This window comes from Miscanthus floridulus, chromosome 19 (assembly GCF_019320115.1).
Source record: "Miscanthus floridulus cultivar M001 chromosome 19, ASM1932011v1, whole genome shotgun sequence".
Taxonomy (NCBI): domain Eukaryota; kingdom Viridiplantae; phylum Streptophyta; class Magnoliopsida; order Poales; family Poaceae; genus Miscanthus; species Miscanthus floridulus.
The window spans coordinates 7,859,809-7,929,981 of NC_089598.1; the positions used below are offsets into that span (position 1 = coordinate 7,859,809).

At 46.7% G+C, this 70,173-nt stretch overlaps 5 protein-coding genes and 2 long non-coding RNA genes across 8 annotated transcripts; 4 read left to right on the forward strand and 3 right to left on the reverse strand.

The window, feature by feature from the left end:
- The first annotated feature begins 3,620 nt into the window (after positions 1-3,620).
- On the forward strand, positions 3,621-10,912 carry LOC136527323 (uncharacterized). Its single transcript, XM_066520009.1, has 8 exons — positions 3,621-4,403; positions 4,500-6,518; positions 6,828-7,203; positions 7,955-8,211; positions 8,860-9,072; positions 9,153-9,245; positions 9,828-9,932; positions 10,177-10,912. The coding sequence occupies exons 3-6, from the start codon at positions 6,828-6,830 to the stop codon at positions 9,210-9,212; spliced, it is 906 nt and encodes a 301-aa protein (XP_066376106.1). The 5' UTR covers positions 3,621-4,403; positions 4,500-6,518; the 3' UTR covers positions 9,213-9,245; positions 9,828-9,932; positions 10,177-10,912.
- Positions 10,913-12,472: 1,560 nt separating this feature from the next.
- LOC136527324 (uncharacterized) lies at positions 12,473-15,964 on the forward strand. The gene is made up of 5 exons (XM_066520011.1): positions 12,473-12,634; positions 13,447-13,481; positions 14,452-14,514; positions 14,591-14,693; positions 15,402-15,964. The coding sequence occupies exons 1-5, from the start codon at positions 12,532-12,534 to the stop codon at positions 15,497-15,499; spliced, it is 402 nt and encodes a 133-aa protein (XP_066376108.1). The 5' UTR covers positions 12,473-12,531; the 3' UTR covers positions 15,500-15,964.
- Positions 15,965-17,370: 1,406 nt separating this feature from the next.
- On the reverse strand, positions 17,371-19,468 carry LOC136525484 (B3 domain-containing protein Os06g0112300-like). The gene is made up of 3 exons (XM_066518453.1): positions 19,348-19,468; positions 18,089-18,228; positions 17,371-17,966 (listed from the first exon to the last, which is right to left on the reverse strand). The coding sequence occupies exons 1-3, from the start codon at positions 19,466-19,468 to the stop codon at positions 17,577-17,579; spliced, it is 651 nt and encodes a 216-aa protein (XP_066374550.1). The 3' UTR covers positions 17,371-17,576.
- Positions 19,469-40,188: 20,720 nt separating this feature from the next.
- LOC136528507 (bark storage protein A-like) lies at positions 40,189-43,397 on the forward strand. Of its 2 annotated transcripts, XM_066521475.1 has the most exons (6): positions 40,189-40,652; positions 41,386-41,453; positions 41,556-41,711; positions 41,900-42,091; positions 42,192-42,365; positions 42,490-43,397. In XM_066521475.1, the coding sequence occupies exons 1-6, from the start codon at positions 40,400-40,402 to the stop codon at positions 42,676-42,678; spliced, it is 1,032 nt and encodes a 343-aa protein (XP_066377572.1). In that variant the 5' UTR covers positions 40,189-40,399; the 3' UTR covers positions 42,679-43,397. The 2 variants fall into 2 exon arrangements, with proteins under 2 accessions (XP_066377572.1, XP_066377571.1); XM_066521474.1 differs by having other exon boundaries at positions 41,386-41,711.
- LOC136528509 (uncharacterized) lies at positions 41,660-44,375 on the reverse strand. Its single transcript, XR_010777100.1, has 4 exons — positions 43,429-44,375; positions 42,512-42,628; positions 41,862-41,986; positions 41,660-41,761 (listed from the first exon to the last, which is right to left on the reverse strand). It is a non-coding gene; the product is annotated as an uncharacterized lncRNA (long non-coding RNA).
- A 639-nt stretch (positions 44,376-45,014) lies between these two features.
- LOC136525165 (uncharacterized) lies at positions 45,015-53,349 on the reverse strand. The gene is made up of 3 exons (XR_010776443.1): positions 53,198-53,349; positions 45,585-45,729; positions 45,015-45,065 (listed from the first exon to the last, which is right to left on the reverse strand). It is a non-coding gene; the product is annotated as an uncharacterized lncRNA (long non-coding RNA).
- A 4,253-nt stretch (positions 53,350-57,602) lies between these two features.
- On the forward strand, positions 57,603-59,441 carry LOC136525485 (tubulin beta-7 chain-like). Its single transcript, XM_066518454.1, has 4 exons — positions 57,603-58,048; positions 58,418-58,602; positions 59,261-59,320; positions 59,418-59,441. Exons 1-4 carry the CDS (start codon positions 57,655-57,657, stop codon positions 59,439-59,441), a joined length of 663 nt encoding a protein of 220 aa, XP_066374551.1. The 5' UTR covers positions 57,603-57,654.
- Positions 59,442-70,173: the final 10,732 nt, after the last annotated feature.

A 70,173-nucleotide genomic window follows, 5' to 3' on the forward strand; every position in this document is an offset into this window, starting at 1 on the left:
AACTTTGCTTTTATGACCAAAGCCAAATTCTTTCTAGATTTTGAATTATAAAATCAAAGTCAATTTTTAACTCAAAACCCTAATTTTTGAGAAATTATTTTTGAAGCAAAATTTTGAATTAATTTGAATACAAACCTTGCTCCAAAAATTAAACTAAATAATCCTAGATGATTTGCAATAGTAGCCAAACATGTTTTACTAGCCTAGCAAACATAATCAGGGCAAAAATAACTCTAACAAGTGTATGCAACATTCAGATTTAACGAACATGTTTCGTATGTTTCGAAGCAGTGTTTCAGTTGTTATTTACATGATTAGGCATGTATGATTTGGATGCTTGATGATGCATGATATGCATGATTTGCAGTGCCTAAATGCTGGCATAACACTAGAGTGTTACAGCCACCAAGGCTCTAGTGTGCTCAGCTATCAGCCCAAGGCCGACCATGGCCTCTATTTATAACCCCCACGTACAAATAGAGCCGTTACCCCTTCCCTGGACAAAAGTCGGGACGACCGGACGCTCTGGTCAGATCGACCGGACGCTGGACCTTAGCCTCCGGTCGTACGATGCACGCCACGTGTTCCCTACTTCAAAAATTGTTCGTCCGATCTCAACGGTCATCTGTTGACCGGACATTGTAGCTTGAACTGATCGGACGCAGCAACCCTAGCGTTCGGTCGTTTCTAGTAAGATACCAGACATGACCGGACACGTCCGGTCGGTCGCGATCGGATGCAGCACCAGCATCCGGTCACTTCCAGCTTCTCTACTCTGCCTACGTCACCACACGTCACCTTGACCGGACGCACCCTGCCAGCGTCCAGTCACTTCCAGCGCCAGCGTCCAGTCGAAGACCGACGCCTGCACGCTCTCGCCCGCCACTGACCGGACGTAGGACCCCAGCGTCCGGTCACCATGTGACCCGCGTCCGGTCCACTCCGTGAGACCCCTCTTTTCTGTATAGGGTGTCGGTGGCACCGTCGGACTATCCGAACTCTACGAACGGACACTTCGCCGGTGGAGTTTCGAACCCTTCTCGCCTCCGTTTCATCGCCAAGTTGATCCACATCAACTCCAACTTTATCTCTTTTATAAATGTGCCAACACCGCCAAGTGTACACCACCATGTGTATGTGTGTTAGCATTTTCACAATCATTTCCAAAGGATTAGCCACTCAACTTGCCACGCCACTCAATCCTAGCGATGATGCAAAGTTAGATCACTCAAGTGGCACTAGATGACCGATATGCAAACACGTTTGCCCCTCTTGATAGAATGGCCATCTATCCTAAACCCGGTCATAAACTTCTCTACACACATATGACCGGTGAAATGAAATGCCCTAGGTTATACCTTTGCCTTGCGCATTCTATTCCATCTCCTCCAATGTCGATGCAACACATGCACCAACATGATCAACAATGATATGATCCACTTCATATCATCACGTGATCATATTGATTCATCGATCTTGACTTCACTTGCTTTTTACCGTTGCCTTCGTCCATCGACGCCAAGTCTTGCTTAAGCTTCACCGCCACGCGGTCCATCGCTCCAAAGCCTCCAACTTGCCCTTCACGCTTGCAATCGGTCCATCAAGCCAAGTCATGTCTTATCTTCTCCACCTTGATCACATGACTCAATGCCATGTCTCATTTGCAATGAGCTCCTTCATCATCACATGTGTGAGCTTTGCAACATCTCAAAGCTATTTTCACCTTCATGGCTTATGTTGCTCTCACACATGTACCTATAGACTAATCACCTATGTATCTCACATAAACATAATTAGTCCACCTAGGTTATCACTCAATTATCAAAACAACACAAGGACCTTTCAACAGGCCAACATCAGAGCAATAAACAATGATGGATTATCTATATCTATTACTTTTTAGTTATCCACACCTGCTTCATCTTCAAGTTTTAGAAGTTCTGCAGCCAACAATAATCAATCAAAGGCAACCAGCTCCTTGATTGGAAGGAGTGCAGAAAGGGATGAGAAGTTCACTGATTCAGTAGAATTCCTACAAGTAATTTTTATATGCAAATGAAAAGGCAGTAAGATAGGAAAAATTACAGAAAAGAAGAAATGCCGAAGGCCCTAGCTGCCTCAAACCGCAACCGCATGCTGCTGCACCCGATTCACATACACACACGCATAGAAATAAAGATGAAGAAATGAACGAACAAAATCCCCAGAACGAAAAGGGAAAAAGAACCAAAGCCGAGTCAAACCATCTTCTGGAGAGGCCGATGCCCTGAAAGCCTTGCGAATCCGGCAGGTCAAAAAGGTCCGGGAACAAATATCCCAGAATGAAAAGGGAAAAAAGAACCAAAGTCGTGTCCACCATCTTCTGGAGAGGCCGACGCCTTGAAGGCCTTGCGAATCCGGCAGGGTCGAAAAGGTCCGGCGTAGAGGTTGAGTGGCACGGCGGTGAATTGCGTGGTGGCACCATCCTGGAGGAAGAACACGGAGTGGGTGTCGGGCACCACAAGGAGCGCGCGCAGGCCGGATTCGGACTCCTTCCTGCGGTGGCTATCACCATGATTCTCATCCCAGAGCCATGGTAGTCCACCAAGCACCAGTTGTGCCTTCGCCCACTTGAGGATGGAGGGCGGGAGCGCTGCTGGCTCCGCCGTGAAGTTGTAGACACCACGTTCCACCTCTCCCTCCGTTGGAGGACGACGGGAACGGAGCCGCGGCGCGATGGGGCAGAGCAGCGGAGGCGGCGTGTGGAGAAGATGGGGGAGGATCGTGGGCGTGCGACGCTTCTGCCAGGGCCGCGCGTGGTGAAGGAAGGACGGGCGGGCTTTCGCCAGTCGGGACGGAGGGGCTATGCACGCCACCGTTGGCCGGGAGGGGACCGGTGCGGGGGAGCGATGATGACAGCGCCGGTGTCGGGGCGTGGTGGCAGCACCCATCCGCTTTAGTCGGCGCTCGTCGAGGCCGCAGCGGCGATTCTTGCCCCCGCGTCGAGGCTCCGTGCGGTCGTGTCAGTCGTCATCGAGGTGGCTCGTCCATCCCGCCGAAGACCCTCTGGCGGCGTGTCCCGAAGATGGCACGGCATTGGCGCGTCGCAGGCTACGACGCTTGCAGCGGCGAGAAGGGCCGTGGAGGCGTGGCGGAGCACGTGCTGGGTGGCGGCGCAATGGGGCAGGGGCGGGGGCGTGCCGCGTGCGCGATGGGCAGTGCCTGGCCAGGGCTGAGCAGCTCACGGTTTGGGGGAGCGGGGAGGCGGCGCTGATTGGTGGTGATTGGGGAGCGGGGACGCGGAGAAGATCTCGTTCCGTCGGGTGGAGGGTCGCACTCGAACGCCAGAGCGATGAGCCCAAATTATCGTCGCACCCGGGGATGCATGGAAGCGAGCGGCTTTCGTGTCACACTCATCGACGGAATAGTTATGAATGTTTTAGTCGTAGAGATTCACATTTTAATGTAGTATATTGCTGGTTTGTTCAAAGATATGTAGGCATTTATTTTTTTGCTAAATCAATGTGATTTGTATGCTTTATTACCAACGTGAGGGTTCCCTGACATTAATTTGTGAGACTAGCTCCTCATATGCTATAAACAGAAGCGTGTGGGCAAGCGTATCTCTCACGACAAAAAAAAGAGTAAAAGGCGGACAATCTCTTCGTGCGACATTTTTTCGCGTCGTCGTCCTGCGAGTCCGTGCGATCCCACGCCGGGCCGCTCCCGCATCGTCCAATCCCCGCGCAATCTCCTCCGGTTGCTAAAAAGGAATCCGGATTCTCGAGCGCTCTCGATCTCCACCGGCCTCGCTCCTCCAAGGTCGCCCTCGGCGCCCGCTGGCCTCGCTCCTCCAAGGTCGCGCCCGCCGCCCGCCAGCCTCGCTCCTTGCGCGTCGCCGTTCTCCACCCTCCCTATTGCACACGCGCCATCGCCCGCGCCGTCACACTCTGCAGCCGCCCTCACCAAGACCCCAGTGACCGAGTCGACCTCGTCGTTCGCGTCTCCACAGCAAGGGGAACTCACAGACGCACGCACCGAGACCGCGGCCTGCCGCTACGCCGACGCGCAGGCCAGCCGTTCTGCCTCCCGTGCTGCCCGCACTTGGTCCGCGGTTGAGGTGTGCGGCCGGCCAGGCTCGTGCGGCAGGGGCAGGTGGGCGGAGCGGAGGCTTGGGGCTGCGGCGGCGGCACCGGCGCTCCCTTCCCGCACCGCACGAGAAGAAGAGGCCACCCTCTGCTCCTGGTGGATCTCCACTCGACCCTAGCTAGGCCGCCGCCGCCGGCCGGGCGGCGGAATCCGGCAGACCGTAAGGCAGGGGCGTCTCCAGGTCTGCACTGAAGGCCACTAGGATCTCAGCCTCGCTCCTGAACAATTTCCTTATCTTGGAAGCACGAAGATAACTGGCAGAAAGGAATAAAGATGTAATTTTATTCCCCCTTGAATCCTTTTGATCTTATCATCCTGTTTGGTTTGAGTAGAGGTTTCTTTTAATTTTCTAATCTTTTTTTTGGTTTCAGTTTCAGTAGATGACTCCATTAAGCTGGAGTTGGTAACGAAGGTCCAGCAACCAACATTCAGGAGGTCCACAAATCAACTTTCAGGCCATCAAGGTATATATAATCAGTAAACCTGCCCTGGCATCTCCATTTTCTATGCAGCCAAAAAATATCAAAGTCTTAAGTAGTCCCTGAAGATTTCAAAACCTTAAGTAACCCTTTGCTGTAGTAACCTTCTACAAACTGATTTCAGTTGCATGGATACAAATATGAGACATCAAGGTATAATCAGTAAACCAGACCTGGCATCTCCATTTTCTATGTAGGCAAAAAAAAAATCAAGCCTGTCCCTGAAGATTTCAGAACCTTAGGTAATGCCTGAATGTGAGACACAAGACAATAGCATGGATACACATGTTCAAAACAATTATGCCTACCTTTTAAAGTATTCTGTAATATTGTCTTGCTTTTCCCCAAGAAGCATCCAGTCAAAAATAGATTTATTTCCACCAATTCTTTTGAATTTGAGTTAGCAGGTAGTTAGTGGATGATGGGCCATCTGGCTACTGGAATTAACAGTGCCGAGGGAAGTTTGGATGAATTCCAAGAAATCGTGTTAAGAAAATTTTGAAACATCAGTATTTATATACTCTCTGTTTTTCCATTTGGTCAAAGTTGTTAAATGTGGTTTGAGGGCCGATTTGGAAGGGAAACATGAAACATAGGAGCAGCAGGATCAATTGCGGCGCTTGAGACAAAAATACTTGTGCTTGAAATCCTCTTTCATAGATTGCTACAGTCAATGAGATATCACCATTTCACTTTCTCTTATCTGAGAAATATGGCTAGCTTTTTTTTTTGCAATTATCCTATTCTCGTCCTCTTATTGAGAATGCATATGCTTGCCATTGTATATTATTTTCAAGCATCAGGTATGGAGTCATAGATGAAGTTAGATCCAGTCATATTGTAATTGGGTATGCAATTTGTTTGAACAAAGAATTCCAGGAATCTTTAACTGAATTCTTTCTGCTGTCACAGTTATGTACCTTTTCTCATCTCCAAGAGATTAGTTGCTTCCATAGCTGTATGATTTTCAGCTTAACTTCTGTTCAGTCACAAAGGAAACACTACAAGAAATGTGTGGCTTTTTGACGTATTTAGTATGACAACGAGTCATAATGTCACTATATCATCTGATTTATGACATTATATTTTAGGCATTTCGATTTAGTGACTATAAAAAGTTGTATGTCACAACAAATGTCATACAACTAGTCCAACTAGGTCCAGTGACGATATTTGCTATGTCATAAGGCCTATTTATGTGTCACAAAATATTTATTGAATTATTTTAAATATTGTTGTCCAAGTTGGCAAGGCCTATTGCCACGTCATTGGGCCACTTGTTCGTGGAAGCTAAAACGGGCACTTAAATGGACCAATCTGGCGCGCCAGGCCCAACAGCCGCGCCCCGGAAAGCCTGCTTGCACCAGGCCCAAGAGCTGCCCCCCAAAAAGCCCGCTGGATCTCGAACCCATGATCTCGTGGTTCACAAGTGGCAAGCAAACCACTGAGCTGCGCAGGTGGTTTTGTTATGAAACGCATTTTATTCTATATATCATATGTATAGCAGGTAATGTACCATATGTGAACAAACCAGTGTTCGTGGACTTTGGTTCGAGTGTACTGCAGGTGCGGCCAGCAGCGGCGGATCCAGCGGCGAGGGGAGCTGCTGCGTCCAACGGCCTGGCCGCAGCGGTGGATCCAGCGGTGAGGGGAGCTGCTGCGTCCAACGGCCGGCGAGGCGAGCGGCGCGGCGAGGCCAGGGGCGTGGCCGGTGGCGCACGGCGCGGTGTCCAGCGGCCAACGGTGCTGCCCGGGGCCAGCGTCGAGCAGAGCAGCACGCGGCAGCGCAGCGGCTTGGTGAGCAGGCCGACCAGTGTTGCCAGCAATGTGGCTGGAGCTGATCTCCGTCAAGCAGCGGAGCACCCTTGATTTGGTCTCCTGATCTCCTCAGAGTGCTAGCCTGCAAGAAAGGTACAGTCTTGCATCTTAGTGCTTAGTAGTTACTTACTGCTTTACGCCAATTGCAGGACAATAGTTCATGGTAATACAATTTTGTATAGTGTTTGTTTGTTAGCAAGAAATATATATAAAGAGTATGTGGTTACTTGGATAAAAAAGATTTGTGCAGATTTATTTAACCCATTATTGGAGATAAAGCAATGCTCAACTATTGTGTACAGATTGCATATAAATAATGACATGTCACATGTTTGATAATTTTGGTCAAATATCATATATATGTTATTTTTTTGAGCAAGTGTATCTCATGATTTGGTGCAGATGGATAGATCTTGGATCAAGAGTAGGATGTCCAGCAGGGAACACGTGAATGGGGTGAATGAATTCATGACCTTTGTTTCCGAGAGATTCAGTGATGATGAAGAGATGTTCTGTCCATGTCATCAATGTTTGAATCGGGTTCGCAGACCTAAAGGACAGGTGCAGGATCACTTGTATATTCATGGGATGGCTACTACTTACACTAGATGGGTACATCATGGAGAACCATCGGAGGTTGTACCACATGAAATTGATGACCATGTTGATGAACATACTAGTCTGAATGAGGATTTTGGCATGAATGTGGATGAAGAAGATGACCCTGACGATGGAATTCGTGGTATGGTAGAGGAGTTGTACACAGCTGAAGTGGAAGGTAAAGGGAAAATCTATGTTTGCAATTCTATGGAAGAGATGAAGCAAGAATTGTACCCTGGTGGTCCTTGCATAAGGTTTTCTTTTGTGGTGAAGTTACTTCATATCAAGTCATTTTACCGAATTTCTAATGTTGCATTCACAGTGATACTGAATTTGTTGTCATCATCATTCCCAAATTGCTCTATTTCTGCATCATATGAGGAAGCAAAGAGACTTATCCGTGCATTGGGGCTCGGATACAATTCAATCCATGTGTGCCCGAATAATTCTGTTCTATTTCGGAAGAATCTAGAAAAAATTATGTTTGTCCGGTTTGTGGTGCATCAAGATGGAAAGAGAATGGTGGAAGAAAGAAGGTTCCTGAGAAGGTTTTGTGTCATTTTCCGTTGATTCCTAGGCTAAAGAGAATCTTTTCTTCCAAAAGAACGGCAGAGGAGGTGCAATGGCACAAGTTGAAGAGGAAGCCAGTGGAGAATGAGCTTAGCCATCTAGCTGATGGCGAGGCATGGAAAGATTTTGACAGAAAGTATGGGTGGTTTGCAAAAGATGCAAGGAACATCAGACTTGGCCTTGCTACTGATGGTTTCAATCCATTTAGTAAAATGAGCTCCTCGTATAGCATGTGGCCAGTGTTTCTTATCCCGTACAACTTTCCTCCATGGGAATGTGTAGAGCAATCAAACTTTATCATGGGCCTACTTATCCCTGGTCTATGATTTCATCTAACTGATTTCCAAATTCCATGATAGGTCGATGTATCAACAAAAATCACGTAAGCAGACACGTAGGTAGAGATTTGGATAACATTTCAAGAGGGTTAAGCAACAAGATCCCAGTGCACATTGCTGAAGGACACCTGCAGCCAGAGGAGCCTTTGCAAGCTGCAAAACTAGCATCAGAGGCTGGTATTATTCTACGGAACCATGTCCCAATCTTCACTCACTGGAAGCATTATAAGAAGGTAGAAGCCGAAGGTGTTGTTAAGAACTTCAATGACAAAGTTGGTGTAAGTACCCTGGCTGCTAAATAGATACCTATTTGTGGTTTATGGATTACTAAATAGATACCTGGCTGCTTACATTTTCAGAAATTTATTTGGTGTTTGTCCATTGTCAATTATTTTAGTGACCTTGGTTCAATTTGTGTATTTTTTCCTTGCTGCACACACATACCGATTAATCATGCCAATACTATAGTAAACATAGCATGTGAACCTGGTGCACTTGAAACAAGTCCACATCCATGTTACGGTCCTGCCTTGTTCTAAATCTGCTCCTTATTTACTAGAGTGAGAATTGGCATCAAGGAGTAGACTCCATATATGCAATTATCGCATGAAATTTTCTGCACTTGTTTTATAAGTTGCCTCCAATGCAGATTTTTCTACACATGTTCATATAAGGCTAATATCTTTGTTAGAGAGTTTTGCAGCTGCTGTCTCGCTGCAGCTAGAAAAATGTGTGGATGTTAGAAACATATTTCTGTCGCTGCAGCTCATACACTTTGTCTATCTGTATATTCAAATTCTTTCGTAATATAGTGTTGCATAATCTAGAGTTGACACATGTTTATACTGCTTGTTGCTCTCTGTTGCTGCACACTCCTAGAATATCATTTCAATGTTGTTTAATGATATGTTCATGCTCTTGTCCAGAGTCAATTCACCATTGACGCAAATGCTGGTCCAGTGAAAGATGCATTTTCTGATTTGCTAAAAAAAGGACAACGACAGATGAGATACCGGCCGAAGAAGCAATACTTCAATGGCATACCAGCAAATGAAGTTAGAACAACTTCACCGCTGACCACCATAACTGACATGGAGTGGAAACAACTCGTGGACATGTGGTCTACCCCAAAGCACAAGGTATCCTTCCTTAATATCAATCACAAATGTTACCTTACAGAATATGGTTTCTCTATCCACTAATATTTGTCTTTGTATAGGAAAAATGTCTGAAAAACAAAGATAGCCGTGAGTTAGTTCAGTACCACCAGATGACATGATCTCGGAGCTATGTTGCACAATGCTATGTCATGGTAAGATAAATTGCTGCATCTTTACAAACTTTTGTGATTTTTAGTTGATATTGGAGCTTGTATGTGTCCAGAATGTCCACTAGCAGCTTGTATGCGTCCAGAGTGGTACTGTTGTCTAATTTTTAGAATTGTGCTTTGGTGGTGTCTAGGCTAAAATCATCCATATTTAGGATCTTGTTGGCTGGGCTAGCTATCTTGCTAATGCTGCTGTGCTGCTGCTACTTGGTCGCTACCTTAGGATACAAGTGAATAAATGTTAATGCTGCTGCTACTGTGCTGCTGCTGCTACTGTGTGGCTACTGCTGCTATCTTGCTAATGATGTTGTGCTGCTGCAACTTGGTCTTTGAATTATACATACAGTAGATAATGTAGCTGCTGTCCCAGTCATAACTATATAGTTTAGTCCAAGTCTGAGTGCTAGGGAGTGCAGCTGCTTTCCTTAAATTTGTTCACTGTCAATAATGGTTTGTTCGGATCATCTCTAGCCCGAGGGGATTAAAGGGGATTTTTGTGCGGCTACTATTCATTTATCTCTTCACATGCTTTCAGTTATTTATTTTTCTGTTTGTATGTAATTTCAGAAGCAAACCAAATTTAAGGATGCGCCACCAACTGCGATTGATATTTTCAAGGATACCCACTGTAGTAGCAAGTCAGGTTTTAATGAGAATGCGAAGGATGCCATTGTGAGTACCTTTCCCTAGCTTGTTACTATGACGAACAACACAACAGATTAGTACATATCTTTATTCCATATAGACAACATTGCATACATATATATTCTGGACACTAGCATAGAAGGTTCCATTCCATATACATCACTTCATTTCTTCCACCAGGTTGCATTCTATATAGACATCATTACATACATATTGTTCTGGACACACACAACTAGCATAGGAATCTGAAATTTTGTGTTATTGTTGCTAGGCTCAAATGGAGGCCTATGTTGCTCAACCAACAGAAGAAGGCAAAGATCCGAAGACTCCTGTTCAAGCTGTAGCTCATGTTCTGCCCAAATCAACTTTTCTTCGCAATGTTGGCTGCAGTCCACAGAGATGAAGAGAAATGTTAAAGCTGCTGCAATGAATGATCATGTACATGAGCTTGAGAGTGAATTGCAAGCTGAGAAGATAGGATCTGCAGGACTACGATCACAGATGGCTGATCTGCAGAAGCAAGTAGAGGACCAAAGAGAGGCAGCAAGGAAGAATGAAGAAGAAAATGAGAAGCTGAGGTAGCAAGGAAGTGAAATCCAAAGCTTTCTTCGCTCCTTGTTTGGCAGCAAGTTTGCATCACTTGATGCTTAGCAGTAAGCTCTCATACTCAATTAGGCTCTAGATGATATTTTGGTGACACTGAACTTGTGGCCGCTGTGCTTGTGGGATGGTATTTTGGTGCTGCTGTGCTTCTGGCTGCTGCGCTACTGCTGCTGTGCTGCTATTGCAGATGTGCTGCTGCTGCTGCTCTGGATGTAGCAGCAAGTTGAAATTTGAGACTTGAGACTTGAGACTTTGGATGTGTATTGAATCGATGGATGGATGTAATGATATTGCACTGTAAGACTTGTGGAATGTAAAATGCTTGTGATATTGCAACCATTCATGGAGATGTTGATTTATTTGAATTTGATTCTGTATGTGTTGAAAAAATTATATGGATGCAATTGTATGTGCTGAAATATTGTATATGGGTTGAATTGTGGGTTGAAAAAAAATATGGGCTGAATTGGTGTGGGCTAGAAATTTGTATGGGCTGCAATGGCAAAAAAACAAAAATAAATAATGGGCCAGCTAGCAACAGCCCTTAAAAAATATTTGTGACCCATGAGCTATGTGGGCTTTAGCAGGCCAAATCTTATTTTGTGATGTTTTTTTTTCTGCTATGTCAGCTACTACGTGGCAAGGCCTAGGATTTTGTGACAATTAAGCAATGGCATATGCTTGTGACAATAAATATACAAACGTCACATAATTAATTTGTGACGGTGGCCTTTTGATGTTTGAATTTACGTCAACCGTTCATCACAAATCTTAATTTATGACTTAATTTTCATATATTATGACGTAATAGATTGTCAAAAAGCCATGCATTTCTTGTAGTGAAATGAACATTTTGTAGAGTTTGTTATGGAGTGGAATTTAACATATTACAAAAGATTAGACTGAAGCCATAGTGATTGTTTTTTCCACTAACAAAAGGGTGTGAATAGCATGGTGAGTTAGAAGACTTAGATAAATCATACATCCTTAATCATGTGTCTGATGCAGATTTTGACCTATTTAAGGCACCCAGGCACATAAAAGAATTTGTTAAATGTATTTATTCTCATAATACAGTGTGTCGATCATGAATTAATTTAAGGCTTGCAGCGCAGGTGACTAATAAGGCCCTGTTTGGTTGGACTTTTGGCTTTGGCTTTTGGTCCCAAAAGCCAAAAGCCCAACCAAAGGGGCTGCTTTTGGAGGCTGCTTTTTCAGAAACAGCTGCTTTTCCGTAGTACATTTTTGAAAGCTGGTTTGACCCTGCTTTTGGCTTTTGGCTTTCTGCTTTTCAAAATTGGTGGAATAAAAAGCTCTTCCATAGTTGTTTCAAGAGAGATAAAGATAGAAGGTATATTTTATACTTGTTTAACCAAACAGCTTTCAGCTTTTCTACAGCTCACAACCCACAGCAGCTTTCCCACAGCTCACAGCCCACATCAGCTTTTTCCCACAGCCACAGCTCAACCAAACACACCCCTTGTAGTAGCGCACTGTAGCATTTCGTTTGTATTTGGTAATAATTGTCCAATCGTTGACTAATTAGGCTCAAAACGTTCGTCTCGCAAAGTACAACCAAACTGTGCAATTAGTTTGTGATTTCATCAACATTTAGTACTTCATACATGTACCGCAAGTTTGATGTGACGGAGAATCTTCTTTTTGCATAGTGCCAAAGTTTGGATTCTGGGGTAACTAAACAAGGGCCTCATGGAATAGGTATATCCAGTAGAGAACTTTATATTAATATTATGAGTACTATCACTTCTGCTGATTTTACGAACATGGACATTGTCAGGCTTGCCAGTTGCATCGTAGGTTCAGGATGTGGTGGTGGCAGCTTCTCAGTTCATGATCTTAGATCAATTCAGGTATTTCCTGGATAAATCAAAATTTCATGTGCCTCTGTGTATTGGATGTAGCTAGCTTATGACATTTTTCATCAATTTGTGTGACAGCGGTGCCCCCATGAAGCAATTGGCTGCGTCAAGACACATTCATTACTCGCTAGGCGGCGCAAGCTATGCGACAATATTTCTTCCTCGCTGGAGGAGCTACATCCCTGATCTGGTTGTCACCCAATGCCTTTCGTAAGAGTGCGAAAGCAAGAAGCCATTTTTCTATTGGTTAGTATAATTACCTGACCCTGACATTTGTATCTTCTAAATATAATGAAATGTGTGATCGATCTTAGTAATAAGGGTTAAGTACACTTTACACCCCTGAACTTGCGCCAAAGTATGATTTTCAACCTTCAACTATGAAACCGGTCAAGAAACACCCTCCAACTATCAAAACCGGACAACTTTGGTCCTCGGCCGGTTTCAAAAGCGGTTTTCTATTTTCGGGAGGCGTCGAAATTTTAAATTATTTTTTTGAGCATCTTAACGTTCTCAAATGAAAAAACTCAAAACTACAAAGTTGTAGATCTCATTGAGGTGTACAATTTACATATAAAAATTATCTTCATCCGACATCGTATAGAAAATAATATAAAAAATAATATAAAAAAATTAAAAATAATATTATTTTGTCGCGTGATGAGACTCAAATTTCAAAAAATAGAAAACCCTTCTATACGATGTCGGATGAAGATAATTTTTATATGTAAATTGTACACCTCAATGAGATCTACAACTTTGTAGTTTTGAGTTTTTTCATTTGAGAACGTTAAGATGCTCAAAAAAATAATTTAAAATTTCGACGCCTCCCGAAAATAGAAAACCGCTTTTGAAACCGGCCGAGGACCAAAGTTGTCCGGTTTTGATAGTTGGAGGGTGTTTCTTGACCGGTTTCATAGTTGAAGGTTGAAAATCATACTTTGGCGCAAGTTCAGGGGTGTAAAGTGTACTTAACCCTAGTAATAATGATGATTGGCTACAGTCAAGCAAGCAAATCAGTCTATTTAATTCTGATTTTTCTCGAAACACTGATGCAGGTTTTGTGATGGGCACTGGAAAGACTCTTCTCAAGGTATGTCCATGGTTCTTGCTACTCCCAGATAAGGTTTTAAATCTGTCTTAGAGAACGAAAAGAAAAGAAAAGAGAAGAAAGATAGGGGTATATGGAAATTGTACTGTACCTCTATATTCATTGATTGGTGAGGAGAGTGATAAAAAATTATTTGTTTAATATAACTTTAAATTCAATGCAGATGGGAATCAGTAAAATATTATTGTTGATTACACTGACTTGCATTTCATTATAGAACAATAATAATAGAAACATTGAGTGTCATATCCAGTATTTCAGTTAGCACTATATTTTCCTTTTAGTGAAACAACACATTATAGTGCTATTTTCATTGACTAAGGTAGGATTTTTTCTCAATTCTACCATGTACATCCAAATCTATCCAATACCAACATTGCCTTCATCAATGGCTTCCTTGGGCAACAAGTTCAGACCTGTAAGACCCACTAGCCTACCCCCTTACTCTCTTAGTGCTCTTTCTCATTCTCATTGTTCTAATTGTTGTGGAAACAGAAAACAGATACAGTAGTGGGTAGGCATGAAAAATCGCAAATAAAGTTATATCATCCATTCTTTGGTGAACTAAACCAAATTGAAGATCTTGGAGTGGGTAGGCATGAAAATTCTCTGTACAATTGCACCCTTTCTTGCTGCCTTAATTCCAGCACTAAATCCCATTGCATTTTTTTTTCTTTTCTGTCCAGGAAGGAAAAAAACTTGGCGCACGAGGACAATGACATACCAAGAGATTCAAATATTGAAATTGTACTTTCTTTATTAGGATCAAGTGTCTACTATCAGCATTCAATATTTTATTTAAGATCATTTAATGGAGGTATTGGCTCAATGTTGAGGAAGCAGAATCGATCATATATGTGACAGATGTTGGTCAGCAGCAGCACTTTGACATGTTTTTCAGTGTAAGCAGAGTGGCACCAAGATGTTTTCATTTACTGTTGTCTTTCTGCAGGCTGCAAGGATGGCTGGTTGGCTCCCAGATCCAAGTGAAAAGAGGTTTCCAAAAACAAGACAGGTTGGATTTGATCTTGTTCTTGGTTCAGATGGCAAGCGGTTCCGAACCCGCAGTATTGAGGTTGTTCTATTTGTAGAGCTACTTGATGAGGCTAAATCTCGGAGCACATCAGAACTACTACAATGGCTCACTGAAAATGATAAATTGGACTATTTTGGAACCTTATCTTTATCCTTCAGGTGACTATGATCATTATTTTTTGTTCAGGAAAAATTGTGTTAGTGTTTATACTTTGTGTTAGTGCTTCTGTTAGTAAATTAGCACATGTGAAGTAAGGCGGGATAGCGCTTGTGTTAGTGTTGTCAGTGATTAGCTTGTTTATTTAACCATGCATCTCACTAGCTTGGTGGTTGTTGACATGATCATCCGCCATAGGACTACCTGTATTTGATCTGCAGCTTGTGTTTGGTTTTAGCTATTGTTCTTATTTGCTCCCTTTTACTGTCAACATTTGACCTAATTAGAGAGGCCTACTTCCACCAGCGGAACTATAACAGAGATATTTTTTATCAAATAGATCGTTCTACAGTTTTAGTGGTCAGGTCTAGGTTACGTGACCCCAAGGGTAACTAAGTTTTAGTGGTGGTGATATTACTTGTGGGTTTGAGTTTGTCATCTTTGTAGTTGAGCGTCGTGGTGCTGTATGCTTCTTATTGCCTATATAATGTGTAAAGATTAAGATGAGTTTTCTTGTGTCTGACTGAACTGAAATGATATGTTTTCTGGATCTTTCAATTAGTGAAGTCTAAATTTTTTGTAGGAATAAAAATGCGCTGGTAATATTATTCAAGTAGACTAGGAATTTTTTTCAGTATCTAAGGAACAATACGCAAAGGTGATTCATCTAAGCTAATGGCATGGTGGATTTTGTGCCTGTGTAAGTGTAGACTTTGACTATTCATGCTCTGATGGAATCGAAGAGGGTGATGACAGCATTTGGAGCATCGTTGGTGGGAAGGTAAACAAAATGCTGTCATGTCCATAACTCATACGTGATGGCAGAATTCTGTGTTTCAGCTGTTTTTTGAGAGAGGATAATTTCAGTAAAATATGGCATGTAAAAAGCAACCTGAGAAATTGCACTTGAATCGGAAAAATAATTAGTAGCAAACAACTACTTGTATCATATATCATGGATTAAATCAAAATGACCAAGGGCTACCCTAATTATGGAAATTTATGGACCCTGGTTGTTATTGGATATTTTTTTGTACACTCACTTTATTTGTCTTACCTTTTCTTAGAAGCATTTGGCATATCACCAAAGACATAGAGTTATCGAACTGTTGGTAGAAGAATCAATTTTGTTTTTGGTTACATCGTTGCAGAATTGCAAAGCTGTACATTCGACTTGCTGTTATGCTAATCTGAGCCAGTTCAACTTGCTGTTTGGTAATTATGGCAAAAACATTAGAATTTTAACTCTCATGATAGGAAATGGGAATTTTTACTCTCATGATAGGTACGTAGAGTTTGTGAGACTACGATGTCGCGCTCTTTGTGACTGTATTAATTTCATAAACTTTACCTTTTGGATTAAATGTCGCTTTAACGTCGATATTTAATTTCACAATATTGTTATCATATCGTGCGATCCGTATGTTTTTAGAACAAAAGTTTAGATGTCTCATAGCAACGCATGGGCACGCTACCTAGTATACATAAGAATCAACATTGACACATCAAGCACGCTTCGGACTTGCCAACTAGTCATGATGACTACAAAAGTAATCCTTCAACTCATGGTTTATGCTTTAGTTTTTACCATCATTATGACACATCAAGCCTTCGGTGAGGATGATTGTTACCATGAGAAAGATAAGGTTAAGCACGATTGCATAAAAACCCTAGATATAAATAAAGATTGGGAGGAGCCAAGCCACAAATGTCGTGAAACTGTGCAGAAATCTGACATGGCCTGCATTTGTCGTATCATCAGCATCGATGAACAGATTAAAATAAGTATGGGTAAACTGGTTCGGCTTGCACGCGAATGTGGCAAGACAATTCAAGGTGGAAGCAAATGCGGACGTAAGTACCAAGTACTATTTTCCCTGTTTGAGATAAACTGCCATGGTTTTGTTAAGTAGTTCCATTCGAGATAAACTATCGTGTTTTTGTTAAGTAGTTATTAGTAATGATGAAATTTTCATAAAGAAGGGGATACATTTTTTTGCAGGTTGGACGGTTCCGCCGGCACTACCCCCACAATCACAAAGGGCACATCCATGAGTGTTTGTCAGGGCGAGCATCATGCAAGGAAGATCATGAAAGGAAACAATGACTATGTGCTTAGCACGTTTTTCTATGTCTGGTATTCCGGCCCCGTTCGGCTTACCCATATTCAGTTTGTTCGGCTTTTTTTTTCAGCTGGAACAGTGTTTTTCTCTCGCAACAATTCAGCCAGAACAATATTTTTTAGTCAGTTTCAGTTAAAATTCTGCCAGCCGAACGAGGCCATGCAAGTTCGATGAATAAAAGTAAATTTGTTATCACTGAGCTACGATGGGATCCATGTGTATCACTGTTGGTGCCTTGCGTGCATATGATTTGAAAACGCAAGCACGCGTTGACATTTTCGTAGCTTTTCCTCAAGATGAATGTTTACTATCATCCATGAATTAGACAAGCATGAGAACGAGAGAGATTATACAGTCTGTTCGCTTATGCTGAAATTTAGCTTATGTTGATGTTTATGCTGAAATGTTGCGAAAGAAAAACACTATTTTATGAATGAAAAGTAGCTCAAACGAACACGGCCATGCTCCCAAAAAGAGGTAAAAGTAGACCGTAACAAGGCGATCATGAGAGGATTCTGCACTACCCAAATTAGATGGCCAGCTCGTTGCAGTTTCAGAAACGTTGAAATACAAACTAGCATCCATACACATTAGCTAACTACATTTTTGTAGGAACGATCGATCGATGAGACAGAGAATGCATTGCACAGAGTGACACAGAGCTAGAGCAGTGGCAAACAGATACTCCTACTGTGCTACCAAAAGCTCCTGAATGTGCAGACTGCATCCTAATTGAACCATCAACAGTACCGGCAGTTGGATCTAGTCCAAGATGACGAGTGGGTCGTCAGAGGTGGCGCCCCTGGAGGTGATCTCCTCCGGCAGGCCGCCGCGGAGCACCTGCACCCGGAACACCACCTCCATCTTCTTCCCCTCCTTGTCCTTGCTGCTGCCGCTGCTGTCATTTCCGTCTCTTTCAGTTGCAGCAGCAGCTTCAGTTCCGGCACTGGCAGTAGTGGGCACGACGAGCTCAAAGACGCAGGCGTCCCCGAGCCGGAGGCCGTTGTTGCGGGCGAAGTCCTTCCAGGCCCCCTGGAGCCTCCTCCACTTGCCGACACCGCAGTAGCTCACCGTCCACGACCGGCCGCGGCAGAGGAGCACCGCGGGCGCGCGCACCTCCGGGAGGTGGCGGTGGAAACGAACCGGGATGACCTGAAACAAACAGTACGGTGTGCCGTGTGCGTGCAGCAAGACTTATCACTCTCTCTCACTCCGTGAGCTGCGTGCGTGCGTGCACTGCATTCCGATTGGAAACAGTAGGATGTGATGTGTACCTGCTGGAAGGGCACCTGGACTTGGCTCTTACACACGACGCTGGTGAAGAAGGGGTTGTCGCCGGACAGCGGGGTCACCTCCCAGTCGTCTGAAGCTTCAAACGGCGGCGGCGGCCGCGGCAATGGCGGCTCCTCCTCCTCTCAAGACTTGATGCTGGATGCACAGCCAGGGACCTCCATCTGACACGGAGCAAAGAGCTCTGCAGAAAGACTTGAAAAATGAAAGCTTTTCTAAGAAAGATTTGGATTGCCATATGCAGATCGATGCAACCAGGAGTACCTGAGCAGGCAGAGAAAAGAGGGCAAAGGTTCTTGCTTCAGTCAGAGCTCCTGCACTGGCATTTCATCATTGATGGATAGCTTCGCTCACCTCTTGGTTGGCTGGCCCTTATTGGAGAATGGAGAACCATCTTAAATGGATGACACCTACCAGCACTGGTCAGGCTAACCAATGGCCTGCACGGTTCACCACATAAGAGGGGCATGCCAGGCTCCTGAGATTCTGATCGTCAACACCGATGCCATGTTTGCTCACAGAGTCACTGTGCATTCTTTCTGTTTTTTTTGGACCGGAATGTGCATTCTTTCTGTTTTGCAGCAGATAGCTAGCCATTCAAGAATACCAGGAGCATCACAGTTCAGTCAGGCATAACCACACAACCTTTCATCCAATTGCCCCCAGCATATTTATTATATATTTGCACCACAAAGTACATTTAGCGAAATTATTCTACAAATTGCTCCATGGTGATTATTAAACTTTGCATCATGTATTAACTTCAAAAGATCTCGTCTTCTAAAAAAAACTTCAAAAGATCTCAGCTAACAACAAAACGCATTACCCATGGCTGCCTATTTTTTTTTAGAAAGGACGGCAAAAGCTTTGCCGCGGTTTCTATTAGACCTAGAAAGGAAAAAAAGACAAATGCCCGCTCAGTTTTTTGAATGGGAACTGGGCTAAAAAACCATACAACTGGGTAGTGTTCCACTCTCCCTACACAACTTTGATACAACAACCGGGCAACTCACAAAACTCACGCCACTACTTGCTCCAACTTGGTCGAATCGATCCAACTAAACAATTCATCTAACAACTAACAAGGACAACAGAAGCCGAGCGACACCAAACAACACTTAGGGGCACCACCATGGCCAGACGACAAAGAGTGGCCACGGAACTGAAAAGCCTAGCAATGCCTCCAAGGAGGAAACGACACTAAAAGTGCCGACAAGGTAGCCCGCCAAGGGTAGGTTTTCACCTGCAACATCCAGTACGGTAGGAGGAGAGGTAGGAAAGGACGCCTCCAAGAAGGGAACGACGTCCGCAAACGTCGTTGTCCAAGCTTTCGCCTCGACCTCAAGCATCCACCACATCGTCATCGCCGAAGGCCGAACCCTACCAGCGAGGCAGGGTGCGGTGATGGATCAGCAGCAACCCCGCCCGGCCACCGCCCCTAGAGACGCCGGCCAGGAGAAGCGCCGGGAGGAGCCCATCAGAGAGTCCGCCCCCCGGCGGGGCAGCAGCAAGCGGATCCGACCAGCTCCGCCACGGAAGCTAGCCCGAGGAAGGGGAAGGGAGATGACGGGGAAAAGAGGGCTGGGATCAGAAGAAGCCCCAATCAACTGCGCTGTGCAAGACCTCCAGCAACCTCTGCCCACTCCGCCATGCCACATAGCCACATGGAACCGCCGTCGCCTCGTCGCTGCCGGCCATGACCCAGGAGCTACTGCCACAGGGGCCGCCCCTACACGCCATGGCCGACACTCCGCAGCCACTGAAGCTGCTGCCACCGGGAGCAGCCGCCTCACCGCACAGATCTAGCAGCCGGAGGCCCAGAACCAGCGCCCCGCCGAGCTGTAAGCTAACTACCACATTTGTGAGGTTTGTAGAAATAATCCTAGAATAAACGAAGGATGCAAGGGATGCTATATGACCATGTTCGCTTGAGCTGCTTTTCAGCCATAGAATAGTGTTTTCCTCTCACAATATTTCAGCATCAACATCAGCATAAGCCAAATTTTAGCATAAGCGATAAGCTAGAAAAAGTCCATTTTCAGGCTGTTTGCCTGTATTCATAAGCTATTGCTTGAGAAGAATGAAAATTATGTGTATTACCATGCCAGGTTGCGGGCCCGATCTTAACAAAATACTCCCTCTACCCTGCAAAAAAAACAATTTTCGTTTTCAATAAGTCAAATAATTTAAAATTCAACAAGATCTATAGAAAGCATATTAACATTTGTGATATCAAATAAGTATCGTTAAATTAATTATGAAATCTGTTTTTATACTAAAGCTATTTGAGTACATAAACGTCAATATTTTCTATAAAATTAGTCAATTTTTTTTTTAAAAAAACTTAATTTCGTTGAAACATAGAATAGTAACAATTTTGGAACAGAGAAGGGGAGCTCCTGCACTACATTTCTTCCTCAGTGACTCACCTCCTGGCTGGTTGGCCCTTATTGGAGAATGGAGACCATCATGGCCTTGTTTAAATCCAAGTTGTAAAGTTTTGGGGTGTCACATCGGATGTCACATGGGGGGTGTTGCATAGGATGTTCGGATACTAATAAAAAAAATTACAGAATCCGTCAGTAATCCGCGAGACAAATTTAAAAAAAGGGCAGACCCAGTGTCGGAGGCTCCCACATGAGTGGGGTCTGGGGAAGGAAAAAACCAAGGCAAGCCTTCCCCCCGCAAAATCTGCGGAGATGCTACTTCGAACCCGTGACCTGGTGACTCAGTGAGACAGCTCTAACCCCTGCACCAGGTCTGCCCTTCGCGAGACAAATTTATTAAACCTAATTAATCCGTCATTAGCACATGTATTACTTGTCAAATCATGGACTAATTGGGCTTGAAAGATTTATCTCGTAAATTAGTCGTAAACTGTACAATTAGTTATCTTTTAGTTTATATTTAATACTCCATGCATGGGTTAAACATTCAATAGGATATGGAGTAACCTCGCGCGGATACGGCTTCCCGCGCGGCGTCCTTCTTCCAGCGATTTCTTTTACCGCGAGTCTCTCCTTCCTGCCGCCGCCGCCGCGGAGCCTCGTGAAGTACACGAACGTCTTGTACTCTTGCGCATGTCGCAGAGGCTCGTGAGGTACACCACCGCCTTCCGCTCGCCTCCCGGCGGCCACAGGGGCGACAACTTGGCGTCGCGGCCCTTGATTCACGTCCATTTGATCTTCTCTTGGAACGCGATGATGCGGGCACGGACAAGGCCGGAAAGCTCGGGAGTGTCGCCGGTGGCATGTCACATGCATCCGCGTCCTCCCGCAACTGTTGCCTGGGTGTCTCGTTTTTGGCGGCGTGGTTGTTGTAGCTCTTCATCTACTCCACCGACAATGTCGCATGCCTGCACGAGCCCGAGTGGCGGGCGCTGCCGGCGAGGCCGAGGGTACCGAGAATAGATACGGTCCTCAGCCGCAGCCGCTGGCGGTCGAAGGAGGGCAACGGGAAGCTCCGGCGCGATACGAAACTATATTCAAGTACCATTTGCTCCTGTGTATATGTGTATATTCAAGTAATGCTCTTGGCCGGCTACAAGCCTGCTTGCATGCTCCTGTTTGCATGGCACTGTTTGCTGGCGCAAGGTGAAGCTGCTGCTTGCTTGGTGCCGTCTCTGCTTGCCTAGGCGGCAGCAAGCTGGCTGGGGTGGCCCGTTGGCGGCGGCGGCGGGGAGGTTGCGGCGTGAGAAAGGGTTCGGCGAACCCCTTGTAGTCCCGCGACAAAAAAAAAGTCGGGAAAAAATTGATGTGGGACTCAAATTTAATTTTGTGGAAGTCATTTATTGGAAACTGTTGGAGATGCCCTTCTTTTTTTCCTCCCAATACCTCTTTAGAAGTTTGGAAACTACATGTTTTTAGGAGAAAAAAATAAGAAACTTTTGGTGATGCTCTAAACAAGGCCAAATGGAAAGACACCTAATAGCATAGGTCAGGCTAACCAATGCCATGTTTGTTCGCTGCGTATTCTTTCTGTTTTGCAGCAGACAGAGCAGGGGCATGACTGCTCTGGTTTTGGCATCGCACAACAGCCATTGCAACTATGCAACCATTCAAAAGTAGTACTAGGAGCATAACAGTTGAGTCAGACATAAGTATATCCACACAACCTTTCATCTAATCCCCCCCAGCATATTATATTGGCACCACAAAGTACACTTACCGAATTATTCTACAAAATTCCACACTATGGCCTGCTCTGATCAATTGCCAACAACATTGTACATACACAAGGGTTAACAAGGTAAAGCCTCGCATATTAAACCCCTCTATAAATCATTGAGCAAATACTGTATTGCACCCTAGCCTGCTAGCATTGTGGAGCAGAGGGGATCTTGGGTTTCATGACCACAATCAGCTGGAGCTTTCAGCGATCAGAGATGCGCTTCCCGCTGACGAAGTCCACCACATTCAGCTGGAGCTTTCTTCAGAGATCGGAGATCAGAGATCTGCAGAAACTCCTCTGCCGTCGGCGTCTTCCTATCCACAATGTCAGTCACGACTTTTGCAAAGAGCAATGGCGTTGAGAACATGTCAGCGACGTATGCCACCGGCCGGCGCTCCCTGCAAAAGGTAAACGAGGGGGAATCAGACCACTTTTGAGGGCTCAAATCACTGCGTACAACTTGCAAGTGAAGAGGAAGCAGAGAGGCAAAGTAGACAACGAAAGCAGCCTAACCAGCCTGCTGAACTTCACACTGAGCACCAGTGCACCTGACGCAATTGCTCCATGCTGATTATTAAACTTTGCATCACTTATTAACTTCAAAAGATCTCAGATAACAACAAAACGCATTGCCCATGGCTGTCTATTTCAACCAGATAATAACTACCACATATGTAAGGTTTGTAAAAATGGCCCTAGAATAAATGGAGGATACAAGGGATGCTAGGTTAGCATAAGTCAATTTTCAGGTTGTTTGCCTGTATTCATAAGCTATTGCTTGAGAAGAAGCGCATACCTCCGTATCCTTGATTGTAGCATCATTGCTCAGTGTCGCCTCCTCATCCTGAGGAGACATATCCATTCCCAGTCGACAACTCTTGCTAACCTGAAGTGAAGGAATTGCTCAGAAAGAAAGCAAGTCTTATTAAGGTCTGTCCATAGATTGCTACAAGCTGTCAAGCTCAGATGATTTACAATACAACTACAAATTTATGGCAGAGTTTATTGGTCTCCAAGCACAACATGAGATAATATTGCGAATTGGTTTTTCTTCTCTTATTGAACATGTGTAATGTTGCTAAGCCCGAGCTGCCGAGCAACTGTGGGCTCTATTATGGCCTTTGGTTTCAAACGAGGTGAAACTGTCTAGTCTACGTATAGTGTGTCCAGTAGGATTGAGATTGTTAATTGGGCTGGCTCCAACGAAACATGCCTAACTTTTTCTTTTGGCAGCACTAGCGCACGGACGTGCGGATGCCCGCGCCTGCTGCAACGCCCGTGCAAGCACCTGCTGCATGCACAGGTAGGGCCCGCCCGCGCCACTCCCCAAAGCTTCCCGCGCCCTCAAAGTTTGCTGCGCCGCTCACCTCCATACACAGCGCCCCAACAGCTACAGCAGGCGGCCACGGCAGGTGGCTCATATTGCAACACCCACGATCTACTTTTGAAACATTCAAACTAAACAATTGCAACATACGTACGAAATAGCTGGAACATTCGAAACATGTGTCTGAAACACATGAAAAACACTTGAAAAATAATTGCAAGCATATGCAACATCCAGATAAAACACTTACGACATATGCATAAAACATATGCAACATCCAGATAAACACATTCATAACATACGTCTAGAAAAAACAGATGAAACATTTGAAACAGACACTTACAACATACGTGTACAATCATTGCAACATATTCAAAATCCCGATCTACGTTTGCAACATCCACATAAAACAAACATACCTACCAAACATCTAAAACACTTTAAACATGCGCTTGCAACATGCAGAGCCTAGAGCCGGGCGATTCCAGTCGTCGGGGTCAGAGTCGGCGCCGCGTGAGCACCACCACCACCACCACCACCATTGCTAGCAGCACAGGCTTGGCCCGGCCGGCGGGCGACACGCTCGACGGGCGGGAGTGAGCGGCGCAGGATGGGCGTGCAACAGCAGCGAGGCGGAGTGGGCACGCGGCGTCCGGATGGGAAGATGGCGGCTGGAGAAGGTTGCCACGTTGGAGAAGGCCAGCGGTGGGCGGACAGCGCGGTGGATGCGCTCGCGGCAGTCACATGCGTGGAGCAGTGGGGAAAAGATATGTCGCTGTGTTTTTTTATTTTTAGAGAAACCGTGTCGTACTGAAGATGGAGCAGAGGAGGTCCGTTGGGCCGAATCGTTGGGTATGCCTAGGAACGAGCCCTACGGACGGAACACGCCTAGACGGACGCCCGTGTGCTAGCATTATCGTTTTTCTTTCTTCTCTAGCAGCTCCAACAGGTAAAAGCTCATTTCTTAACCTTTTTTTTGGAGGGAGGCGGGGAAGGGGGCAGGAAGGCCATTTCTTCGCTAGTAGAGTAGTGGTAGTAGGGGATAGACCGAAAGACCCGATGCAATGGAGGCCCATTTATACAGTACCAGGTTGCTGGCTCGATCTTCACAAATACTCCCTCCATACCAGGACTCAAGGAGCCGAGGTAAAACGTCTCGGCGCCACAGATCTTAGCTCCGAGGTGCCTGGCTGTACACAACAGGGCATCCTAGGTGACGTTTACGTGGTCGGTACCTCGGCGCTAGAATATATGGCGTCGAGTTCGACGCCACAGATCTTGACGCTGACGTCGGAGTTCCTCTGCAGTTGCCCCGTGATCTACCGATCTACATTTAGGGTCTGTTTGGTTCGCCTAGTAGCTACTAAATTTAGTAGCTTTTAGTCACTTTAGTAACTTTTTAACCAAACACTATGACTAAAAGCTACTAAAAGAGCTTTAGTCATCTCTAATAACTCTGGAGTTACTAAAAGTGACTAAACCGTTTAGTAGCTACTAAAGTTTAGTAGATCGAACCAAACACCCCCTTATAGTGCCTGTCGACAGAATATCGTCGGCAGTCCACCGAGGGGCACCCTGCGATGGTAGATTGATCGGCAGAGGTGTGTGTAATCAAGAACAAGAAGGCAACAGAGACACACGAGTTATACAGGTTTAGGCCGTCGGTACGACATAATACCTTACTCCTATGGTCTGTTGGTTTGCATTAGCTATCGTATGATTTGCCGTGAATTCGTAGGGGGTCCCTGCCCGCCTTATATGGTCCGGGGGGCAAGGTTACAAGTCGGTTAGATCTGAGAGATAACTAGAAAGTAATAACAGATTACAAGAAACATGGGATCGTACATATCCTATCAGATCTCATAACATCTTCAGGATATCCTCTCCGTGCCTTGCGGGGGTCGCCGAGCAGAATCGTGCCCCGCAAGGCTCCTTCTTGCGGGCTTGGCCGCCCCTAGAGGCATAGCCCATGTGACCTGCCGTGGGTATCCGGGGTCGTACCCCCCACAGCTAGTCCCCGAGCGCCTTGTACCCGTTGTGCCAGGCCGTCTTGAGACTTTCCGAGCAGGTGCGAACCAAATCCGAGCTGTCCAAATCGTGGTCCGACCACCATAAGGAGTTGCCGATCAGTTGTGAGCAGCTGCCGAGCAGCGTACAACATCGCCGAGCAGTGTGTTCCGAGCACGGCTTGTCATAAGGGTGTAAGAAGCTCAAGTCCAAAATTAAAAATTCCTACATGGTAAAGGGAAGTGTGCCCACTTATAATCCGAAAACGAAAGTAAAAAAAACCTGGTTTTATCTTTTAGAGGCTCGGAGTCTTTCAGTAAAACAAACACATTCACCACAAGGTGAAGTGTGCCCACTTAGTCCCCGAGCCTGACAGTAGGTGACGTAGTCACGTGGTGCCAGGCTCAGAAATTAGCAAACCGTCTGAGCAGGCAGCCAGTCCCCGAGTGTAGCCTCGAGACAAAAAAATGAACACATTCACCGCAAAGTGAAGTGTGCCCACTTAGTCCTCGAGCCTGACAGTAGGTGATGTAGTCACATGGTGCCAGGCTCAGAAATTAGTAAACCATCCGAGCAGGGAGCCAGTCCCCGTGTTTCTAGCGTAGATATCGGATAAATCACACCACGGCGAGAAATTCGGAGTAATGGCTGTACAGTATCAGTTACTAAGCCTCATTAAAATGCAGAGAATTCGGAGAATTAGTGGAGGTGATAAATGAGGGGTGTGGGCTATTGTGATGCGATAGCCCAAGTTGCGGCCCATTAAACCACTTTGGAGGAGTTGAGGTAGCGCCGATCGCGGGAACGGTTTCCCAAAAACCCTCAGAGTCAAGGGAGAGTGGGGAAATTGCTTTATAACCGCGCCGCCACACCCATCGCCTCCTACCTCTATCAAACCACTCTGCTTCCTGCCTTCACAATCTCGTTGCTTCACATTCCGCACCAATCGCGAGCATTCGCCTCCAACCCTAGGATCAATCCATAGGAAATGGCGCCGAAAAAAGGAGCCGCAAAGCCGAAGAAAGTTGCCACCGGAGCCAGCCGCGACGAGGAGTGGGTGCCGTCGAAGAGGTCGGCGGTGGATCTTGATAAGATGGTGGCGGCGGGCGTTCTCCCAGACCGTCTCACTGCTGGATGGCGGCCAGCTATTGGTGAGCCCTTCCCGACACTACATACTGATGAGGCTGTAGTATTTGAGGATTATTTCTGGCGAGGATTAGGGTTTCCTGTCCACCCCTTTCTGAGGGATCTTATGGAGTTTTGGGCGATTAGCCTCTGTAATCTACACCCCAACACCATTCTACATGTTTCTATCTTTATCCATTTCTGCGAGGCATTTCTCGGTGTTCTTCCGCACTTCAACCTCTTCAGGCACCTGTTCTGTCTGAAAAAGAAGGGGGGCAGCGGTTCAAAGGTGGTCGGCGGCGTGTACCTGCAGCTCAGGGATGGGATGGCCAGCGAATATATCAACGTTCCGCTGAATACCTCCCTGAAAGGTTGGAACTCTAGATGGTTCTATATCAAACAGAGTCACCCATTGATTCGATGCGACGTCCACCACATCCCAGTTAACCACAGTAACTGGTCAGAGAGACCCAACAATGCTGACATGGAGCAAGTAATGGAACTTCTGGAATTGAGTAAAGGCTTAGAGCTTAGGGGTGAACTGGTTGCAGCTAGTTTCATAGTTCGGTGCATCCAACCCTACAAAGAGAGGGCCCACCCGGTGTTCGACTTTAAAGGTGACAACGATGGTACCCGTGAAAGCACGGACCGCCTGTCGAAGAAAGAAGTAATAGATCGTGCCATGGATCTATTTACTTCCAATGTCTCATTCAGCTGGCCCAAAGGAACGAAAGCATTCAACTGCGGCAATCCACCTCCTCAGGTAACCCTTTCACTTCGCATCGACCAGGCTTCAATTTGCCGAGCATAGGACTGACTTACTTATGAAAAGATCCATTCGCAGGATAGGTCAATATACTTTTCAGACATGCCAAGAGCCGATTGGCCAAAGGGGGTGGACATTCAGAGGCCGCTACATCCCGAAGAGGTAGAGCCGAGCTCCTCGTCGGATAGTCCATCCCCAGTATCGGAGAAGATCTGCGGGAAAAGGCTGGCAGTAGATGAGCCGGTCCCAAAGAGGAGGAAAACCACCAGCTCTCATGCACACAAATCAGGCGGCATCTCTCTTGGTGAGGACCGAACAGTTAGACCATGGAGAACCGCTGTGCTGGAGTGGTCGGATGATGACGAAGATCAGTCAGTGCTTCCACCGAGCACGAAGGAGGCATCGGTGGACGCTGAAGATCTCAAGCAAGCAAGGGAAGGTTATGTTCGGGCAACAGTGGAGGTCCCGGTGATGCAAACTACCGAAGTCCCCAAACATCGCACAGAAGGCGGGGCCCCCGGGCACCAAGAAGAGCGGCAGCCCACTGCGGAGGCGCAGGAGTCCTCCCACAAAGCCGACCAAGCAGCCGCGCCTAGGGGGTCAGGCAGGCATCTCCGATTCAAGAAAATCAATCGGAAGACCAAACCGTAAGTATATTTGCCTTGGAGTAATATTATTGTTCCTTGATTTCCTCTTGTTACTGAGAAGCCGATATGACGCAGTGCGACGCCGAGGCCCGTGACCTTAGAAGAAAAAATGATGACTGCCCCCGTCTAGGAGTCCCCGAGTGCTTGGCGAACAGAGGACGAGCCAGCCGCCGCTCCCAGCAGACCTGGCGATGGTGAATCGTTGGCGCACACGATGGGCGCGTCGGCGACCGCAATCGCGGCTACGACCGAAAAGGTCGTTACCTTGGAAATGGAAACCGCGGCTATTGTTGATGCGCCGGAGGTTACAGACGCCACCCCGTCAACGGCCGAGGAGCAAACGTCGTCGCCCGCAGGGATGCCAGGAGAGGTCGGAGTGGCGGTCCGACCACAGAGCCCCCCGGTGGTGCCTCAAGCGATGGCGGAGGAGGACGAGGTTGTGGAGATCGAGCGTGCCACACCTGAACCCTAGTCCGTCTAGATTCTCCAGAAACGCGGGGAAGAGGTGGTAGTCGTTGAGGAAGAAAACACCACCAGGGAGATAAAAAGGTTGAAATCCGCCGTCGCTGGTGTTATGACTCAAATCGAGGTGAGTGCCGCGCTAATGACACCGATATATGTTGTCGGAAGATCAAGGTTTGTCTCTTTCATTGTTAATCCGTAGGGGATAGCTCGGACAGCCGATCAACGGTATCAACTGATAAAGAGGATGGAGCCCCTCGCTGAGGAAAATAAGATACTCCGAGAGGCATTAAGTCTTGCGGAGAAGATTATTCAGAGGGCCCAGCGCGAGCGGGACCTTGCGGAGTCGAACTCGCGGGACCTTGAACATCAGAATGGAGTTCTGTCCGAGCGACTAACGGCTTCGTCCGAGCAGCTGAAGAAGACATCCGAGGAGCTGGCGAGTGTATCCGAAGAACTTAAGACTATGTCCGAGCAGTTGAGCAAGAAAAACGGAGAACTCGATAGTAAAACTGAGCAGCTCGACCGGAAGTGCCGGCAATTGGAGGATGTATCCAAGCTGAGATCCGGTATTCTTTTTCGCGTAATGTGCTTTGCAGTAATTGGCCGTATATTTTCCTTTTCTTATCTTGTGTGCTTGCAGAGCAAGATGCAGAACTCAACCAGCTTCGCCAGACCGTCGAACAAATCCGATAAGAGAAAACGAAGGAGTCGGAGCGAGCAGATAAACTGGCCGAAGAATTGAAAGGTAGGTTTCCCCTGATCGGAAGTGACGTCGTAATACTCTTTTGTCGTGACGAACCATTGTGATTCTTGCAGATTATCGACATAAAACCAAGGCACAGTTCGATGTGCTGGTGCAGGAAGCCAAAGTCCAGAAGGACAACTTCAGCACTATAACTGCCGCAATTAAACCAGTGCTCGACTGCGTCGACGTTGAATCGGCGCCCCGTCCTGATGGTAGGCAGCAAGGGCCAGACACCATCGTTCAGAGATGCAAGGCAGCGTGGGAGAACTTCAAAAACTTCAACCGTGATGCCATTTTGATCGCCGCTACTCATGCCCTTGCGGTGGTTTGGTCCCATTATCCGTCCGTCGACATCCAGTCGCTAGGTGGTGGGTTCACCGATGGGCTGAGCGACGCGCAAACCCAGCAGCTGGAGGATGACATTGAGGATGTGGTGAAAGTGCTTGTCGGCGATATAGACCTATTTGGCGAAACAAAAACTACTAGCGAAGCTTAACAAACTGCCCGAATATTACCACCTGTAACACTTGATTTATCTGGCTATGAAGAATCGTCATATTATCAACCGATGCGGTTATGCGTAGTATAAGTTGTATTCGATCAGTTAGTTTTCACTAAACTTGATGCCTTAGTTAGGTCGTGATCCGTAACGCATAACGCGGAGCCCATTCGTGTGTTGGAGAAACAGGCGTTGTCATAAGACCGTGGCCTACCGCCCAACACATAAAGCACTGAGCTCATTGTACGTTTGGTGGGATGTTAGAGCCTTGGTGTCCTCCGGAGTTGCTAGCGCGGAAAAACGTGTTGCCCAGCAGCCAACTTGAGTAGCTTGGCGAGACAAATGGCTAAAGCGGCGTCCGAGCAGTTAGTTCATTCCTGAAAGCTAGGCCTTGACTAGCCCATGGTCCATAACGTCGAGCTCCGAGGCCCTGACACATGTAGGACGAACAGGCGTGGCCAAGGAACCGCAGCCGACCAACCGTAACGCAGAGGGCGGAGCCCCTAAGCACGTGTAGGATGTAGTCAGAGACTGGTTCTTTTCCATAGAAAACAGAGGGAAAAAACGTGTGCTGCTCGGAGTTTGGCGAGCTGTGTTTTAATGTTTGGAGCGAGAAATCATCGTCGTTTTTGGTAGGATAACCTATGCGACCCGGAGGAAGCAAAGTAGGCGATTTTTGGAGAAAATCGTGTTCGGTGATTGGGAGTTAACGTGTTCGGCGAATTGGAGAAGTGTTCGGCGTTCGGGAGTTAGCGTGTTCGGCGAATTGGAGATGAATTGTTCGGCGATCGGGAGTTAGCGTGTTCGGCGAATTGGAGATGAAGTGTTCGGCAATTTTTGGAGAAATCGTGCTCGGCGATTTTTGGAGTAACCTTTTTTTGGCGTTTTTAGGAGTCATCTTTTTTTTTGCGATTTTTGGAGTCGACGTGTTCGGCGAATTGGAGGAATCGTGTTCGGCGAACGTGTTGGAGATCGCCATGTCGTGGCGTATAGCCTGATGGCGATGAGTGAAACTTATAATAGATGAAAATAATGGAGGAAAATTACGGACACCAGAACTTTATTAATATGAAAGTGAAGAATACATATCTGTGTTATTTCAGGGATAGAAACGTATAAGGTGCTCTATGTGCCAGGAGTTAGGAACATCGATTCCATCTAAATCACATAAGCAATAAGACCCTGGCCGAGTAACACCTTTGATGATGTAAGGGCCCTCCTAGGGCAAAGACAGCTTGTGAAGCCCTTTGGGTTTTTTTTTCAACGTAAGACGAGGTCGCCGATCGCAAACGAACGACCTTTGACGTTTCGGTTGTAATACCTCCTCAGACCTTCGTGGTACTTGGCCGTGCGAACGCAAGTAATCAGTCGTTCTTCCTCGGCTCAGTCAATGTCTTCTGTCCGAACAGCTGCGGCCCGCTCTTCATCATAATTTTCCACTCTAGGTGCTCGGAATGCAATATCCACTGGGAGTATGGCCTCTGAGCCGTAGACCATAAAATATGGAGATATGCCGGTACTGCGACTAGCTTGAGTGCGTAGTCCCCAGACCACAGCTGGTAGTTCTTTGAGCCATCTGCCCGTGTGCTTTTCTTCTCTTTGATAGAGCCTTTTCTTGAGGGCGTCGAGGATCATGCCGTTAGCTCGCTCGACCTGACCATTAGCTCTAGGATGAGCAACGGAAATGTATTTGATAGAGATGCACCTGTCCTCGCAGAAGTCCCAAAAATGATGGCCGGTAAAGGTTGACCCGAGGTCGGTGATGATGCTGTTCGGGAGACCGAATCTGTGTACGATGTCTTCAAAGAGCTCGACTGCTTTCTTAGCAGTGGCTGCGACGAGTGGATTGTACTCGATCCACTTGGAGAACTTATCAATGGCGACGTACACGTACCGGAAACCTCCTGGTGCAGGTTTGAAAGGCCCGATCATATCCAGTCCCCAGCATGCGAATGGCCAGGAAGCTGGAATGGTCTGTAATTCTTGCGCCGGTACATGTATTTGCTTGGCAAAAAATTGACACCCCTCACATCGTCGAACGAGATCTTCTGCATCGGCAATAGCCGTGGGCCAGTAAAAACCTGCTCGGAAAGCTTTGCCGACCAGTGTTCTTGAAGCCGCGTGGTTGCCACAGGAACCGGAGTGGATTTCGAAAAGTAACTTCACGCCCTCGTCTTTGATGATGCACTTTTGCAGTATGCCTTCCTTGGCACTTTTCCTCATCGGGATACCGTCTACCAGCACGTAATGCTTACTTCGGTGAATTAGTCGTTCGAATTTGATTTTGTCAGCGGGTGTTTCGTCGCTGGAGATGTATTTGATGAACTGTTCCCTCCAATCGGCGACCGGTGAAGGCACCGTGAGTACCAACTGCTCGGCTGGGGGTATTTCTACAACTTCCTTATCCTCTTTTATAGATGGTGCCAGGAGGTCTTGGACGAAAACTCCTGGCGGAGCCGCGGCTCGAGAAGATCCTATCTTTGATAGCTGGTCGGCTGGCTAGTTTTGATCCCGTAGCACGTGGTGGTACTCGATACCGTAGAATTTCCCTTCAATTTTTCTAATTTCGGCGCAGTATGCGTCCATTTTTTCACTAGAACATGACCAATCCTTATTGAGTTGGTTGATAACCAGCGCCGAATCCCCGTATATCATGAGACGTTTGACGCCGAGCTCGACGGCTATGCGGAGACCATGGAGACATGCTTCGTACTCCGCGGCGTTGTTGGAGGCCGGAAAATGTATGCGGAGAACATATCGGAGTTTGTCCTTTGTCGGTGTGATGAACAGAATGCCTGCACCAGCACCATTGATGTTAAGGGCGCCGTCGAAGTACATCACCCAGTGCTCGGGGCAAGTGACGGCAATGGGTTCTTGGATCTCGGTCCACTCGGCGATGAAATCAGCAAGCGCCTGCGACTTAACTGTTGGTCTGCTTCTGAAATCAATGGAGTAAGTGCCGAGCTCCACGGCCCACTTGATGATATGGCCATTGGCCTCTTTATTGCGGAGAATATCCCCCAGAGGGAACTCTGTGACCACGGCGATCTTGTAGTATTCGAAGTAATATCGGAGCTTGCGTGAGGTAATCAAAATTGCATATAACAGTTTTTGCACCTGAGGATAACGAGCTTTGGGCTCATTAAGTACCTCGCTGATGAAATAGACCGGGCGTTGCACCTTGTAGGCGTGTCCGGCTTCCTCGCGTTTGATGACAATAGCCGTACTGACAATGCGAGAGGTGGCGGCGATGTAAACCAGTAGAGTTTCATCTGGTCGTGGTGCTGTCATGATTGGAGGTTTTGTTAGGAACAACTTGAGCTGCTCGAAAGCTGTATCTGCCTCCTCTGACCAAGAAAAGTTCTCGGAGGCCTTGAGGAGCTTGAAGAAAGGTAGCCCTTTTTCACCGAGACGCGAGATAAATCGGCTTAGCGCAGCCATGCAACCCGTAAGCTTCTGTATATCTTTGACACACGTCGGCCGTTTCATGTTGGTGATTGCGGAGACCTTGTTAGGGTTTGGTTCGATGCCCCGAGCGCTGACGATGTAGCCGAGCAGGATACCGGATGGAACTCCAAAAATGCACTTTGAAGGGTTAAGCTTCCATCGGTATTTGCTTAGGTTGGAGAAAGTTTCTTCAAGGTCGGTGATAAGATTGTCAGCTGTTCTAGTCTTGACGACCACGTCGTTGATGTAGGCTTCGACGTTGCGGCCGATCTGTTGGTCGAGGCACGTCTAGATAGCCCTTTGGTAGGTCGCGCCGGCGTTCTTTAGTCCGAAGGACATGGTGGTGTAGCAGTATGCACCGAAAGGCGTGATGAACGACGTTTTGGCCTAGTCTTCCTCCTTGAGGGAGATCTGATGGTAACCCGAGTAGCAGTCAAGAAAGGAGAGCAACTCGCAGCCGGCGGTGGAGTCTACAACCTCGTCTATCCGAGGCAGGCCGAAGGGGTCTTTAGGGTAGTGTTTGTTAAGATCAGTATAATCAACACACATTCTCCATTCTTTATTCTTTTTCTTAACAAGAACAGGATTAGCTAACCAATCTGGATGATACACTTCTTTTATAAATCCGGCAGCTAAAAGCTGTTTTATTTCTACCCTAATAGCCTCCTTTTTGTCCAGCGCGAATCGGCGAAGTTTCTGCTTGACTGGTTTAGCGGTCGGCGAGACATTCAAGGAGTGCTCAATCTTCTCCTGCGGTACCCCCGGCATGTCTGCAGGTTTCCAAGCAAACATGTCGGCATTGGCACGTAGGAAGGAGACGAGCACGCTTTCCTATTTGGGGTCAAGGTGAGCCCCAATTTTCACTGTCTTGGAAGGGTCGCTGAGGCCAAGGCCGATCTCCTTGACTTCCTTAGACTTGGCGGAGGCACGGGGAGGCTCTGGGATCTCCATGTCGTCGGCGGATGCCATCTTGGCTTCGGCGACCACGCTTGCCATCTAGATGGAGAGGTCGGTGGCTTCGGCGAGGGCGAGACTTTCTGTCTCGCAGGCATAAGCGACGGAGAGGTTGGCCCGCAGAGACAGGACTCCTGCGGGTGAAGGCATCTTTAACACCAAATACACGTAGTGTGGAACGGCCATGAACTTGGCCAGAGCCGGACGCCCTAGTATGGCATGGTAGGCGGTGTTGAAGTCGGCGACGTAAAAGTTGATATGCTCCACTCGGTAGTTGGTTGCTGTGCCGAACTGTACTGGTAGGGTAATTTCCCCAAGTGGTCTGGATGCCCTGCCAGGTACCACACCCCAGAAGGAGGAGTCTAAGGGCGAGAGGTCTGTTGTCCTAAGGCCGAGCTCCCTTAGGGCCCCGGCAAAGAGTAGATTCAAAGCGCTTCCACCGTCGACAAGGACTTTTCTGAAGAGCACCTTCTGGACAGTCGCGTCAAGGACGAGGGGAAAACGCCCTATGTAGGGTATGTCCGCCCACTGGTCGGCCCTACTGAAGGTGATGGGGATTTCAGACCACGGGCGATAGCTGGGGTTGGCAGTAGTTTCCTCTAAAGTGACGGCGAGCACTCGTCGGGCGGCAAGCTTCCGTTCCCTTCTGCTCTCGTTAGCGGCGAAACCTCCGAAGATGGTGGCGACCACCTTGTCATGGTCCTGGAAGGCATTGTTATTATCCCCAGGTGGTCAGCGTCCTCCGTTCCCACCATTGTCGTCGTTGTACTTTTTCTCCTGGAACTCCTTAGCCAAACCAAGGCAATCTTTCATCTTGTGTTTGGCGTTCTTGTGCAGGGGGCACGGTCCATCGAGGATCTTCTTGTACTGCTCATTGTAGTTACGCTTTGCGCGTGGCTCATTGACGTTGGCAACAAAGTGATCTGGTCGGCGGCGGCGATTCTGACCAGGTTTGAACCCATCTGGCCGATCACGTCCGCTATCCCGGTGGAAACTACGGTCGTCGTAGCGGCAATCGTTGTACTGTCGGTTGTCATTGCGGTCGTCATGGCGGTGAACGTTTTGCTGTCGGTCGTCGTTGCGGTCGTCGTGGCGGCAAGGCGGGCGATTAGTGCCGGTATCTTCGTTAAAACACACCTCCGCTTCCTCGGCGTCGGCGTACTGGTTGGCGGTTGTGATCATTTCGCCGATGCCGGTAGGTGGCTTTCTATTGAACTTAGAACGGAGTTCTCGGTGATGAAGTCCTCGAACGAAGGCGGTGATGACTTCGGCCTCCGTGATGTTGGGAATAGAATTCCTCATCTCGGAGAAGCGTCTAATGTAGCTGCGGAGTAGTTCGGACGGCTTTTGGTTGATGCGGTTGAGATCGTGCTTGGTGCCCGGCCGCCTGCATGTGGCCATGTAGTTGTCGGTGAATACTCTCTTCAGATCTTCCCAAGAGCCGATGGAGTCCGGGGCGAGGCTTGTGAACCAGCTCATGGTGGCTGGTGTGAGCATGACAGGGAGATAGTTTGCCATGACGTTGCTGTCTCCTCCGGCGGCGCGGACGGTGGTGGCGTAAGCCTACAGCCACTGAGTTGGGTTCATCCTTCCTTCGTAGGGCTCGACTCTGGTGATTTTGAAACCATGGGGCCACTGGAGCGTTCAGAGTGCCCTGGTGAACGCAGGGGGCCCTTCCGGGCTGTCGGGGCCGACATCGGCAGTATTGCCGGCGACGATCAGCTCCAGAGCCGAGTCCGGGTTGCCGTACTCTTGCTCATACTCCTGGTGACGTCGTACTTCATCTTCATGGCGCCCGAAACGTCGTTGATCGATACGCCGTCGTGCGTCTTGAAGGTTGCTGAGGTGCACTCGGGCGTCCTGTTCGACCTCTTGGTCGTGCTGGCGATGATGCTCGGCGTGGTGGCCTCCAACTCCCCCTAGAGAGGTAGTGACTGGTCGGCGAAGCGGCTTTGACTGGGGCGGCGATTAGATCTATGATCAGCTGATCGGCGGATCACGCTTGTGGAGCATGAAGGTCTCTGAACTTCTCAGATCTCGTTAACTTGACAGTGTGCCGCTTTAAGCATAGCGGCGACCTTGGCGAGCTCGGGCGTCTGCGGGAGGTGAGCAAGTTTGTTGGCGGCCACGGCCAGATTAGCGCTCGGAGTCTTGAAAACGTCGTGGCCGTCAACGCGGAGGAATTCTTCGTTGAGGTTGCGATGGAGGGGCCTTCCTTGTGAATCGAACTAGTTATCACGAGCGGCCTCGGCCATCGCAATGGCGCGTTCGTTATCACGCCGTTGCGCGCGGTTGGCGTTCCTGTTTTCACGGGCGGCGCGTTCCTCATCTGTTTCGCCGTTCCGAGGGGGGCTGTCGATACTGACGTTGAAGATTGCGCCACCCCGGAAAGGCAGGAGAGGAGGTTGCTTGGTGAAGGTCTCGGCGAGGGGCTCGGTGGATCCTTGAGATTCGGAGTCCGGATTTTCCTCGAGGATAGTTTGGAGAGATGCTCCGAGACCCCGGCCGGCGTGCAGCATGTTGACGGTTGGTGGAAGCTGGTCGGCGAATTTGCCCCTCAGGCCGTCCTGATATGTAGCTATGGTGTTGGCGAGCCCGAAGGGCAGGGCGACGAGCCTTGGAGTCTGCCGAGCATTGAACGTCGACAGATCGGGATCAGAGGGTGCTCGGTGCTGAACAAGGGTGTCCAGAGCCGACTCAACAATGGAGAGGCAATCGGCGAGTTTCAGGCCGACCCGATCGATAGATTCGATCAGATCGTCATTGTTGACATGCCTCCTCTGGTAGCAAGGAAGCGAGCGGCGGGTGGCTGATGGAGTCGACCCCGGAAGTGGTTCCGAGATTGGATCTGCGGTTGTAGGTGCGAGGGTGGTCGGTGCAGAATGGATCTGCACCGACTCGAAAAGCTCTCCAACTCCGTCGGCGTTGATGACCCACGTGATGGATCCGACCGTGAAGATCTGGCCGGGCTACGGGAGGGACGAAGAGCATGCGGAAAAAACCATCTTGTTCGGCAAGGAAACAGCACGCACACCCCTACCTGGCGCGCCAACTGTCGACAGAATATCGTCGGCAGTCCACCGAGGGGCTCCCCGCGATGGTAGATTGATCGGCAGAGATGCGTGTAATCAAGAATAAGAAGGCAACAGAGACACACGAGTTATACAGGTTCAGGCCGTCGGTACGACGTAATACCTTATTCCTGTGGTCTGTTGGTTTGCATTAGCTATCGTATGATTTGCCGTGAATTCGTAGAGGGTCCCTGCCCGCCTTATATGGTCCGGAGGGCAAGGTTACAAGTCGGTTAGATCTGAGAGATAACCGGAAAGTAATAACAAACTACAAGAAATATGTGATCGTACATATCCTATCAGATCTTATAACATCTTCAGGATATCCTCTCCGTGCCTTGCGGGGGTCGCCGAGCAGAATCGTGCCCCGCAAGGCTCCTTCTGCGGCTGGGCCGCCCCTGAAGGCATAGCCCATGTGACCTGCCGTGGGTATCCGGAGTCGTACCCCCACAGTGCCTTAAATACCATGACCAAATCCACCAAACCAAATAGTTCCTGCAAATATCAGAAAGGCACTGGCATACTGGCCTGTTTCTGCTTTGCATATGCTGCATCACATGTGTTGTCAGAACATAGCAGATTTGGAATTGAGGTCCTATTTAGTTCCTAAAAATTTTCACCCTAAAGTGTCACATCGAATCTTGGGGCACATGTATGGAGTACTAAATGTAGACGAAAAACAAAACTAATTACACAGTTGGGTGAGAAATCGCGAGACGAAACTTTCGAACCTAATTAATCCATAATTAGACACTAATTACCAAATACAAACGAAAGTGCTAAGGTAGTCAAAAAAAAAACAAAAATTTTCGCTAACTAAACGCGTCCTGAGCAGCTTGTAGTTCACCCACCGGTGGGCCTGGTCGGGTGGGCGGTGGGCCATCTTTTACCGTTTATTCCTCAAAGCTCCACATGAGAACAGCCTTTATTCCTCAATGTATTCATGCTTATTATTCCAAATGTCCAGTTGCCAGTTTGATTGTTTCTACATTAATGTGTGTACAACATACTGAAGCAAATAGTATGGAAAATTCGATGGTATCAGGTTTAGCTTGATTCCCAAATGATGACACCATCACAAGTGCAGAGCTTCTTGTAGTTCTCTCCTACACCGGCACTTCTTGCAATCACGGCTGCAGCAATGCCAGGGTCACGGTTGCATACAGAGCAATAGAGCTGCCGATCAAGTCAACGACTCTCAGTTTCTCCTTCGGTCCTGAGAAATGGGCTTCCCCGTTCTCTCCAGCTTCTAGTGTTCGCCGGTCACCGAGCGGCTGTTTGAGAGAGGGTATAAATATTAGTTCCCAATCTTGATTTGAAAGGGTTATATTTTCGTTGTTGAAACTTGAAACTGGTATTCCTTCGAAATGAAATTGATTTCTCATAGCAGCAGTTTACTTGAATACAATGTTAAGCTCAGGGTTCAAAAGGTTGTGCTTTGCATGTTGAAACTATGTTCTCTCAGTTACGACACCATTTTATTTCTCAAGACTGATCACTCAGCTAAATACAACACATTTATTTCTCTGAAAACATTTATAAAACATAATAAAAACATTTACAACATATAATCAGCCAATGCATAAGGAACTGTTCCCTTATCTTTCCCAAAGATGTGCACTTGTAAAAAGTAGGCTATACTAATCTAATGTAACAGGCTAAAGAGATTCAAACGGTAAAAGATGGCCCACCACCCACCCGACCAGGCCCACCGGTGGGTGAACTACAGCCGCTCAATTCCAAATCTGCTATGTTCTAACACATGTGATGCAGCATATGCAAAGCAGCCAGGCCAGTATGCCACTGCCTTGCTGATATTTGGAGGAACTATTTGGGCCTGGTTTAGTTGGGCGAAATTTAAGAATTTGGCTACCGTAGCACTTTCGTTTTTATTTGGCAATTAATATTCAATCATGGACTAATTAGGCTCAAAACCTTCGTCTCGCGATTTCAAACCAAATTGTGTAATTAGTTTTTTTTCGTCTACATTTAATGTTTCATACACGTATCACAAGATTCGATGTGATGACTACTGTAGCATTTTTTAGGAAAACTTTTGAAACTAAACAAGACCTTGGTTTGGTGGATTTGGTCATGGTATTTAAGGCACAATAAATGTAGATCGGTAGATCACGGGGCAACTGCAGAGGAAACATGAAAACAAATCTAGTACTCTGAGGTCAGCGTCAAGATATGTGGTGTTGAGCTCGGATCCAGATATGTGGCGTCGAGCTCGGCGTCATGTATTCTGACGCTGAGATATCGGCCACTTGAACGCCGCTAGGATGTCCTGCTGTGTACGGTCAGACACCTCAGAGCCAAGATCTATGGTGCCGAGACGTTTTAACTCGGCGCCATGAGTCCTGACACCGACCTTAGGATTCAAAGATGAGTTTAAGTATTTCAAAAATTAAATGTAATTTTTTTTTAAAAAAAAACAAATTGTAAAAAAAATAGGGTGCAATAACAACGAGGCCAAGGGGGCAGCCAATCCCAACCGGATTGACCGGAAAGGGCTGGGACTGGGAGCAGAGAATAATAAATAATGCGACAGGATAGCAGCAGCTGCAGCTTGCAGCTCATTAGATAAGGGGGTGTTTGGTTCATTTTCTTAAATTTTAATCGCTGTTTGATTGGATATTTAGACACATGTATGGAATATTAAATTGAGCTCCTTATTTTCTTAACATGGGCTGCACTTTTTTCCCCAACCTATAAAACTACTACTCCTTGGAAAAAAAACAAGCTGAAGTACTGTTTGGACTGATTTATGCGAGAAAAAAATACTGTTCCGGCTGAAAAAACAAGATGAAAAATAAAGATTATAAGAGAAGCAAATATGGCATATGTATACTGAATAAGCAGTTAAAAAACTTAAGCACACGGATCACGGCCTCCATCGATCACACGCGCCCACCTGCTTGTACACCGACACAGACCAATAAACCATCGTCTCTTGCTCACCCCTCCACCCGGCTCCTGCCTTTAAAAACCTCGAGTGAGTGCCTGCTTGCTTGCTCGCACACACATTCTTGGCAGTTGGCACAGCAGAGCAGGCAGGCAGGCACGGCCATGGCGCTCTCCGGCTACCCAGAGACGACCCCGCTGCAGCTCCTGCTCTTCTCGCTGCTGCTGCTGCTCGCGGGCTCGGTGGCGGCCTTGCCGGCGCGGCCGGCCATGGACCGCGCGCGGTGGCAGGTGGACAGGGTCAACCGGCGAGGCCCCTCCCTCGGCCTTGTCATGTCCTACGTCGACGAGGCCACCGCGCTGCAGGCCTCCGGCTACTTCACGCCTTGGCGTGTCCTCCCCTTCGTTGACCTCTATGGTACAGTAAGTCTAACCTCAGCCGTCCATTTGTTCATTCACGTGCTTATTATTATCTGCTCCTCCGATCCCCCTGTGGTCATCTGTTGGTCTGTCTGGATACTCATGCCTGCCTGCCTGACTGACTGTTCCTGCCGTTGACTTTTCTGGTGCCATTTCCATCACCTGGTGATACAAAAATGGTAACAAAAAGATCATAAGCATGAGATGACTGATGAGATGAGATGCTCTCGTATATCAATTCAATTCACAGCTACAGTACATTACCTGTACAATTTCTCTCTTCTTAGTAGAAAGCATAAACTAGGACTGATGGGCACCCGGCACTAGCAGAGCTAATTGTAAGGTGTGCACGACAAAAATAGCATGACTTACTTGCCCACAAAACAGGAAAGAAATGTGTCATAAGATGTAATTACAGGACTCTGATTTTAGGTGTCATCAATAGCTGTGTCAGCTTAATATGTTGCCACAAAAGAAACAAGTGCACGACAGAAATAGCATAAGACCTACTTGACCTCAAACGGGAAACAAATGTGTCGTAAGTTGTTATCACAGGCCTCTGAATTTTTTGTTTCCTTTTGTTCTACTTACGTACCTACCTGCATACATCCATACTGTGTTCGCTTCGAAATCATAAGGCAATGTTCCAGTTAGTCATCGAGTGCGTAATTATATCCTATTGTTGGCCCCCTCAAGAATACAATGCAATCTGACCTACCACGATGTTTCAGGACGACGGTATCACATCGGCGGCATACGGGGAGTGAACGTTATATACGCATTGACAGGGCAACGCAGGGTACTCAAATTTGAAAGGGACTCGTTTGCGTTTACCTTCTGTGTAACTTTACCTTCATGCTTACCTCTTACTACTTGCTACCTTCCTTCCTTGGTTTTCCAGTTGAACGCTGCTGTCACTGTACAGACTCTCATCGATGTCTTCAGCGTGTCTGGTATTGTTCACTACGGCACGGCAGGGAGTTCTAATGACTCCATGTCTTTTGGCGACGTCAGTGTTCCCAAGCTTGTTGCTTACACGGGTGCCTGGACATGGAAGGTACCCCTCCAACTGGAATCAGCTTCTTTAACCCACCTCAAGATCCAATGCTGCAATTGCAAATATAGATGCAAAAAATTCACAATAGGAATATAATATAATTTATAAAATGCAACCTCCAAGTATCTGTGCACGATTCAGCAAACTCACCCCCCTTAGCATGATCTCTGGTATTCTGATTATCACAGAAGTTCAAATCACCGAAAGAGTCATCAGCAGAACTAAGCTTTGGAGAATATAACATCCCAAATGGAGGAGAGAATTTGCTAGGATCCCTGAAATACAGAAATGAGGAGCTATACTCAGTTGGCAAGCCTATGGAAGAAGTTTTCTGGCTACCTGTAGATTCAGCATGGTTCAGAATTGCAGAACAACTTAAGGTGAGTGCCACACAATATATCAGTAACATAATTGCATAGCAAATACATGTTTGTGCACAACTAATCACAGACTACTATTTGTGAAATTTCTGCTCTGCAGGTCAAACTTGAAAGATGCAATGACACTTTCTGCTTACCGACAACTCCAAAAGTTGTCTATGGCCTTAAAGGATCATCAGCTGACATGTTTCTTGACAATGCAGAATACAGAAAGTTCCTTTTCAGAGAATTTGGGGTGTCAACAGTAGATGAGGAGAGCGCAGCAGTGGTGATGGTGAGTTTTAACAGATGATGTCTCTTACTTTTCATTTATATGCTAACCAATATTTAAAGTACATCCTGATCATGTAACTTAAGATAGCGCTACAATTAAGCGAACTCTCATGCTGATTCAACAGACAACAACATCAGCTGGCATACCTGTGATTGTATTCCGAGGAGTATCTGATTTGGCTGGAGGGGAACCAACATGGTCATCAACAAGCTTGATGAATCTGGCATCTATTAATGCATTAAAAGTGGCAGTTGAGTTCATCGCTACAGTTGGCAAGCAGAAGTCAACCGTATGTATCAGTACAAAGGAGTAATAACTAAACAAAAGATGACTGCCATGCTCGTTCATTACTGCTCCAAAATAGGTTTGCAGCAATAACTGGAAGTAATGTTCAGAATGATATGAAATCTTGTGGCTTCAAGTCATACGTCCTCTCCAAAAAAGGGATAAAAAGTTTGAGATACATAGACACACTGTAACCACGGCTCTGGCTATGATTTATTTTTCCGGTGTAAATTTTGGGGTGATGCTAGAACAAAATGGTGATTCAGAGATTTCATTTTTTTAGAGGAATAGCAGTTGATGTAGTATCATTTGATCCTTATGAAGAACTACCAACTTGGTCACTAAAAACACAACCCACAATTCTTATGTAATAATTAGAGAAAAAACTTCTTTCTTCAGTTACCAGTGCTGATTTCATCATGTACATTTAGTTCCAAACAACAAATGAAGATGAAGAACAGTGGCCTCATCAGACAATCTCTTGTGCACTACTTTTGTATGGAAGTAAAAAAAAAATGTATTAAGGACCAAGCGAAATCTATAACTCTACAAAAGGTTCCCTGGAATGGTGAAGAGATTATAAGAGCTGCTGAACAATTCTAGCTTAACCAAGTACCACAATGCAAATGTCCACTACAGAGCCTATAACAAAACATGGTATACACTCCTTAAGAAATCATTGGCAGTTCTAAGTCTGACCATCACAATAGAAAATTGGACACAGAGAATGCTCAGATAAAAACATGATGTGTGCCACAGATAGAATAGTTAGCACTACCTTTTAGTCTAATTTTATACTAGTATTTCTGTACCAGCAGTGTGAAGTCTCCTATATAATCTCAAAAATGGATATTCAGACTGCCTTCAACATTTCATTCACTACCAGTAGGCTCCATGATGAACATTTACCATCCTTGAAGTGGTGAAAGCGTTGAATATCTCTCATGATTATTTCCCATCCTGTCACTAGAGATAATAACTTGGTCGCATTACGACAATCGTTAAAAACCCCAAGGTTCTTCTTTATCTGAATTGTCATGCCTGGGGCTGTTCAAATGAGCCCTATGCCAAGCTTCTCATTGTGGGTGTTAAGAAGTTATGCCTTGACATCATGTATCGAATCAGTGTCTAGCACATAGCCCACAGCTTTGATATCTTCAATGAGCTTACCCAGCCTTGCATATATTTCCTTTGCTTGCTGGTGATTTGCATCCAGAGTAGAAGTTGTGGACCTCATTTTTTAGTGGAATAATACTGCATCCAGGAGCCTTCTGGAGTCCTTTCTTGTCCATTGCGGAAGAATCACCACTGAGAATCTTTGAGGAGACGCTGTACCTGGCGGACATCCGGTCGAACACCCTGTGCGCGTTGGCGGGGCGGCAGCACTTGAAGCACATGTTGCATGTTGGCGAGCGCGGTGGCGGCGAAGGGCTCGCCTCTGAGCCTCCCGCGCGGCGAGCTGCGCGCGGACGGCACGGCCCGTGGCGAGGTCTGCGCGCGCCGCGCAGAGCTTGAGGAGCCCCGGGTGAAGGTGAGGAGGACGGGGCGCGCAGCCGCAGGGGGCGGCGGCGGCGGAGGAGGTCGTGCAGCGAAGGCGGCGAGCGCTCCCGGCAGGTTGGAGCGCGCCGCCGCCGCCACCCTGAGGCGCGCGTCGGGGTCGGCGGCAAGGCATGCGATGCGAGACAGCGAGAGAGACGGAAACGGAGACGCGAGGGATGCGGTAGCGCGCCGGCGGCGCCGCCCACTTGCCTCGTGATACAGTTTTTATATTTTCGAATTTTATTTACTGCAGGCAGCGCGTGCAGGAAATCCACCATCCGACTGCATACTCTATTTTGGAAAATCAACCAACGCGCTTGCCATACATATAATATGGAAAGAAGCGGAGGCGGGAGAGCTCCGCGCGCTTAACCCACGGACGCGCCAAAAGAGCGCGGCTCCCAAGCCAGGAAAAAAAAAAGGGCAGATTCACCGGCCCATCTTCTTCTACCGTAAGCATTTTATAACTTTCACATGGTAACATGTATTTTCCACCAGCTTGGATCTAGAAAACCTCATGTATCGTCCAGTACACCACAGAACCCAAGATGATCAAGAAAATCACATACATCCAACATTAAGCAAGTGTGGAGGCAAAAGTATCAACAGTAACATGTATTTGAAGTCAGATTAATGCATTTTCTATGTTTCTTCCCTTTGTATCTCCACTCCAAGATTCTTCCTGTTACGATCCTTACTGGTTCCCTTCATATCTTCTGTTGACCATGCATTCAATTTTCATTTTGGATAATGAGCTAACTAAAACTGCTTTAGTAGCAGAACTAAATTGCTTGTAACTGTTGAAGAAAATGCTTTGTAGGTGTTTAAGTGTTGAGGCAAGTCCATGTAAGGGAATTCATCGACAGGACCATGACCCTGCAAACAAGAGGGAAGTCTTAGGATGTGGGATAGGGAAAATGTGTTTCATCTTCCGATCAGAAGTATGTATAGTAAAGAACAGTCACCTTCCAACATTTCGTGATGGTAAAAGTAGAGTAACAAAAGCATAGCAAGCAGTCATAGCATGAAGAAACATAATGCCGATGATTTGGATGTTACTGTTAATGGATAAGTTCGATTTTCAGTATGTTCATCGGTCCAAAGTTCGATTTTTCTGAATATGCAGATTTACTCACATCTGAAGAGACAAGATTCATTTTGTTTATGTACAAGGACAGCAGAATACTATATCCACACTGCAAATACCACAATCCATATATAATTTTGAAGTACTTGATAAGGTTACAGTGAACTCCATAGAAGATAGAACTCAATTGATTGTAACCAAAGTGAGATGCTAAAGTGAACTTATGTTGCTAATTCCGTTCATTATTCAACGATTGACAAACTCGAGCATCACACACACATGGGGATACTGTTAAGACGAGAGCTTACGGTGAGATGTAACTCTTGGCGAGCAGGAAGTATATCCTCCAGAACTGCTTATCCTTCATGTGCCGAGGGCACAGATCTTACTGAATCTTGGAGTTCCTACACGCGAAGCACACAGGTGCAGGAACCTTTCAAGCCTTTATTTCATCTGTTAGGCAAAATAGTGTTAAGAATTAAGCAATAATATGGTTATATATTAGGCAAAACAGTGTGGTTAATAAAGCAATAATATTGAGATAATCAGAAATGAAGGCTGATAGCTCAGGCATGAGGAGAAATGGGTGCACATAGTTCTAAAATTTAGGCGAGCAAGGTTAGATGTAAAGGCGAGATCAGCGAGTGCCTATGTGGCCCCACTTGGAGGAGGACCTAGGATGGTGACACGGTGAGGAGCAAAACGCCATCCGGATCCAAGGTCATGGGGCAGCCCGGACCACACAGCCACGCCGTGCAAGGCTACTCCTGCAGCACGACACGAGGCTTGCATTCGAATTGTGCATCCACCTGGCCCAGCAGCTCATCAGCAGTGCCTTAGACCTCCATGCTGACAACAGGGAGGCGGAGCACGGGGCGACTAAGTGGTGCCGGCTCAGGGGGCATGAAGTGGAAGGGCGTCGCAGCCTTGTAGAAGAGGGAGACGTGGATGCACCACCCGATGGGGCTGCCATCGGAGCCGTAGACATGCACGACACTCCCGTCCTTGCCCTCCACCACGGCGGAGACCGAGGGCGAGGGGGTGCCGACAAGTGCATGGCAGGGGAGAGAAAGGGAGGAGATAAATGTGAGACAATGCAGAAGTGCTTGTGATAAGGCCGGCTTCCAGAGGCTTCCATCAGCGCAGGTGCATTGGATCATCTGTTAACGGCGGATGGGTGTGTGTGCGTGCAAAGAAAAATTACTGCCGGGCTAAATGAAGTCATTATCACACAAGGTAGTCTTTAACTAAGAATCTGTCATCTAAAAACACACAAAGGTAGTCTCTTTAAGCCCTATCCTCTAGTACAAAAGCATGGATTGGCATCATCATCAATGGCAGATAATTACAACACTAAAAATGCTAAAGCCAGAACACAAAAATGCTAAACCAAAATGAAAAAATTGCTTGCTGATTTATCATAAGTTGGCTCTAAATGAAATATGTGGGCTCACGACAGTTGTGAGGATTAGGCATTGCACTAGTGTGATGAAGAAAGCTATGATCCATGGGCCTACCTCTGTTGTGATGAGTGAAAGGGGTAATAGTTTTAATAATGCCTCAAGCAATGATGGGAAAGCACCACGCAATGCATTGGCCACATGCTCGCCATCACATTTGTTGATCCTTGGGTCTCTTCAGCAGTGGACAACATAGAGGGAAGCTCCATCTAAAGGTGCCCATGGCCATCCCTAATCGCAATCGTTAGATGGTCTGTTCATATATGAATTTGTTCATATATTCAGCATATTCAAATTTAGTGTATGTTTTTTTTGCACATTATCACTAACGATGTAAACAAAAACAACACAGGTAATGGTCCCTATGCTTCAAGCCATCGAAAATAAAGGATCAGAATCAGTGGGACACTACTACGCTGGTTCTAAACCTAAGGAGCAACAGATTTGAGATAACACTACCCAAACACAAAGAAGGGCATAGCAACTACGAGGTTGTGGACATTATTGCGCCAAAACAATAAAATACGTAAGTTTAAAATGACATTGGTTCATGTACTTCAAATTTTATAAAATGGTTAAATTAAATGTTAAGTGTTGAACTGTACGTTATCGCAACCATGATTATGGATCTGATATGCTCATGCATGCTAAACACTGAGACGGGCGATCAACATACAACTATAAGGAGGAAGATATTGCCAATATTCACAAGGTATTGACATACAAGTGGCTGACACCACCAAAAGTTGAAACAAAATGGAGGGACAAGTTAAAGCTGGGCTAGGTACGTGTGCCTAAATATTTGAAATTTAGTTTGGTATGGAAGGCATTTATGTATGAAACAAAAAACATTTCTGGAGTACAGTGCGTGTATTTATCTACAGAAAAAAGTAACTTTGAATCTATATATGTAGGTAGGCCTAGAAGTATTGTTAGAAATAAGAGTGGCAATGGATTGTGTTATACTAATCCAATAGTGATCATAATTTGTTAAAAAAAATTACAGCAACCATTTAATCAAAGGAAAGTTTCCCGTCATACTAGAAGCATTGTTAGAAAAAGGGAATACCAGTACTAATGACTCCATGGCATACTAACAAAGTGTGTATATTGTATACACTAACAAATATTAACAATCAATAATAGGTAGAGAAAGGAACCAAAACATACTTGACGTGCGCGTGACACAAAAGATCTGTAAATTAAACACAAAGAACCAGATGAGAGCAAATAAATGTAGTACCTGGAAAAGGAAAGAAATGAGCAGTAAGTGCATGATGAAGCCAAGATCAAGTCCAACCACATTATTTTAAGCCACTGGAACAGGGAATTACAGAGATTCCAAGAGAAATGGAGGGGAAAGCACCCCCTGGTTTCTCACAGAATCTACATACTGCTCTGGTGGAATTTTCGTCGGTTCTAAAAACTTTGTGATTAAAAATGATCCCAACTTCACCATATTGATCTAGAACCAGTAAAATTTTTATGAACATAGCATGGAGATAGGTAAACCTTATATACCAGTGGATATAGTTGAAAGCAGTGAACCAGCAATTCCAAGAAAGCAAAGTTCACTTGTGCACTAGGCTCGTCAATACATGATTTTTTTAAGAAAAAAGAAAAAAACATATAAATCTTCAGGGTACATTGCACAGTCATTTACAATGACAGAAAATAGCACAGACATGTAAGGGTGAACATGCATCAATACTAACAGGTAGGAGAGCACATAATGCACACTTGTAGTTATCAAAACGGAATCGCTTATGAGAAAAAAAATCTAGGCACATCACTACATGAGTTTTGAAAAAGATTTTAGGTGCAGATTTGAAATGACAGGGAAGCGGATAAATACTAACAATTAGGACAAGCAACCAGGGAATACGCACTTGTCATGAATAACCACATCGTTACATGAATAATAGCCATATTTCACATTTTATTACAAAATCTAAGAAAAGGCATAATAGCTACTGCACATATGACAAAGCTCATGACTAATGCACTTCTCATGAAAAACCCTAGGCCTCCAAACACACCACATGAAAGATCACTTAGACCACATCTACCATCTGTTCTATCAAATCTAAGTACACACCACATGAAAAATCTAAGTACATAGTACAGAGCACCAACACACATGTAGTACCGAAGCTAGACTGAGAGTGAAATTCAGTAGGAATGCATACAAAATGGCAGGGATATTCCCAAAATGAACCTAAGGTGGTGTTTGGATACTGGGTTATAGGGAGTGGGATAGGGAAATAAAGGATGATGGATAACTTATCCATCGTTTGGTTTTAGGGAAAAGAAAATAGAGAGGGATAGGAAAAGGGTTATGCCATCCCATCCATGGAGGTGGGTTACGACGGGGTTACGCTCGCACGCGCGCCGTCGGAACCGCTGTCGCCATGTTTTGGGATAGGATTTTCTGTTTATTTTTTTAAAGCCCGTGGGGCCCACTAAACCCAAACCCGAACCCAAACCGAGCTAATCCAAACAATGGACACTACTACACAAACTTTACTGGAGGCGGACGTTTTTTATTTTCCGCGGCGGGCAAAGCCGTCTGCCGCGGCCTATAGGCCACGGTAAATCGTGGCTTAACCGCGGCGGGCGGCTTTGCCCGCCGCGGTTAACCGATTTACCGCGGCGGGCGGTGTAACGCGCCCGCCGCGGTAAATATACTTTTACCACGGCGGTCACGTTGCACCGCCCGCCGCGGTAAATTATTTTACCGCGGCGGACACCTTTTGTGGCCCGCCGCGGTTATGTTCGTTAGCCGTGGTGGGCATTATTATTTGCCCGCCTCGGTAAATTATTTCCTGAATTAAAAAAATACAGCAGGCATATAAATTCAAATTCAAATTCAAATCACATCCAGATTTCACAGATTAAACTTAAAAAGTATGCAGGCATTACACATGAGATAATATATATACATTAACTTAGTCGTTCTTGTCATCGTTAAATTCATTACATTTACATATTAAAGTCGTTATACATGCCCTAAGGAGTAATCCTGCGGACGCATCATCGTGGGCCATTTCCTCAGCCTCTCGTACTCCGGTAAAATCGCTAGCTGGCTGTTCTCATTGAAGAATGTGCTCCCTTCAAGCACGCATTTGTCTAAGACAAACTTACATATGTCCGCCTTTGTCTGCTTGAAGGAGTGTTGGGTGCTCTGCACGTCTCTCCACCAGTTCAATCCATTCTTGAGCACCCTCCAACTGCTGCTGTACTGCTTGCACTCCCTCAGGTACTCACAGACGTAGAAGCCACAGGTTTGTGATCCTACCGGTTGTTTGGCACACTGCATGATCGATACACAAGCATTAGAATACAGGCATCCGTGCGTTGTCCATCATTAGCGGCGTGGATCTCTTCCAGGTTCTTTTCAATATATTTCTCCATGCTCACTAACTGATGAAGGATGCTGTAATGAGCTTCTTGCACCATTCGGTTTGCCACATCGGTGCGCACTTTTCGGCCCGTGCACCCCATCCCTGAGGTTTTGCCTTCATGGTGATGGACAGGCAGCCCAATCACCCTCCCATCTCTTATGTACCTCATACACCAGTTCACGGCCTCCTCCGTTGTGTATGCCTCGATCATAGAGCCCTCCGGGTAAGCGCGGTTATGGACGTATCTGTTGAGGGTGGACATGAACCGCTCGTACGTCCACATATGGTGTAGGTACACGGGGCCTAGTTGATGGATCTGATCGACCATATGCATCATTAGGTGTGGCATAATATCAAAGTAAGATGGTGGAAAGCACATCTCGAGCTGGCAAAGGGTCTCCGCGATGAACTCCTTCAGGGCAGGCAGCTCAGCCTTATCAATGACCTTCTGGGTGATGCGATTAAAGAAGTATGACATTCGTGTGATGACCATCTTCACGTACTCTAGACGAATAGCCCTAATCGCAATTGGTAGGAACACCGTCAGCATGACGTGGCAGTCGTGTGAGTTGTAGCCGGTCATTATGAGGTCTTTCATGGAGACCAGGCTCTTGATGTTGGAAGAGAAACCAGTCGGCACCTAGATACCCCTAAGCAACTTAAGAAAAGCCGTCCTCTCGTCTTGCGTTAGGTTGCAGGCCGCACCCGGGATATCGACTTTACCGTTCTGAGGCGGTCCCGGGTGAAGGTCCGGCCTGATGCCCAGATTGACAAGATCCGTCCGTGACTTGATACCATCCTAAAGCCGCAGTGCGGACAACTCATCAAATTCTCATACTCATTGCCCCGATACAGGATGCAGTGGTTAGGGCATGCATCAAACTTTCTAAGCTTCATCGCCACTGGCCGGATCAGCTTCTTAGCCCGATAAGTATTGGCGGGCACCTTATTAGCCGTTGGGTACGTGGTGGCAAGGTAGCTTAACAACTCATTGAAGCTAGTGTCAGACCAACCATGACGAGCCTTCAACATCAACATATGGAGGTTAAAACGGAGCACCGTGCACTCCTTCGGACAATCGCCGCCGTCCTTATAGAGAGGATCAACTGCCGCCTGCTTCAACTCTCTGAAATTCTCCAACCACTTTGGGCAACCCAACACAACGTCGTCTTCATCGAAATGTTTGACTAGATCTTCAACAAGCTGCACATCCTCGGGTTGGCTCACAGTATCCTGACCATCCCCACCGTCGCTGGCTTCGTCGGCCATGTCTTGCATTAGATCATCCACCATGATGTAATCACGACAACTGTTGTCACTGTCGGCTGGCGCAGTTGCTGCTGAAGATGATGAGGAGCCGGGTGCTCCTAAAGGATCTTTATTCACCGATGGTGCTGTCGTCGTCGGCGTCGAAGAGCTCACTCCAGATGCACCGCCACTCGCACCAACTCTTTCGCCGTGAAATGTCCAGACTGTGTAGCCCTCGACGAAACCATACATGATCAAATGAGTTTGCACCTCGCTGTCTCGGTGGGCTTTCAGGTTCTTGCAACGAGAACATGGACATATGGTTGTCATCTGCTTCAGTCTCTCACGGTGAGCTTTACCAGCAGCAATAAACTTCCTTAATTCAAAGAGGTATCGCGGATCATTCACTCTATCGATCCGGTACATCCATTCCGACCTATCCATCATACCTGCGAACATTATCCGTCACAATCAACAAATAAAGAAGAATTAGGAGAAATTGATGATTTTTACGTCCAAAATCATGAAAAAGAGAGGAAATAACGATGTGAAAGATGAAGCATGCATCTATGATGAATCTAAGGTTAAAGAAATACATGACATCATTTTTTCCATTAAAATTGATCTAGATCTAGATATAGATCTAGAGAGAACTCTAGGTGATGGAAATAGAGAGGGAGGATGGAAGGAGAGAGGGGGAGCCTTTATGAACCTCTTATGATGTCCTCCTCTCTCAAATCCAAGCCCTTCAACTCAAATCAAAAGTTTCTTCAAATTTTAGGGCAAAACCTCCCCCATGAGTTTGAGAGAGAGGAAGACCCGTGGAGAAGACGAAGGGGCAGCGGTGATTATTTGTACAGGCTTTACCGCGGCGGGCAATATAAAGCGCCCGCCGCAGGAAATGAACTCTTTACCGCGGCGAGCAGTTTAAAGAGCCCGCTACGGTACATCGTATTAACCGCGGCGGGTGATTCATACTGCCCGCCGCGGTAAATAACGATTTCCTGCGGCGGGCAAATAAGGTGGCCCGCCGCGGTAAACCATTTTCCCGCAGCGGGCGCCTCGGTGGCCGGCCTCGCTGGCCGGCCACCGGTTAACCGTAGCGGGCAAAAGAGGTGCCCGCCACGGAGCCCATTTTGGCCACGCTGCGCAAATTGATTCCCGTAGTAGTGGGATTGGCTTTAAATCTGTATTTCTCAATCCATAACCCATACCTCCTAATTTCCGTTTCCCTTTCCCCCTCACCATCCAAACATCACCTAAATGCTTAGGAAATGCTAATGAACCTACATTTTGTGGCGCCCAAATTGGAGATCCGCCACTTCGATTGAAGCCTAGCAGCGACTGATTCGTGGAGGAGACGAACTAAACAGAGGTGAGATTCACCAATAGTGACAGATCTGCCATGGATTCGTAAAGTGAGATTCAATATGGAGAACAAGGAGGATTAGAAGGGCATATGAAATCGAAACGGCGAAGAACAACAAACGGATACGAACGGGGGAAGGGGAAGGATGATGACGGACCTAAAATGAACATCTCCACCGCCGCGGAAACCACCGTAGGCAAGGCAACCTCCGGTCGCAGCTCCTCACAGGATCTGGAACACCAAACGCGGCTCGATTCGAAGCTACAAATCGTTCATCCGGCTAGATTCGAAGGGCCAGTTCACAGTCTGCTGCGGAATTGACAGTGGTTTGAAACCTAGCTTCTTCCGGATTCACTAGGGATCGGAGCCCCATCAATGCGAGATTCACTAGGATTAGAATGGGCGAGTTGAAGAAAAATGGGATGGAAATGTTTACGCACCTTACAAACCCATGGGAGTCTAGGGGAGGTGGACCATCGCTGGCAGCGGGATGCCGGAATCCACCAGACCACCACCCTTCTCGATCCATCGAGGTTCCTTCTCCATGAACCATGGGCGAAATCCTCCCTGTTACCTCCGTCCACGAGCGCTCGTCAACGGCGTCCACCCAGATTCGAAGGGCTTTTGCCCCCTTGTCACCGACTGCTGCTAGATTCGTCGGGGATTGCAGGGCGTAGCTCCGGCTGCTGGATTCACCTTTGAATTTTGTATGGGATTGGAAATGAAATCTTTACATATGACCTGCACCCCCAAAGCTGGCGGGCGAGCGTGGCCACGTCGCCAGCCGTTCCCGGCCGTCGGATCGGGCGCGTGAACGGTCCAGATTGGGCGATCCGTGGTCATTTTACGAAAAACCCCTTTTAGTTTTCGGAAATCAACCCGCGCTCCAGAGACCCTCTCAAAATATCTTTCAAAAAACACCTCATATTATTTTCAAATGAACCCGCAGTCCAGAGCGGATGGGCTCCGGATTTTTTTGCAAAAAAGACCTTCTCTTTATCGAAAATCAACTTGCGCTCAAGAGACACTCTCAGCAATTTTTGCGAAAACCTCCTCAGATTTTTCTCAAATCAAAATACAGGCCACCTTTGATTATATCTCTTTTTTTCAAAAAAATAAAATAGCTGAAACTTTAAAATTGCATAGTAAATCACAGAAAAATTGTAAATTAGAAAATCAAGTTGATCTGAAATCCTAACGAGTAGAACTATGCAGTGCATCCATAATATCACATGTTTTAGTAAGGATTTTTTCATATAAACTTTTACCTATGCTTTGAAGGGGCAAATAAAATTATACCTTCATGATGATAAAGTCTCGAAAATACATAAAAATCATAAAATAAATAAAAAATTGCTGAGTTTCTCATCAATACACATATATCCTTATTGCCACTGGCCTAATCGAAAGGAAAGGCGCGGCAAAGCCGCGCCCGTGTTTCTAGTGAAATGGGAAGACAGAGAACGAAAGGGAGAGAGAACGGAGAGAAAATTGATACTTGTGGCTTGTAGGCCATGTCTGCTTTGCTGTGGGCTCGTGGCTGCATCCGCACGGAGAGATCAGACGGTGCGCATTCCCCAGCGCTAATGCGCGCGCTCGTAAAGTAAAGTAGTATTTAGGTATATTTTTTTATTAGGCTAAACATTTTTTTTTAAAAAAGAAATATTCTCAAACTTTCTTATTTTATGGGTTAAAATGTTTTTTAAAAAAATAGACCAGATTTAGGATTTTTAATTGCATAATTTTTTGGAAACAAATATTTGATATTTTTTGGAAAATTATTATTTTTAAGAACTTTTTTTTATAAAGTTTTATTTGACCAACGGAGTAGTCTAATTTACTATCCTCGTGACGACGTAATGCCACATAAGTTAAATTGATGTCTAAGGCATCATTTTAAATGTTGTGGGTGTGGCCATTTTCTTTTTTATGGATTGGGAACAAAAATTGGACCGTGAGACAGTTGAGGCTGGAGGAGTTTCAAAAGGACTTTTCCCTTCTTGCTTTTGTTGATTTTTTTTTTCTTTTTGAAGGAAACATACTAACTTACTAAGGTATTCGTGTTACTGAAGAATCACATGTTAGCTGAAAATAATAATAGCACCATATTATGCTGTTGCAGACTCAAATAACATTCCATTATAAGAAATCTAACCAACCGAGCCATTCCAATACGCAAAAATTCCTAGAGATAACCAATATCAAAGTTGGTAAACAAAGGATATCACCTATTGCAAATTTAAGCATGTCCTGCTACGTAGAGAACCAACACCAAAGCTGGTAAACAGAGGATAGAGATCACCGTGTTTTCTTAGGCAGGTGAAGCTTGTCTTAATTTTCTTGGTCTCATTTTACACTCCATGCCGGGCTCTCGAGTCATTGCCTGCAGCGTTCTGTGGTTAGACTATCTTCTTGTTGCAACCACTCAAGGATAAGAATAACTCCGCAGATGAAGTGCAAAACTATCACCATCTAGGCATCCGCAGACGTTAAGATCCATAGACACGCTCTACGATACTAAGAGTCGATCAACTCATAAGTCAACCCATTTTCGGGATGGATCCTATAGACTCTTGTGTAGATCCTTCATGATCACTATTGCTATGGAGCAACAACGGGTTATTTCCTACTGTCTCCTCTTCCCACCATATGATGTATGCACTCTATAATTTCACATTTTTGCATTGGTTTCTCATTCACTATATTTTTCCTGGCATTATTATTTGTTTCTCTACTCAGGTGAACATGCATATATATACACTTCCAAATACATGTCACATATGTGAAGGTAGGTGGTCCATTAATCTCTACTATAATAGACCAATCAAAACTATCCTAGGTCCACTAAGAAAAACGTCTCCGCTGAAAACCTCCAACCATTGTGCACCCAGAAAAATACACATAGAAAATTGTCTCCATTAAAATCTAAGGGCTACAAAACCATCCGAACCCAATCCGATGGTTGTCTATGAAAGTTTGATGCATGGCTTCAAACTCAGGCCCTCACCCCGCGCGCTTCCGCCCTCGTAGCATCGCCGGTCAGGGTTCGAATACTTCTATCACGGAATAAAAAAAAAGACCGACGCTAGGGAGGACGTGAACAGCTATCCCACGGCCGGCCGTCTCCTCCGTGGCCTGTCGCCTCCTCCACGCCGCCGCCGGCCGTCTCCTCCCGGAACAGGAAGAGAGCGGCGGTCGCCTCCTCCCGACGGCAACGCTCCTCACCGCCAACTAGTCATGGGCTCAGGGTCGTTCAGGACATGGGCTCATCAAGAGACTCTGCAATGAAGAGTTTAGCACGAGGAAGAAGAAGCTACTTATCCAGGATCTTAATGGCCTACTCGCCGATATCAACCAAGACAAAGCACAACGCTCACCTTTCCCATGGAAAGTTCCGAGGCAAACTAGGTAAATTTGCTGCCATTTTTTCTGCCCTTGGTAAAATCATTTTTTGTTGTCTCTGTACTATTACTATACGCCTGAATCAGATTGGTAGCTAGCTTGAAAAATGATTTGTCATGGTACCATTATCACAACCACAGCCTTCAAACAACCCTACCGTGACGATTTCCTGAGGTTCTGCATCCACCACTTCAAGCTGGGGATATGGTCATCAAGACTAAGGTGCTAATTACTTGGCTAGTGTACTTCCCCTGCATCTCTTTAAGCAGGCCGGTATATATAGTTCTGCCGCGTGGTGCTAATTGCTGAATTGCTGATTATGATATATATATTTTTTATTTACAACAGAGCTAATGTCGATGCAGTTGTTAATATCCTGATCTGAAACATCACCTGCTGTTTTGTTGGGTAAGTACTGCATGGAGAACTGTTGGGATGATTTATGGGGAGGGGAGGCGGAAAGGGGATCAATGTGATCAAATGTGCTTTGCTTGTTGTCTCATTGGGAATGTCTTTGAAAGGTGAATTTGTTTGATTATACAGAACGGCAAACTCCTGCAGTATTTGATAGGATGGTAAGTAGGATTATATATTGATGGTTTCCTTGGTCGCTAGATTCTTTTATATATGGGAAAATATATTGATGGGTTGTTGATCCTTGTGGATGCTAGATTCTTGAATCTGCTATGTCGTGCTTGGCATTGGTTGCTACTGGTGCTTCCAGAAACGCCGCCCATATGAGCAATCTCTGGGAATCGAATGTGGTCGAGGTAACAATGACTTTGATGGATAATGAGGGGTGGAAGAGCGTCAGCGATGCCACCTTAACTGTATGTCTCATCATCCTTGAATTCGTTGTTATCTTTTAGCTTTCTTGGAACCTGAGGACTCAATCGAACAAATCTGATAGGACATCCTTGGCCTGCTTAAAAGCCTTGCTTCTGTCTCCGCAAAGGCTGTGAAGTCACATTTTGATTCAAATTTTTGTGAATTGCTCGAGCAGATGATAACTTATTACACCTACTTGCACCATGATAGTGATAAGGTGCTCTACCACTACGTGAAAAACGATTTTTAGCAACGGGACAAATTTTTTGTAGGGGCGGCTGGTAATGGAGCCGCCCCTACAGTAACGTGTTCGAGAGCCACGAGACCAGTTGCCCCTACAAATGGAACAGCAGGGGCGGCTGGTGATACGAGCCGCCCCTACAAATGGGTCGGATTTGTAGGGGCGGTTCAATCACCGGCCGCCCCTGGTATTTCTATTTGTAGGGATGGCTCAATCACGAACCGCCCCTACTGTGCGAACTGCAGCCGTTTATCCGAAGTACCCCCACCGCACAGAGCCTTCTCTCCCCACCCCTCTCTCCCCTCTTCACACACACTCCTCCGCCAGTCCGCCGTCTCCGTGCTCGGCCTCCCCCAATCCCCGCAACTAAACCCCACCGCCTCGCCTCGCCGGAACCCTAGCCAGCCCTCCCGCCGACCTGTCGCCATGAGGGAGATCCTCCACATCCAGGGCGGGCAGTGCGGAAACCAGATCGGGGCCAAGTTCTGGGAGGTGATCTGCGACGAGCACGACATCGACCACACTGGCAAGTACGCCGCCGACTCCGACCTCCAGCTTGAGCGCATCAACGTCTACTACAACGAAGCCAGCGGCGGACGCTACGTCCCGCGCGCCGTCCTCATGGACCTCGAGCCCGGCACCATGGACTCCGTGCGCTCGGGGCCCTTCGGCCAGATCTTTCGCCCCGACAACTTCGTCTTCGGCCAGTCCGGCGCCGGCAACAACTGGGCCAAGGGCCACTACACCGAGGGCGCAGAGCTCATCGACTCCGTGCTCGACGTCGTTCGCAAGGAGGCCGAGAACTGCGACTGCCTCCAAGGTATGTCTTGTCTATCTGATCTTGTGTTGCAGGTAAAATATGACATACATGTCAGCTAGCTCTTGCTTTGCTGCAGAAACATTTCTTTTCCTGAGTTGACATTCTTGAGTAGATTCATATCACATAATGTTGGCTGAATTATTAGCGTGGGGGTGTGCCTGATTATTTTTCCAGTTAGTCCCATAAAGCAAACACTATTGTTGTAAATTTAGGTAATTTGACAGGCATATGTCATTTGCTGCTAGCCTTCTCTTAACTGAAAAAATCATTCCATTTGTGTAGTGCCAACTCCACTTGGCTCGGCCGCCACCATTGGTACGTGATCTCCCAGTTTCGCTCCTCCGATCTTGGCCATGGTGAAGGATGTAGGTTGCATCAGCCAAATCCACAGCAGCGGGCCTCTCAACGGCGGCGGGTCGCTCTCCGACAGCCCACCCGTCTCGCCTGAGATCGACGACACCAAGCTATCTCTTCTTCTCCGCCCCTGCACCACTAGCACTTGTTTGTTTGCTTCTCTGGTTGTGCATTTGTGCAAGAAACTTGGTCAAAGACAGGTTTAGCAAAGTTGTAGATACAACAAGGATTATTAGCATAGAGTCCCTTCACCCTTGTGCAGCTGTGCTGGTAATTACCACGTACTGTAGGAGTATGTTCCTAGCATATTCAGCTTAGCAAATGCAGCTAGCTGGAGCAGAAGCACCGGCCTACAATGCCGATGCAGGATCTGCAGCTTTTTTTCCCTTTCACAAAAATTCCTACACAGCGGAGGGATAACAATCAAAGGTTGAAAAGAGGAAGAACTTGGAGTCATGGACAATGCCCTTTCTCTCCATCCGATGAAACACACTTTACTTCCAATCCATGTCTCTGCGAGTTTCACAGATTTGGGCAAAGTGGCTGCATGTCAAAATCATTGGGCTATGCATTGGGGTAGAATTTACAGACAAGACATGTACAGTATATATTCGAATCCATACCTTTTCCCTTCCCTCTAGCATTTTCCATGCCCCAATGCACATTATCCTCTCTCTTCCTTTCCATACTCTTTCCTATGAGGATGCAGATCTTTGATCCATGAATGGATTTAGATACATCATGTGCACAAGACTTACAGATAGTTCACACGAATATCGTGATTCTCTTCAAAGTGATAGTTTATCTTGCTGATCAACTCATTAAGATTTAAGAACTGATTCTTACATCTCACTGCAGTCTGCAGCATTAGTAGGTGACTTCAACAACTGGAATCCAAATGCTGATGCTATGACTAGAGTATGTCTACAGTTCTACGATGTTCCGTGTTTGCCTTGTAATTGTTGATATATTTCATCTACTGTGTCTATTTGACTTGTTCACACATTCCTTCAAGTTGAGCCTGAAGTTCTCAGATTAACAATATTGTATAAATTCAGTACAATGAATGCACTGATTGTAAAGTATTTTCTATATTCCGTTGTAATGCGAGTATCTTCACTTGTCTATGATGATCTTTGTTATTTCAAGTTTAGTTTCTGGTGTAATGCGAGTATCTATTCCTTGCAGAGTAAATGGCTTCCGCTTCACACTCTTGCTGCATTTGGAGATTTCTATCTATTGGACAGTCTTTTAAAACATAATGTGGACATAAATGCGCTTGATAAGGTAATTGCCACTGCCTGACTATAAAATAGCTATATGGCTTCTTTGTTTTTTAGATCATTATTTTTTATTGGACCTTTTGCTGGTTTCCTTAGGATGGCTTGCCAGCGATTCACAAAGCAATTCTTTCAAAGAAGGCTGCTATTATCAACTATCTCTTAAGGAACTCAGCAAATCCATTCATCCAAGATAAAGTGAGTACAAACCTGGTTTAGCATGCTTGTAAACAGTTTGTACAGAGCCTAACGCAAACAATGTTATCTGGGCCTATCTTCATTATTTTAGGTTCCTTGATGCCTTGTAAACAGTTTGTACAGAGTCTAATGCATTTGCCTCATTTAATCATCTTTACTGTGATGAAGTTTCACATGGTTCTCCAGGTCCAATTTGAATTGTAAATTTAAATTTTTTTTTACGAAAAAAATGATTTGTAGGGGCGGTTGGTACTGTAGCCGCCCCTACAAATCGAATTGTAGGGGCGGCTGGTGTTCCCAGACTGCCCCTATAAATCGATTTGTAGGGGCGGCTACAGTACCAACCGCCCCTACAAATCGATTTGTAGGGGCGGTCTGGGAACTGCCCCAACAAATCAGCGATTTGTAGCCACCCTTTCATAGGGGCGGCTGGCAAAACCGCCCCTACAGATAAGCCTGGGCAAAATACCCGATACCCATTACCCGTACCCGAATTATCCGAACCCGGACCCGAATTACCCGAACCCGAGGTACCCGATACCAAATTCGGATAGCGATTTTGATTACCCGAAATTAGTTTGGGTAATTCGGGTAATATCCCCCGGTACCCAAACTACCCGAACTACCCAAAGATTTGTTTTTGTCTTTGTATTTATCATGTGTTGTTAGCTGAACCATTTAACTTATCACTTTATTAGAATATAATTCTCTCTATTTGAATGAGTGACTGTAATATATTATTCACTACAAATTGCTATTGAAATTCTATACAAATTGCTGCTGAAATTATGTATAGATCGCTACTGAAATTTAGTGTAGTTTGTTGTTTTCTGTAAATTTGGGTATATCGGGTAATACCCGAACCCGAACCCGAACCCGAATTATCGGGTACCCGAATTTACGGGTAGTGTTTTTTCGGGAGTAATATCGGGTAGCAATTTTCATTACCCGAATTACCCGACCCGAAAAAATCGGGTAACCCGAACGCCCAGACTTGCCTACAGAGGCTTACCAACCGACCCTAAAAAACGTTTTCTACGTAGTGTACTTCTTGTCTTTGTAATTTTGTGGTCATGCACCTGTGATTGAAGTGCCTTAACTCCCCCCTAACGTGCCAAGTTCCATGAGGGAATGTTAACATCATGTGTCACATATTTATAAAAAAAAATGTAAATCAGAGTATAGTTGCATTTACTTTTAGAGAGTGCACAAAGGGCAGCTCTTTTACATTCGAACCACCAGTAGACTTCTGTGATATCACATGATACCAAACTATCTGATCACCGGTGTCACTTGTTGAGGTTTATAGTTATGTTAGAAAGTGCAATTTTGATTGTCACGTGCAGAGTAAAATCTAAATCCCCACCAATGTTACCAGTCAATCAAGCTGCGGCATGTAAATTCTGTGTTTGTCAAACTATTTTTGTTGTATGTAAAAAACTGGAAGGTTATGCATGTGTCCACTATATTCTGATATCATTGTTGTCATGCAAGTAATCTTTATTTGGTGTATATCAGGATGTCATCAGAATCGTATTTTTTTATTCTAATATTATAATATGTGATTGATGAGCAACTGGACGATAGGGCGAGAGAGCAATTGGCTTTTGTACAAGATGCTCTTGGCCCTCCCTAAAGACACAGCTGACTTTTTTCCTAGAACGAGCAGACACTTATTTGGTAATAAGCTTATTTTGAGCCACTGTAATTTCCAGTTTATACACATGGTCATATACAATTATGTGAAAGGTAAACTATAAAAAAATATTATCGTTTGTTGTTTTCGTATGCACCTCTAAAATGAAGCCGTAGCGTTAGCACGGACGCTATACTAGTATGGACTAATTGCTCGTCTTGCACCCAATTATAATGGGATGGCCTGAATCGAAGCCAATGAATGTTCTAGCTCGAGAGAATGATACTTTGAGTCCAGAAGAAGAAAGTAAAATAAATGAAAGAATGATAGAAATAAAACTCTGGTTAAGAGAACAACATTCCATGTTTGATAGTGGTTGACCGGTTGTTTGTATTGTAGGGCCAGTTGGGCCGAAACATAAACTAGAAGCAGTCCAGCATGCAGAATGGCTGTCGGGCCTTATTAAGTCTGTTGGTTCAAAATAAACCACAAGCTAGCGTGCGGGACACTGGGATCAGGAAGCCTGCTAAAGCTAATAGGATCAGAAGATTTGCGCTTCACGAATGGGCTTTTCCTTTCACCAAGTGCGTATATTCTGCTGTGCTGACTGTTTTTGTTTGTTTGTTTGTTCCAATCAAGATTAAGAGCAAGCCAATCAGATTCACACGGGATATGCATGACGTGGCAGCAGCAACTGCTTGGGTTCCTTCCATGTTTTCTTCAAGGGCTCCACTTCCCTCCCAGACGACCGGCCGGACCCTCTAATAAAACTACATACACCATCTGTCACGACAGAAAGTAATTTTAGTCAAACCATTTTAATTTAACTAAAGTTATATAAATATACATTACTATTTATCATACCTAACAATTACAACTATTTGGAGTCATGAAAATTAATAATAATTTTTTATTTTATAAATTTAGTCAAACTTAAGATAATTTACTTAAGACCAAACGTAGGTGTAACAACCCAAAAATCCACACACCAAAAATCCCAACTACAAAATTTTTCTTTAAAAACCCCATGTGATGATGAGTGACATTTGTAGGAGCTAACCCTAAGTGCTGCATTAGTCGTAATCTAACTAAACCTACATGACTTGCACAAGTATGTCACCTCATCACCTTGAATTTATTTTACCACATAGCATACATCAAGTTGCATTATATTCAACATGGTGATTTGGATTTTATTTGGGTTTATGTGTTGATTAATAAAAGCTAACAAGTATTTGCTTATAAATAAATGTACCAACATGGGACATTATACCAAAGGAGAAATATGCCACTTTGATTTATATATATGAAAGAAGTGGAACATAGTACAAAAAGAAATAGAAAAAGAAAAGGGAAATAGGAAAGAAGAGGGAGGCAGCAGCTCAGCCCAGCCTGCCTCGATCGGCCCAGCTAGCCAGCTGCCTGCCCTCCCACTCGCTCACGCGGCCCACGAAGCTGGCCCAGCAGCACCCTGCCGCCCGCGCGCGCACAAGCCGCTGACGAGCTGGACCCGCCCGTCAGTCGTCACGCACGGCACACCGCCGCATCAGGACAAGCTGACAAACGGGCCCCCTCTGTCAGCCGCCCAGCTACAGCATCGTCGTCTTCCCCACGCTCCCTCCACGCGTGGGACCAGGGTCACCCAAATCGCATGACCTTGTTCCCCATTGCGCCGCGCTTACGCTACCGCACGCGAGCCGTCGGATGCGCCGCACGTATCACCACCGCCCGATCGCCGTCTGCCATTGGAGCCTTTGGAGCTCGGCTATAAAGGCCAACGTCCGTGAGCCCTAACCCTCAGCCCGTTCGCCGCCGCCGCTGGTGGCACAGCACCACACAGCGTCAAGCCGAGAGAGAGGGAGGAGGGAGAAGCAAGGTGAAGGAAACCGCTGCGGGGAGGACCTCGTCGGAACCAGGAGCGCCGCCCCGATCAGCTACAGCGACATAGCTGCTTGGCACGGCACTGCATCGCCTCATCACGGCCTCGCCTCGCCACCGCACCGCCATCCTACCGCCACGAACCCTGCGGTGAGCCATCTTGCTGAGACCACCTCCCTAGCCAAATGGAACGTGCACCGCCATGATCGAAACCTTGCTGAAGCTTCGAGCTTTGGCCTAGCCCAACTGGTTAGCTAGGGAGACCACCATGGCCACGCTTGCCGAGACCCAAGACGCACCATGCGCACTGCCATCAGCCAAAAGGAGGACCCCTGCCATGACGTAGTACATCGGAGCAGGAGCGCACATGCACGAGCACGCTCACCATGGCCGAGAGAACAACCATGGCGAGACCACCGCGTCTTCTACGTCGCGGTAAAGGCGACGTTGACACCCCGACTGGCACCGCCATGACAGGCGACACACCGCGCTCACCTTAGCCAAGGAAGAAGCCCACCGGAGCTCTACGTTGCTGCACCGCACCTCATCAGAGCGCCACCGCCTCTGTTTTGCCCCCCCCACCATGACCGGAGCCACTGGGAGCACCAGGAGCTCCTTCAACACGCCCACCGTGGCCATAGAAGCATTGTAGAGCTCACACGCTCCTCCAACTAGGCTCTCGCTACCACTGCAGCCCTGTCCATGCACGCCGACGAACCCACGTAGCCGTTCACCGTGGCTGGAACCCTAGGAAGCCCCAGCCGCCACCTTGACTCCACCACTGCACTCGCCGAGGCTTGGCGACGCTTTTGCCTACCTTAATCGCACACCAGTACAGCCGCACGGCTCGCCGGGGAGCTCACCACCGGCAGGAGCACATCGGGGAAGAAGCAGCGGATTTTCCCCTCGCCGGCCACACGTCCCGAGCAGCTCCGCCGAGCACCGACCACGACCACGTCGACCACGCCCCGAGCAGCTCCGTCGAGCTCCGACCATGACCACGTCGACCACGCCCCGAGCAGCTCCACCGAGCTCCGACCACGACCACGTCGACCACGCCCCGAGCAGCTCCGCCGAGCTCTGACCATGACCACGTTGTGCACGTGAACCGAACTCTGGGAAGGAGTAAGTGGACCGAGTCCTTCATAGACCGGCTCTGCGGTCTATGGACCAATGCAGGCGGGTTTACCATGAACCATGCCTCACCTGCGCCCGTGGACCATGGCCCGTTAGTGGCCCAGTAAGACGACGTGGCCGCACCAGCACACGCCACATGGCGGGCTAAAGCCCAGCCCGTATCCAGGCCCAATCAGCCCAGTCAAGGCCCGGCCTGTATTGGCCATTGATCGGTCAACGTTGACCGTTGACCGGGGCCACATGTCAGTAACACCGCCATGCGGGACCCACTTGTCAGAGGATGAAACAGCCGAGATGATGTCATACTGACGTCATGATAACGTCAGCTGCTCTGGCCCCACCTGTCAGAACTAGAACCGAGATGATGATGTCATGCTGATGTCATACTGATGTCAGCATGCCACGTGAACCAGTCACAGTGTGACACGTGTCAGCCCTGAATTAATCAGCCTTTATTATTTTCAGAAATGGATTTAATCTTCAGAAATTCATAACTAATTCATACGACCTCAGAAAAATATGAAACCAGAACCAAAACTCATCTAAAATCGAGCTCTACGCAATGAACCCATTTTTGAGTGCATTTGGCTCTTTTGAATTTTCATTGCTTTTTGTGCTATTCTATAGACGTTGCTAACGCGACTATAATGCGATCGTTTGTAGACTCGGAGGAGAACCAGACGGACGAGGACTGAGAGTACCATGAGGAGTATGGAGACGACTACACTGAAGGTGCCACATCCCACCCAATCTCGTAGCACCTATTACGCATGGCTAATATAGAGCTGCTAATGCTTTACTTTATTGTTATATTCACACTATGATAGGACTTGCATGGTAGTATGCTTACTTGATGGCCTATACCTTGACGCAACCTTACCCCCGCTTACCCTGCTATTAGGCTAGACATACGCTTGCTGCTATATTTCATTGCTTATTACTTCTACTACACTGATGCGTGGTGGAAACTGGAGTTATCTAGACTATGGGGAGAGTGCTGCGTGTGTGACTTGGGTGTGTGGAGGGTGAGGGTTGTGTCGACCAAGTTGGAGTATACGACGAGCCTGGGGTAAGTTTTGCCACGGGGTGCTACCTGGGCACCCCTGGAATGGATACCTATGGTGGGTAAATGGTGATATGAGATGGCCCTGGGTGTGAACCTATGATGGGAGGAGCCCGGGGTGGAGGTGCTGTGGTGGCACGGTAAATGGAAACCCTGATGAAGACATTCTGGCTTGGTCATCCCTAAGGACTTACTAGTACTCAGATTCACCGGGAAGCCTTACATACCACTCGCCCTATATGGTGCGGGACGGCCGGACTACTTGGTTGGATTTTGCCACTACTGCTAGGTTGATAGCGGACAGTGTAAGAAGGTACGGGGCGCGGAGGATTTCCCCCACACCCTTCTGAGACTTCATGGAGACCTTGTGGACCCAGCTCATGACTCACAGTTTTAGCCACCCCAGACTAGACTTAGGGTGTACCAGGGCTGAATGGTAGAGTGCCATTATCCTAGGCTAGCAAGCGGCCGGAATCAGCCCAGTTGACGACAGTCAGCGAAGAAGGCAGATCTTGTGGTTATGTAAAACCTCTGCAGAGTGTATGGTTGATCGATCGATACATGTGCCGACTTGTCGGCTATGGACCTTTCCTAGGTTTCGCTTAAACTAGATAGTGAGATAGGTGTGGGAATGGTGTTAAAACTTGACCAACTATTATTATATACTTGATATGCTAATACATAGGAAACCCCAGCCTTATAGGTTCCTTTTGATTATATCCAACTTGCATCCAATTTCCACAAAGCAATGCTCATAGGGTGGGAGTAGCCAGTACAAATCGTACTGATAAATTTTGGCACATAGGTTCTGCTGAGGAGAATAGCTCTGAGGAGTTTGACGGTTGAGGGGTTCGTTCCTATGCTTGAGTTTGGCGATCTTATCTTCAAGCTGTTCTGAATGACTACTACTTTTGATTCCGCCAATGCGGCGATGTAATAATTTATGTAATTCCGCACTATTTGTACTCTGATATTATCGTTGTATGGATGTGGTATTCGACTGGAATTTGGGTAATATGATCTACTACGGTCATAATACACTTCGACTCTATGGATTTCCCTTCGCGGAAATCAGGTCGCTTCAGTTGGTATTAGAGCCATACTTGACCCTAGGACAAAACTCTCAGAAATGGACGATAGAATAGGACGTGACCAGCCCTTCTTTTGGTTATATACCGACCCTGCATATACTTTTATGCAAGGCTTATCTATTTATTGACCTGCTAACACCTGTTTCCTTAAAAAATGCTACATGAGCTTGAGGGTTTTGCACAGACCCTCTGTCGAGTTCTCATCACGTTAGGAGTCCCTGATGAGCTTGTCCAGGTCACCTACACCGAGAAGTCAGCTCAGGAAGGAGGAATTGAAGGACCGGTTCTCACCTCAGTCGAGTTCCTAGCTAGCACTACCTTACCTTCTATCCTAGGTTTCACCGAGTTGACTATAGAGGACACAGTTGAGGAGGGACTGCGAGCTGTCTCACACAAGGCACTTCGCAGGGTGATGAGCGACCACTACAAGCACCTGAAGATGACAGAGTTCCATCTACTACCCCAGGCCCTCAACCTCAGCCTTACCCCTAGTGAGCAAAGTTTCGCAGCCGATAGAGTTATCTTTGCCGAGGAGGACAGATGCCTTCGCGTCTCGGCTATCCACCTACTAGAGCAGGACAGGTACGTGACCTAGCTTGAGCATAGGAGATGTCAGGACCAGGCCCTTCTATGGGAGTACTAGGAGCGAGACTCGTAGGGAGCACAGGAGCGAGCTAGTCTGCTTGAGACAGTTGCTAAGCTACAGGACGAGCTCAACCGTCGTGAAGAAGTCCACAGAGCCGAGGTCACAGACTTATAGGACAAAGCCGCTGACCTAGGCAACATGAACTGCTACCTCGACAGCAAGGTCTTGGAGTTGTAGAGAGAGTTGGACGACAAGAAGGCCGAGTTCAACCGCAGAGGAGATAGAGAGAGGTCCAAGGGGATTGATATGCTAAAAATCCAATCTAAGAACAAGACCATGACTTGGGAGCTAGAGGAGTTTAGGAAGAAGGCCATTCGCAACTAGGGTCACCTGATCGAAACACTTAGGCAGAACGAGTACCTACAGGACAAGTGTGAGAGGACTTGGCAGGCTTGGCAGAAGTCTAACAAGAAGCGCCTCAGGGAGATGAAGGGTATGTGGGATCAGCTACCCAAGGAGATTCACAGCAAGACGAAGCCTAGGATAGAGGAGTTCGAGTTAGCCCCGACTCGCCTCAACCTAGACGCCTACCCTACCCTACCTGGAGCCAAGCCTACTAAGGAGCTCGCCGAGGCCTTGAAGTACGTGTCCCGACTTCACAAGTCTGACGAGGAGATCGAGATCGAGAACAGTCGTATCCTAGCTGCGGTGTACGAGTTAGAGTAGATGACCCTGCGTGGTCATGAGTCATGTTAGTGGCTTCCATAAGTTGTACCCCTTGTGAGATGTAATATGAGACACTATGCATAGTACGATTCTCGCGAGTCTCCAAGTGTAGCTACTGGAGATGAAGCTATGTAATAAAACCCATGTAATGAATGTTTTGGATCTTATTGCATCTTATGGATCTTATTGCTTCTTTGTAATGAGTGTTGGATAGTATAAATGTTTTTCTTTAAATCATCAAAATCATGTAATCATACTGAATTATAAGCACTTATGGCACAAACACAAAAATTCCTATGATCCGTGCTGCAGATGCTGAACCGCTGATCTGCTCGCCTGATGAACCGTGGACGTATGCCCACCCTCGAACCAGTCGAACCAAACGAGGGGTGTGGTGGCAACAACCGTGGCCATGGCTGTGGCCATGGCTGTGGCCGTGGACGTGGAGGGATACCCTTCAACCTGGAGAATACCCCGCCGCTTGATGAGGAGAACATTCCGCCACCACCACCACCGACCCTGGCAGAGGTGATGGCGCAACAGACCTAGCTTCTTGCAGCTCTTGTTGACGGAGCAAACTGTCGCCAGGGAGGTCAGCATAATGACTTCCAGAGGAAGCTGTAGGGATTTCTGAAGCTAAGGCCACCTACCTATGATGGCACCGACCCTGACCCGCTTGTAGCCGATGACTGGCTCAAGGAGATGGAGAAGAAGCTTGACCTCACTACTTTCACCGACGATGAGTGTGTTGGAGCTACCACACACTAGCTCATAGGTGCAGCATGCGCCTAGTGGGATAGTTTCAGTGATTCCCATGAGGACCCTGTCAACATCTCATGGGATGAGTTCGCCGAAGCATTCACTGAGTATCACATTCCCAAGGGTATCATAGAGGCCAAAGCCAAGGAGTTCCGCAACATCAAGATGGGAAAGGATAGGGTGACTGAGTACACCACTCGCTTCACCAACCTTCTACTCTATGCACCTTCCTATGTTGTGAATTCTAAGAATGAGAAGCTATACTATTACCACAAGGGACTTAACCTGCACATCAAGCTAAAATTTGGCGGTATTGAGAGTAGCACGCTGCGTGCTCTGGTGGATCGCTGCATCCAGATCGAGAAGGACCATGCTAAAGCTAGAGAGGAGTACAGGGAGAGGAAGCGTAAGCCTGAGGAGTCCTTCCGTGGCTGTGATCGCAAGAGGTTCTACAGAGATGCACCATCTAGGGAATGCTCTCGCCACAACAGGGATGACAACCCTAGATCGAGTAGGGGTGGTAGAGGCTACACCACCAAATACTCCCGCCCTGCTCAGGATCATTACACCCAGGACCATTATGCTCAGGACCGCAACACTCAGGACCATTTAAACCATCCCCGCTCAGCGAATGAACGCCCAACACAGAACCGCTCTACACCAGGCACTGGAAACTGGAAGGCACCCGCGCCAACCCCTACAGGCGGTGCGCCATTGAGTGCCCTCAGAACTCAGCCGCTCAAAAGTCTTAGTTCAAGGGATCTGCTACTCGTGGACGTCTCAACCATCTGGACACCGAGGAAGCACAGGCTGCCCCTGACGTTGTGTACGGTATGTTTTTAGTTAATGGCAATACTGCATCAGTTCTTTTTGACTCTGGAGCAACTTGTTCTTACATATCATCCAAGTTTGCACGAGAGCATGACCTACCTGTAATCCCACATGGAAAGCCTATCATCACTAGCTCACCTTTAGGAGACCTAAAGTGCACCCACATCTGTAAGGGAGTGAGTCTTACCATTGAGGGTCTTATCTTTAAAGCCGACCTAACCCTGTTACCTTCCACGAGCCTAGATGTCATCTTAGGTATGGATTGGCTAACCATTCACCAAGGTATCATATCATGTTCACCTAGATACGTCCAAGTGACCCACCCATCAGGCCAAGTTATTAGGTGTGAACCTTAGTCCGCAAAGTCCACTTCTATCCTATGTGCCCTTAAAGCCAGTTCAGAATCACAAAGAGAGGAGAAGATAGTTCATGATGTGCCTGTGGTCCGAGACTATTCTGATGTATTCCCTAAAGAATTACCAGGTATGCCACCAGACCGTGATGTAGAGTTCATCATTGATCTTTTGCTAGGAACAGGACCCATTGCCAAGAGACCCTATCGCATGTCAGTTGATGAACTAGCTGA

Coding starts and splice junctions, on each gene's coding strand:
- LOC136527323 (XM_066520009.1), top strand. CDS start 6,828: ATGGATAGATCTTGGATCAAGAGTAGGATGTCCAGCAGGGAACACGTG. Junction 7,204..7,954: donor GTACACAGCTGAAGTGGAAG/GTAAAGGGAAAA, acceptor ATTCCATGATAG/GTCGATGTATCAACAAAAAT. Junction 9,073..9,152: donor GGTCTACCCCAAAGCACAAG/GTATCCTTCCTT, acceptor GTCTTTGTATAG/GAAAAATGTCTGAAAAACAA.
- LOC136527324 (XM_066520011.1), top strand. CDS start 12,532: ATGCGACAATATTTCTTCCTCGCTGGAGGAGCTACATCCCTGATCTGG. Junction 12,635..13,446: donor AAGAAGCCATTTTTCTATTG/GTTAGTATAATT, acceptor ACACTGATGCAG/GTTTTGTGATGGGCACTGGA. Junction 14,694..15,401: donor ACCTTATCTTTATCCTTCAG/GTGACTATGATC, acceptor GTGTAAGTGTAG/ACTTTGACTATTCATGCTCT.
- LOC136525484 (XM_066518453.1), bottom strand. CDS start 19,468: ATGACGATGTGGTGGATGCTTGAGGTCGAGGCGAAAGCTTGGACAACG. Junction 18,229..19,347: donor TACCGTACTGGATGTTGCAG/GTGAAAACCTAC, acceptor TCAAGTCTTGAG/AGGAGGAGGAGCCGCCATTG. Junction 17,967..18,088: donor TCCAGGTGCCCTTCCAGCAG/GTACACATCACA, acceptor TGTTTGTTTCAG/GTCATCCCGGTTCGTTTCCA.
- LOC136528507 (XM_066521474.1), top strand. CDS start 40,400: ATGGCGCTCTCCGGCTACCCAGAGACGACCCCGCTGCAGCTCCTGCTC. Junction 42,092..42,191: donor GAATTGCAGAACAACTTAAG/GTGAGTGCCACA, acceptor TCTGCTCTGCAG/GTCAAACTTGAAAGATGCAA. Junction 42,366..42,489: donor AGAGCGCAGCAGTGGTGATG/GTGAGTTTTAAC, acceptor CTGATTCAACAG/ACAACAACATCAGCTGGCAT.
- LOC136525485 (XM_066518454.1), top strand. CDS start 57,655: ATGAGGGAGATCCTCCACATCCAGGGCGGGCAGTGCGGAAACCAGATC. Junction 58,049..58,417: donor GAACTGCGACTGCCTCCAAG/GTATGTCTTGTC, acceptor TGAAGGATGTAG/GTTGCATCAGCCAAATCCAC. Junction 58,603..59,260: donor AGAAACTTGGTCAAAGACAG/GTTTAGCAAAGT, acceptor ATCTCACTGCAG/TCTGCAGCATTAGTAGGTGA.